Here is a 71,865-nt window from a genome sequence, read left to right as displayed (position 1 = left end):
TGCATTATGTGGTACTCTTTTTTTGTCAAGATTAAAGTTTTTAACAGTTTGTGCTACGGTAACTCTTCTGTGGCACCACATGGGCAACCTTTTCCGTTCACATGCACCATAAATCACTCTGTTTACTGATTATCTTGTGTTTGTTTCCTGCTTAAAATGCACAACTTCAAGAACCTAATAAATTGCTGCGAAATTATCCAACCGTATGAAAAGTGTCTTTACTATAGTATAATCTTTTTTTCTATATATTTTACCTCTAAGGAGTTTTAAATCTCCGATCAGTGTATATGCACAGTATATGGGGAAATGCTGTAATTAAATTTATTAATTATTTCCAAAAGAGGACCTTTTGTTTATTTATCTATTTTTGGTTATTTAACATATTGGATGTCTCTTAATATAAGTACTGTATGTGCACTACATCTGTTCTATATTTTTAGCAGAGCAGATGGTTGCAATTCTGCTAGGGCTAACTAGCGCGGAGCGATTATGTGTGATGATAACTTGCTTCTCAGTTGAAAACCTATCATTAGGGCTTTAATTAAAGCAGTAGCGAGGGTGGGTGACACGTCTGCCGCAGATTCCTTGTACCCATGGGGGGAGAGGGGCGTCTCACAGTCACTCGTTTTCTGTCAGAGCCACGTGGTGCACATGTGTGCCACATGAATCTCTTTTTCCTTTTGTGCGAGTAGCTTGATATACACAGACTCAGTAGCACACAGACACACATACACAGATGGCAGTGTCTAGGACTAGGGGGCAGCCAGTGTCGCCTTGTGTGGTCGAATGTCTAGACGTAGTGCATGCCCTGTGGCATTTATGAAGGGGATGGCTGCACAAGGACAGCAAAAATTCCTATGAATTAATGCAGCTTTCTACTGTTGTTTTCACACAAGTATTGGGAACTAACTGTAAATGTGTTTGTGCAATACTGTGTTGAAAACTCATATTGATAGAATGTGCATCCATATGGCAGACACTCAGCATCACAGCGCCCATCTGAAGGCCTTTCTTCACTTCCCTCTTGTTCCCCGGATAGACAGTTCTCAAATAAGGCCATTTAACGAAAGTAGAAAAGCAGACAAAATCATAAACATGTAATCCTATCCGTACAAAGGACAAGAGAATAGTCTGAGCTTTGTGTAACTGGCCTAGTTTTGGGGAATGCAGATGGATTAATAAAACATAGCTGGGAATAGATGTCACACCCTAGACCTGATTGGAGAGTCAGAGGAGGACAAAGTTGCCTTTCAGGATTTTTAATATTTTTGGCTAAAGGGCTTTGATCCCACAAAACATCAAATGTAGAAAAAAATTACTGATCAGTAAACATCTTTATAATATGTACTTTTTTTTACCTGCTCAATACCAGACTGGAAGCAAAATTTAAGATGTGAAGACCTGTCAAAGTGTCTGTTGGTTGTAGGCTACTGTATTCACTGCAGATGTTGTGAAGAATCCATCATAAAAATTTCTTCCAATTATGTCAGCCATATAAATTCCATGGGATTTAGATAAAACCATTTCACAATACAAGTAGCAGGAAGGACTTTATTTTCCAAGGTAAAAATAATAAATGTGTCACTGTCCAAACCCCGTGTCCCCAGTGAAAAGACAGCAAATTGTTTTAGAAATATCACATCATTTATTTCTGACCTTCTTTGTGCCTCTTTCCCTTTCTCTGCATCTGACTGTTAGGATGAGCCATTTGCCAGTATCCATGATAAAAGAATATGCAGTTAAGTATAAAGCCATCAATACCACTATATAAAGTGTCAGCATTCTTGAGAGGCAGGGCATCGACTGGTGCTGGGATAAAGTGATTTGAAACCTCTGTAGTATTCAGTTTTTGTAGAAGTTACTATACAGATACTCTAAGAATACTAAGAAAAGGCATGTGAAGGAAAAGCTATGATTACATTTTATAAAGTGAAAGAATGTGATCACTAAAGCTTCAATCACAGTAAGTGATAAACACAGGTTAACCTGATCCCTTATTGAAACAAAGTTTGACTGATGGATGCCATTTCCAAGCTCTGAGCTGTGTTTTGACTTGAATGGAGCGTTGTTATCCAAACACCTCAGTCTGTTTGAATTAACGCTGTACTGCACAACAACCACCATGAGAAAATGAAGACGGATGAGTCAGCTATGAAAAACATTTCATGGTCAAAGGCCACAGAACACCCAACAAGGAGTTTCCACATCCGCCAAGACGCAATCCATTCTGACAGGCGCAATACGAATATAATTCTATCTGCGTGGACTCTGTAGTGCCTTGTTACATTTAAAGGGTTTCAACCAGTAATACAAGACTGTAGAAAACAAAAAGGCAATGTCAATGATGATGTCATGTGTTTGTTCCGTTGAGGTTTCTCTTTTAACCCAAGCCACTGTAAACTTTTCTGTATCTGTATCTTGTGGGAAGTAAACAAAAGACATCTAAAATGTTTCAAATCGAATTGCATGTAGAGTAATTCAGTCAAGGTCATCATCTCTGCTATTGCCGCTGCAGCTTTTGAAATGAAATCTCAGATTCACCTTGTCCTCTATTAGTTAAATTCTAGGAAAGGTCAAGGCAACATGTGTAAGCTTGTTTTACTCTCATTCTTGTCATGCAGAATGAAGAGATGCACCTTTCTCCAAGATGCTGGGAAGTTACACGTTGCTAGGGACTATGCATGGAATTTACCTGCTACTTATTCGGATTCTGCCTCTTCACTTTCTTCATTTGTCTGTTTTGCTCTCTGTCTTCCTTCCTGACTAATCCCCAACTGCAGTGTAGACAATTCATGACTCCAGTTTGATGATATGAGGCCCAGAAATGTTTGGTTTTCCAAATGGCCATGATATTACTGTGAGTTTCTGCTATTAGCAAAGTGTTTCGTGTTTACACTGCACTTTAATACCTAAATGCATAAATATTGTTCACTTCTGTATTAATGTTACCGCCGTGGGCTATTATTGCAAACCACAGTGGCTTGGATAGCATCACTTAACAGAACCGTTACTGAGCAGCAAGCACAGCCACCACATATTTGAAAGACACACTGGCTTCCCTTTGTAAGCACATGGGCTGTATACTTGAAACCTCAAAGGTTTTCATGAACCTCATATTTTCTGTAGCAAAGTATTTCTTTATTGTATAGTCAAAGTCTCACATTTTTCCCTTGAAGCTCCACAGAGATAAAACTAAATAATTCATACACTACATTTATATCGAAGGTGTATAATCCTATGAAAGTCGCTTTGCTTTCCAAACTGGCTATAATTATTTTGTCAGCACAGCCAGGTTTGGACGGAAAATGCTTAGGTCTGCTTGTAGAGCTCCACCCTCCTAAGAGTTTCCCCTCTTAAAGAAAACAAGCACTTCCCCGAGTGTCTGTACATCATTGCAAGTACCTCTCTCTCACAACAATTGGGAAACACATCATGGTGTGCTTGAGTTATGGCTTAAAGTGTGAATACAGAAAAGACTGTATCCCACAATGGATATTCATTGGAAAAAAAACAGTAATAAAATGGAGATTGTTTTGCTGACACATCTGCAGCGGGTTACTGTGCTGCCAACTGGCAGCTATGATGATGATGACATATTGACAGAGGCTCCACAGAGATACTCCCAGCTCTATCACTTTCTGGGCTTGGGGCAGGAGATTTCTTCTTTAGGGTTTCATCTGGGGAAATTTTCGACGGGTCTGATGACGCCTGCAGGTCTCTTGGATGAGAATGGATGAGGACACTTGGCTGTCAGTACATTGAGGAGACCTATCTGGCTCTGTCAAGGGTCTGCAAGGGAATGAGAATACTCCAGGGTTTCTGGTCTCAATAGGGTAATGTAACCATCCTCCCAAGTATTCTCAGGGTGGAGTTTGTGGTATGTCTCACATACCGCATACCCAGAATGTTTATTTTTTCAGAGGAATTCATTTTTCTTTGTCGCAGATAGCTACTTCAGTGCAGTGAGTGCTAGCTTGAAATGTCTTTAACAAATCACACTTTTTTTCACTGGAGCTAGGTGCAAATAGATATGCCAAGGGAGCCACTTTAGATGATTGGGAAGAACTTATAAGAGCCCTTGGTGAGAAAGCCATTGATTTCACTGTCTTTCTCTGCCTGTCTGTGTTGTTCAGGGCCTTCAGGCAGCTGTCTGGTATCCCACAACAAACACACCATGGGGGTTGAGCAAGCCACAGCTCAATCCACAGGGTGCTTTATCAATCAATATGACCTTCTAGAGCACTGATTCTTTTGCCTCACCCTTCAGCATCTTCAGCCCCATAGCATACTCTTTCCACTGGGTAGTGTAGATTTTTCAGCACCCACAGAGCTGATGCAATCTGTGCTCATTATCTTGGTGCCCTTTAGAAAGATAGCAGCCCATTAACAATGATGTAAAGTACTCAGGCTTGTCTGCAGGATTCTGAAAAGTCAGTAGTACAGTATATTTTTCAGCCCACTGCCATGATATTGAGTTGTTGAGTCATTCCTTGGTGAACCATTACAGCCAGTCCTAGGAAATCTCAGGAAGCAGGTGAAACAAGAAATGTAATATACCAATACAGCCATCTTGGGAATTTGAGTCCGGAATGTTTTCATTTTTTCCTACTGAGGACTGGTTCACTAATTGGGTTACGTGGGCTCAGCAAGGATGTTATCAAGCTTCAGAGGTTTTTATTTGTGCCTGGACACCAAATCACAGCCCAGTGCAGCGACTCTAGTTGTGATGCCCCCACGAGGCCCTTTAAGGTACAGCTGTCTGATGAGTCAGTCCAGAAGCCCCACTTTCCCAGAAATTCTGGGGTGATAGGGTGACAGAAGGCAAAAGGCCACACAGCTTGGTATTATGAGAGGTTTATTGCTCCTTACAGATAAGTGGCTGCTGAGGAGTGGCATGGCATGTTAGTTTCCTTTTACAGGGGAAAAAAACAAGCTGAGTGCTGTAGATTAAATACAGTTTGAAGATAATGTACACAGAAGGAAGCACCTGAATGGAGCCACAATGATTTTGATAACATTTCATCCAGGAAATAGCTGTGTTCTGTTTTTTTTTTTAGAATGGGAGGTTTTCTGTGGTTATTAGCAAAACTGTTTTGTTTTTTTTTCATAAAATGTATTTAGATCATATTTTTAAAAGGTGCTGTAAACCTAATTATGCAATAGTTATGTACTGGAACCTGATTGTGTATGGTCTTGAAAATCCAATGGTACATTTTCATAGCTGTTCTGATCCAAGTCTGTGCCACTTACAAGGCCACCATATGACTCCAGATGTTGGGTTTTACTGGCTGTGCTCCACCTGCTTGAATGGGGACTTTAGCATATAAACAGCAGCACAGTAACTTTCTTCGTGAGGGGATGTATAAAACAAAGCTACTAATGACATAAAAATGACAAGGGTGATGCTTGCATCTGTCCATATGACCATTGTGCATAAGGATGGGTATCGTTTAGGTTTTATCCGATACCGGTGCCAAACCAGTACTTTTGAAACGGTGCCGGTGCTTAAACGGTGCTCAAACCGGTGCTTAAAGAATGGAGAACACAAAATTGGTCTAAAAACCTCTCATGTTCAGCTGTTTTTTTGTAAAAATATAACAATGTTAGCTTTTTCTGCAGCTATGGGGCATATATGGTATCACTCTTGGCTGGAAGCAGTGCTTAAACAATGGAAAAAACACAAACTTTGTCCAAAAACCTCTCATGTTTAACTGTTTTCCACTTTTTCTTTGGTCATTTTAGCCTTTTTAGCCAGGGTGAAGGGAGTATCTGCCATCAAACAAGAAGACAGCCACATGTAACTACGACGGTGTTTGCTAGTTCACCTTACATGCATTGATGTAATAACGTGGTTAGCCTACTCAACGTAAATTACACACAAACAACATTAAGCTACTCACGCAGAGAAGAACGGCTGCTGCTGCCATCATCATCCTCATCATTTCTGCTACACTGGCAGGGCTAGGGGCCAGGACTCTCATCTTCGGGTTTTTGGGGGATGTTGCTAACTCCGGGTCCGGTAACAGGCAACCCGCCCGCAGTAGATGTGCACGGTGTGAGGTCTCGCAGCAAGCTATCAAATACGGTGCGTTTCTCGGCTTTTAAAAAAAAAAAACACTATGCGTCGCCAGGTGTTTCATCGGATTTGAGGTGTTACCTCCTTTGACTGTATCACAGTATCAGCTTAAAGCACTTGTTGCAGGCTGCTGAGTTTGCATATTTTGCTGTGAAGTACAGCCAGACTTTTGACCACTTCGCCTTGGGCATTTTTAATCTGTAGCTCTGCTCTAAAAGAACATACGTACCTGGACCAGCCTACTATCCTCGGAAACGTAAAATGATTGGCTAGAATCTAAAGTGTATCACAGCTCAGGAAAAAAAGCACCGAAATGTGTGCTGCTTTTCGGTCTGGTTACTACCGTTTATGTCAGAACCGGTGCCATCATGGCACCGGATACCGGTACCCATCCCTAATTGTGCATATTTGTAGATGAAAGCAACAGCAGTAACCATATTCAGCTTTTACTAATGTAGGAACTGATCAACTGTGCTCTCAAGAACTCACCTGTGGGAGCTTCTAGTGTAGCCAGCCAATATCTAGATATTCAGATAACTGATTTATGGACAAAGAGATCATCTTTTTTTAATACTACGTGCACTACAAATACCAGAAACCTTTAGCATCAGCAATATTCCCTCATCTACGGGTTCTTCATGTTCCAATATCGGATCATCGGATTATGAAGATAACACTCCATTCATTTTCTTCCACTTATCCAAGTCAGGGTCACAGAGTATAGCTACCATGGGGTAAGTGGTGAGGTACACTCTGGACAGGTCACTGGACTTTTGCAGGGTGAATATAAAAAACAAATAACCAATCAAATCTATGGCCAGTTTAGATGTGCATGTCTCAGGACTGTAGCTAGAAGCTGGAGTACCTGAACAGAGCCTGAACCCAGGACCTTTGTCCTGTAAGGCTACAATGCTAACCCAAACATCACTGTGCTCCCCAAGGATAGACGCTGGCAGACTTAAACCTACACGCAGTGCACATCTGATCTAAAAAAAACATTTTATCACTTTTAATTGTGGATGTTTGGAGCGCTCCATAATCACACTTCTCCTCCCACTCAACTACAGTCACAGTATGATGACCTTCCCCTTGTATTGCAGTATAATTGCAGCATTAGGTATGTGTGCAGAATGAGAACATGCAGGTCTTAAATACAAATTCACACTTAAAACATAAAGTTGTGTCCATCAGAATATGCTGACTGTCCACATTGGCTGTCCATAACCATATATACAGAAATATGAAACAGTGTTGGCAGGCTTGCACTAGTTTGAATAGTAAGGGCAGGATAAACACTATGTGAGCTTTGAAATGAAGAACACAGAAGATGAAGAGATCCGATTGACAGGTTTATTGCAGCACTGAGCAGTAAGGATGATGATGACTGTTAGTTCACTGTTTTCTCTAAACAAAGGGATAAAAACCTATGGCACTACAGTTCTAAGTATATTACACAGAGTGCTGAAAACCCATTATCAGCCACATACACTTGCACAAATGTTTAAAACATTTAAGCATGGAACATTAACACAGAGAACAAAAGAGCTCATATTTACACACTGTGAAGCAATCGACATTGAAGCATCAAGCTGCTGGTGATCAGGGAAAAAGAGGCCACACGTGAATCCCTTTCATATGCTGCTCATCAGCCATGCCTCCGGAGCTTTTCAAAGTAGCCATTTTGGCATGTCATCCCAGGGTAAACACAAGGGTAACTGATAAAATAAATTACGATCTCATTCTATTTAGTGTGTCACAGTCATTCCGATGAGAAAGCATGTAAGTTACCCATGCCCTCGCCCATCTAAATGGAACAAGGCCATAATTAATGTCATTAATTACACCTGTGTTTACGCTGCACTGACACGTCTGCTTTGAAAATGGCCTATTCCAGTCTCCTCCTCGTCCCTTCATTCGCAGGTGAAAGCTGACCCTTTCCTTGCCATGCTTCACAACAATACATGTAAGTGTGACTAAGTGCATAACTGTGTATGTGTGTGTGAGCCTGTCTGAAGGCAGCTACTGTAGTAGGGGCGTCCAGGGGAATTGAAATTAATGAGTGTAATCATAAGCAAACAGCGAGCCAGGCAAGGGCAATTAATACAAGCAAAGCGAGCAGGGCTGCTGGTTTGCTCGGCCAGGCATGGCTGGAGCTGAAGAGATGGAGGATTAAGATGCAACCACAGACAAACTCCACAGCTTTCCCACACACAGCAGATGTCCACAGAGAGAAGGCGCTGGGAGCCTGGCATCAACACGCATCCGCCAACAGGCCACTTGGTCAGCCTGGCCCAATACAAGCTGACAACCTCCTGGCAGCATTTAGATAACACCATCTTCTCTGTTTAGTTTGAGAGCCAAGGGAAGGAACTCATGGGGGCCCCTGCACTGCATACGAAAGGGACTCATTGCAAAGCAGCACATTGGAGCCACTATGTGTGAAAGAGAGAGATAGAGGAACACAAAAAGATAAAGTGAGAGAGAAGTGGGGAGGGCATTGTGTGCAAGCTCAGCTCAAGTACATCAAGTACAATCTGAGGGACATTTTTGTTGCCCCCACACTGCCTCCATGTTTTTCCGATTGAAACATCCTTGAATGCATGCATTCTTTCAAGTATGCATATTTGCTTAAGTATAAATAAACACATCAGATCCAGATGCCTTCAGGAACAGGTCTGCTTGTTGTTTCCTCTAATTGACGCTAAACGAGAGTGTCACGGCCCAGGATCTTTTCACTGAGCCCTCGCTTTGTTGCCTTGAATGACGTTCGTTCCCCCAGCGGTCTCTCATTTCCACTGTTTACATGAGATAATGATGCATGTGTAAGGATACACTGCCAGGCCAAGTGAGGGGTTTGTTATGAACTGTGACGGCTGCCTCGTCAGGTCCAAAGCAATTTGTGTTAAAACGGAGCAGTGATGTCAATTCAAACATACCGTAATAAAGTCCGATCCTGCAGCGTTGTTCTATAATGCACGCAGAGAGCAATTAATCGCTCATGCACATTCCCAAGAAAGGCTAAAAGGCCACGAGGTCAAACATGACTCTACAGATGGGACGATGTTGTTGAACTTGTTCCCCGTTTGTGTAATGTACTTAAAATGTAAATGTTTCCAGGGGATTACAATTACACTGTAGCAAGAAGTAAGTGGATAAAATGGGATTTAATGACATTCTCATTAGCTTCATTTATTTGGATTTGCATTAGCCACAGCAGTTAGTTTGCTTGAAAATGAGCGAGGTGTACCTGCTTTCCTCTATAAGTTGAACTTCCACACAGAACCAAGGCTGTCTGCTGTGGATTTCAGTGATGCTGCTGTTGTGTGGACAAGAAAACTAAACCTGACAGCCTTATTCTGCCCGAGTCTCTCTTAGGAGCGGCAGACCATATCGCTCAGCAATACTGCAGATGAGCTAATGGCATTCTTATAACAAAGGGAGCAAAACAATTAACATTGTTATACCTTTTGCAATTTTCTAAATGATGTTGTCAATATGCTCTGACCACGAAACCCAGTATGCAATTTCTATTCATTTGATCTTATTGACTTCTTTGTATTTTATATCACCAGACATACAGCTGCTGGCTAACCATAGTCCACTCCCACTAATCACAGATTTTGATTTGAAAGTGTCCAAATCCTATTATTCATATTGACCCAGCATCCGTCAATTCCTGCTTTTAGACGTTCGATGATTCAGTGCAGTTATCAGTGGGAGAAAATGTGCTGAATAATCAGCATAAATTGCACAGCTGTGTGTCAGCCCCGCAAAAAAAAAAAGAAAAAAGGGAACCCTTCCACAGAACTGGATGAAATATGGCGTTGCAGAACGACAGAGTGAGACTTTAACACCAAACAATGTTGACCTCATTTCCTCAGCCTCAAGTTATGTTGCTGTTTCTGTGCAGTTTTAGTGCGTGCAGGTTTATGAAACACTGCTGGGTTGGAGGGCAAGTCCAACAAGATGATAAAATAACTGTCAACCTTTGATTGAATTCTCCTCTAATGTGTTTTGTCAGCAGGAGAAATATCATTGGCCACTAGTTGATTTTTCTTTTTGCTTTCAATTCATAAATCCTGCTCTTTGTTGTCCAGAGAATGCAGACCGCAGAGAATATTGTGTCAAAGCTGTCTCTTAACACCTTCACCGGTCCAGATAAATTACTGCCTATGAAAGCCAACAGTTCTCTCTTTTAGAACCCCATTACTTTAATGGAGGACAATTCAAGCTTGAAATATTTACAGTTTTCCTCACGGATGCAGCCAGATAGAAATTGCCCAGTAACATAAGCTCAGCTTAGATTGCTCTTATAAATTGATTAGTTTCCTCCGTGATCTTAAAAGTCCTATTTTCTTCCTTTGCTTTTTGTGACCTGTGGCTCAGTCTTGCCCTTTTTTGTGGAGTTTGAGTGCCTCCTTCTGGCCTCATGTTGTCATGAGACGACAAGTACATTGCACTCTCTTCCAGTAAAGTAAAATATCAAGATAATTTTTTATACATATATAAAATGCCTGGAACCAATTCAAGGATTTGTTAAATGGTTTGAGAAGACACTGGGAGTCTGTGGGTTCAACTTTAAACATTACAGCTAAAGCCATTTAGGAAGAAAGGGGAAAACACCTGGGCATCAATAAATCTGTAAATCTATCAGCCTATCAGCATTCAGCAATAAATAAAGTCACCCCTAATAACTAATGAGGTCTCTTCTAGGAGCACAACATATATCTCAACAGTTGTAAAAGAGAAAAAAATGTAATTACAATTAAAGAAGCAGTTTCTATGGTTCACCACCAATAAGCTATTTCAAATAACTGTGGGTCTGAGTTTTAGCATGTTTCCTTATAAGAAACACACTTCTCTATTAGAAGAGGGTAAAGCGAAAAGTGTTTGGGGGAAAAACTCTCTGGAGTCAAAACTCTAACCAGACGCCACTGCAGCGGTATTTTTGAACCCGTGCGTCAGAGCTGCGCCCGTGGCCAAACCGCTTATTAAAACGCAGAGAAGCCAAGTGCCATAAAGACAGAAGGCAAGCAGCTTGTTATTATTCTTTCTGAGAGGTGAACAGGCTGAGATCAATGGCTGCAGTGGTTTCGCCTCGCCACAACTATGGCCCTATAAAGCACAAAGACCCGTGTGGCTCCGACCCATACAGTCACAGATATTAAGTATTCCAGGGGCCTTTGAAAGAGGCTGCCAAGAATAATTTCCCACATGTAACATTTCCCACCAAAGCCACGGAGTCATACTGGCATATTATGTGCCCCCACTAGACCCCACATGCCCTCGCTAGAGTGACGCAGGAGAATCGATGGAAAAACAGATCCACTTCATTATTAAGGAGTCACGTTTGTCTTTATTTTATATATACAGATGGCTGGGAAAAAAAAACATTTATGAGAAAAAAGAAAGAACTGGATGTTGCTCAAATGTGACCCAGTTTTTGTACCATGAGTATTAACAAGCTTTGCCAAACTATTTTCAAAAGTGACACTAGAACAAGCTTCAGAGACAAATGCAAAGAAGCATCGATACAGGTGACATGTTTAGCATATAGCACATATACCTGATAACATGATATCGGCACAGGTGAGTTTGAACGTGTAAAATGATCTTAGGCACGTTGTGTGGAAAAGCGACTTGCTTTCTTCATCTCATCCAGCAAAATTTCAAATCCTCAGCTGTCTGAAGCGGGTCTAGATGAATTCATATGTCATGTGCCATTTGGTCCAATAAAAAAAGGCAAGACCAATAGCACTGAGTTTTCTTTTTTTCCTGACCACAGGTAGTAAATGTATATTTTTATATGAAACGTCTGACCAACCAGTAAAGCCCTTCCAGGGTGGTGTGGCAGCTTGTGTGCAATCAAACCTACTCAAAGAGTATGAAAGTGGCTAAATATATGGACATTAACCGCTGACACAAAATCTCAGACATTAACCCTGTGGAGATTTGAGTTTTAAAAGTTACGAGTGAACAGCAGCAATGGCAGGCTATAATATACTCTATGATAGCCGGCTCTGGCTAGGTGGCAGAGGAAGCCTACATGATTGCATCAATTTTCAACTCATCCATTTACTCCTGATGCATTCATATAGTACTACTGCATGTCATCAACTTTTGTGTACTCTTTCAAATGCTTTATGTTTTGGTCGGGGTCTCTCTACATTCTCCTGCTCTCTCCGAAACAGATGACTGTCCCTCCCTAAGATCTGTGCCAGAGGTCGCTTCCTTTTACCAGGGTCTTCCTTTCTGCCACTGCGGTGGTTTAACCTGAGCTAAATTCGTCTTAGATTCATCAGGCAAACATTGTGCTGACAAACACAATTCCTAGACAAAAGGGAGTATGTTTTCATTTTGCCCACAGCTGCACTGTTTGGTCACAATTTAAAAATGCCACAAAGCCAGTTTTTCTAAACAAGTGCTGGGAATAGTAGGATGACGAGTTTGGTACCAAAAAACCAGTCAACCTGCAAGTGATTCAGCGGTATATGCATTACACTGAGAGGTGGCAGAGTTGAAGATTTTCATTGGGGCAAGATTAGAGATGAGTACATCAGAGGGAGAGCTCAGGTTAAGCGGATTGGAGACAAAGTTAGAGAAGCGAGATTGAGAGGGTTTGGACATGTGCAGAGGAGAGAGAGTGGATAAGCTGGACAAAGGACATTGAATATGGGGCTAACGAAGATGACCACAGAGAAGATTAATGGATGTAGGGAAGCAGGACATGCAGAGGGTTGATGTGACAGACATGGAGGAGGGTAGGGATAGGGTGAGATAAAAGCAGATGAGCTACTCTGATGGCCCCTAAAGGAAGCAGCAGGAAAAAAAAAAGTATAACTGTCTGTTCTGGGAGATCCTTAAAACAGCTAAATTAAAAAGCACCATTTAGACTTGTAATTCAGTTCATTAAGGAGAGTCAGTTTCACAGCAATGTTTTCCAATCTCCAACTTCCAGCCATTTAATTAAACTACTTAACACCTGGCACTGAAGAGGAACAAATTAGCTGAAATTATAATATTTTTATATGTATATTTGTCTAAATATTAGACTTTTTCTGAACTATGTTACTCTGGTATTTCTAACAGACTGTTTATCTGTAAACATTGTGGGATAGCTTCAATTAATCCCATGAAAGCACACTGCTTGACTTGGTAGTGTCACATAAAGACAGATATTTATTTGTTAATAAAGGGCTACGATACATCTCAAAAGTTTGCTACTCATAAAACTCCTTTTAAAAAAAACATACATTCAAAATTAAATTTAATCCAACAGTAAATTATTGAGAAATGTTGTGAATGGCACCGATTAAAGGAACAGTGAACAACTTGAATAAAATGCCTACATATCACACAGGTGCCCATTTTCTACAACCATCTGTTTGGACATTGTGCTGCCTAATGCAAGTTTATGTTAAATCCTTTGCAGTTACGTTGGCACGGATAAAACTGCTGTGTTAGTTTGCTGTGTTCTGTGAGGGAAGATGCATTTTAACAACTGTCAGCATGAAAAACGCGTGAATTTGTTTAAACGAGAATAACCTGAAGAGTTTCAGAAGATATTTGGTTGCTTTTGTTCAGACAATAAAACATGCAAAGGCTGATACCTATTCTTGCTTACTGTTGTTTGAACAAGTATAACTGCTTTCAGTTGTGCCATCTCAGAAAACAAAAGCCTATTAGCATTATAAACCTGCATTAGGCATCTCAATGTCCTGCTGTGACACTGAAATGCTGGCTGCTCTGTATGAACATAGTCAATTAAAAATCATAGTCACTTACAACTCTTTTAATTTTTACAGCTGAAATAAAATTAAATGTGCTTTTCTTTACTAAAAAAGACATTTCTAAGAGATCTTTTGAGTGACAGTATAACTGTTACTATACCACAAATATATACATTGAACATATTTTACATAAGGCACAGGCTTCCAAAGCACTACATGCTTAGCAAAAAGGTACAGTATATTTAAAGCAGCCCATCCATTTACCTTCTAGGATAATCTTTGAGAATTCTGCTTTGCATGTTATGATGTAATTATTCAATTTAAATGCATCTGTTTGAGCCTACCTTTATATTATTGCATGAAAATAAGTGTTCATGCAAATAAGATGAGTGTTGAGTAGAACCAAAAGACCAAACCACCACTTTTGGATAAATAATGTGAAAGGAAATAAAACTAATAAATCTAAAACTAATATATCTTGACTGTCAGGTACAGAGAAGCTGCAGTTCACTGGAATTGTAGGTCAAAGCAGGTGCTGCCACGTCTGTCCCACTAAGAGCATCCTGCCCTCTGATTTTCAGGTTGACAAACTTTATCTTCCAGCTGTTGTTGTCCAGAGGAGAGCGGATAAGGCCAAATATTTGTTCAAAGATTCCCAGACAGACTGCATCTCTGTGAATAGTCCCAGCCACAGCCACCAACACCAAGCCATGAGGAGAGGTCAAGGCTTTGAGGCCATGGGGATCCAAATTGGGACTGAAGAGGAGACGCTCATCCCTGGTCAGTGCCAAGAATCGACGACTAACCAGATCAGCACCCAGAAACTCCTCCATCTGCTCACTGCCAGCTCTGAGAAAGACATAACTCTGTTATTAGTGTTTTGGGGTTGTTTTACCTTCATCTCTATGCTTTGTAAGACGAAAATCAGAAGGAATAATCTACCTGAAACAGAGGACTACTCTGAATAAGATTATAAACCAACAACATCAGTATTATTTAAATTCTCATTTGCTTTCACTACTAATGAGGTTCTTACTTGGAGAGGAGACGTAACTTCACATCAGGCCAGAAATGTTGTGGTCCCCAGTCTTGGGGCTGTTGGCCAAGTGAAAGGTTTTGACTGTTCAACAGCTGGAAGAACCACTGACAGAACTGCTGGCCGAGGACCAGCGGATCAAAGCCCATCCCACAGTTCACATCTGAGGAAGCCACCTCTCCTTGAGTGTTTTCATCCACCACCTCCATAAAGAAATGAGAGGTTGTTGTTACAGATTATCTTCAGTCTCTACAAGTCAGAGCACTACACCCATATTAGCTAGAAGGTCAGTTCTTTGATGGAATGGCAACAGGTTCTAAAATATAAAGTCTGACTGAGGCTTGGTTTTAGAGCTGGTGTTGACCCTGAATTTTGGGAAGTACAAATTCTAATATCAATATACAGTGCTGTAAAAAAAAAAAAGAATTTGCTCTCTTCCTGATTTCTTATGTTTTTGCATATTTGTCACAGTTACGTGCTTCAAATCATCAAACACATTTTAGTATTGGTCAAAGATAGCCAGAGTAAATACAAAACTGCTGTCTTTAAATGATGTTTGCATTTATTATGAGTAAAAAGCTATCCAACCCTACCTGGCCCTAAGTAAAAGAAACAAAACAAAAACATCGTTATGATTGTCAAGACAATGGAAAATAGTCTGTGGACTGACAAAACAAAATATTAACTTTTTTGGAAAGTTTGCATCCTGTTACATCTGGTGTAGAACTACTACACAGCATTTCATAAAAAAAAAAAACTGCAGCAGTCAAACACTGTGGTGGTAGTGTGATCGTTTGGGACTGCTTTGGGATCTGGATGCCTTGCCCTGACTGATTGAACCATAAATTCTGCTCTCTACCAGAAAATCCAGAGAATGTCCAGCCATCAATTTGCAGTGCAGGGATCCAAAACACAACAGGAACTCCATCAAAAAAATAAAATGAAGTTTTTGGAATGGCCTATTCAATATCAAAACTGCTTGATTGCAGTTCTTGCTGCCAAGGGTGGCACAGTCTGTTGTTCGGTGATTACTTTTTCAAAGCAATATATAACCTGTTATAAAGGTGTGTGAGGACACTGTGTGTGAATAACCCTAATTATGTCTTCTCTTTCCAGGCATACCAACATCAGTGCCATGTCTTCACTACACTGGACTTCACTATTCAATAAACAATACTTTCCATCCTTTATAAAATAGATGGGTCGCCTTTGGCTTATCCCCAAATAAAACATTTACTGGCGGCAGTGGCTTCTGTTTCTCTCGTGTGTCAAGTTACCTTTACAGAGGACCACAGCTCCAGGGTCCTCTTTATAAGCATGTGTTTCTCGCTGTTTGGGGGCATCGCCACACCTTCTGTAGCCAGGTACTTGAATATCAGGTCACGCTGAACCTTTTTCCTCCTCAGGAGCTCTTCGGCATTTTTAGTGAAGGAGAGAATGGTTTCTTTAGCTTCTGCAGTGGAAAAATGATCAGAAAGAGTAAGATAAGCTAATCGTTTATTTACCCAGCAGAGGTGAGAAAACACTAAAATTTTTCATGCACTTTATTTGTTATTTCTTGGTAGGTATACAACAAATCTCTTGATTAAGGACATTATGTAACTCACTGGGCTCCAGTAAAGACTTAAGGTAAGCTGACTTCCTCTTTGCCAAGTGAAACTGAATAAAAGTCTTACCCGTAATGTTTTCCACGACTATCATCTTATTTGTGACCGTATCACTGAGTGACAGTAAGTCGCTTTTTGTCATTAGGCTCAGTATCTTCGTAAATCCAGCACGCTCTGTTTCTGATAGTCCTGACATTTTGGCAAAACGAAAACACTGGGACGGTTTCGTCCATTTGAGTCCTGCAAGAAATCTCTCCGTACGGAAACAAGCAGTAGTGGGAACGGAATTCGTTCAAAACACTGGTTGCTATGTTACATTGATGCGTTCGCTATATCTCGGAGAGCAGACAACTTAAGGTATTGTCAACGCCGCAATTGTCACCGTAAGAGCTAGAAATTACGATAACAGAGTGAACACGAATGTAGTACAGAAGGGCTTTCGCTGCCTTTAGGGCTGTAAAAAATATGGGAATCTTGATATTTACTTACACAAAACAAAACAAATAAAATACATTTTTCCATTACTTTTTGCTCTCACTAATAAGTAGGAGCTAGAGAGTGCCATGTCTTCTGCTGTATCATACAGGGGAAACTGGTGCTGTGTACTGACACATTTTATGGTAATTATTACGTAAAAAATGGCAGTTTTCTCCATTTTCTTTGAGTTATTAGAGGCTCATTAGAATAAATACCAAAATATTAATCGTTGAAATTTGAAGTGTACGGTGAGCTCCTGAAGGCATCATAAGCCAAGCTAGCAGCTAGCCTGCGCAGTAGCGATGCTCGGACGGGAGAGCTGGTCAGCCTGTTTAGCTGGCGTCACGCTATCATATTAACATGCTTTAACGAGGCTAAGAGGATCCGTTCTCCAGTTTAATATCGTACTGTGAAGCTAGTGAATCCGAAAGGTAATGTACTGTTATCATTTGCTAATTTACCCTCAGCTAGTTATCCATTCGTTTAGCTTAGCTAGTATGCTGTTAGCGCAGTGCCGCTTATTTACATGTCACTTAAACATTTAGGCATTCTTGTTAGTTTTTTCAGTTAAACTGCTGGTCCACTTACAGTAATGTTTTAGGGTATGTAATATTATTTTCCCTTCTGTTGGGATTCACATTCAACCACACGTTGGTATTTACTGTTTATCTTTGGTCATATTGAATTAAACTATCTTACAGTTTGATACTTTTCTTGAAATCAGTGTATGATCGTGGTAACGCGATTAGACCTGGAGGTTTCTGTCGAGAGCAAATCAGGGGATTTGACATGTGTACGTTCAATGACACAGAAACGTACCTTGGACATTGACCTATTCCTGCTGGTTTTTATCTAGCATCTGGGTCGCATAGACAAATATTGATAGACTTCAAAGCTAAAGCTGTCAAAAGGAATGAGGAACTGTGTCATTGCATTAAAAAAAAAAAAAAAAAACATTTCGCAGGATATGCACATCACACTGGCCAGCTTTCAACACAAGGAAATATTAAGAAATGAGCAGGAGGAAGAAGCTGCCAGTGTCTAGTGGTGGTAGTATCATGCTCTGGGGCTGGGAATAATGAACGAGGTTGCCTTCAAATTCTTCAACTTCACCTCAAATCAACAGCTAGATAGTTAAAACGTGAATATAACTGGATGTCCCAACACCACCATGGTCCCAAACAAACATTCAAACTAGTTTTGAAATGGATTAAGCATTAAACATTAAGCTTCTGGGCTGACTTTCCTAAAGCCCTGACCTCAAACTTATTGAAAATGTGTGGACTACTTCTGCCAAGAATAGTGGTCTAATATCTAGGCACAGTTATGCCATAAGCATAATGGATATCAAAAGTGTCTTGTTGAGGTGCAACTTGCTAAGGGAAACTTAACTGAATATTAGCGGTGGTGTATCTATATATTTCAACCTGTATATATACTTTTCAATATACTTTTCTGTGTTATTAGAGACAATCCATACATTTTCTTCTGGTTATCTGGGGCCGGGTCACAGGGGCAGGACATATAAACAGTATACACTGGATATATGTACATAAAGCCTAAAACTAGATAATTTTATTTCAAGGAGTTTATTACATTTTGTACAAATTGAGGAGGCCAAAAGTGTGCTTCATGTTGGGTATGTTTTCTGCCTAGGGATTAAATATTTTTGCATACATTTTTCAAATTGTATAAATCTTTCTCCCTTGATTTCCCATTAGTGTTTCCGATGGGAGACTATGAGAGCAGTGCTCCTGGGCGAATAACTGTGTATTCAATCCAGGGTTGCCCACACTGCACGCAGGCCAAGGCCACCCTTGCTCGCTTGGGAGTGCCTGTATGTGACATAGACCTCGGTAGTCATTCAGAGCTGAGAGCAAAGGTGAAGGAGCTGACAGGACGCAGCACAGTCCCTCAGATCTTCTTTAACAATGTTCATGTTGGGGGTAACGACGACCTGCAGAAACTGGTGAGGAAAAGGAAAACATTTCTGACGATACCACTTCCCTAATGACCAGTAAACTAAGAGGTCAAGCAGTGTCCAAAAATGGGGGAGAAAAACTAATTTGAACTGATACTGTAATTTCTGTAGTCACCTGAAGAGCTTCAGAGGCTGGCAAGTCTGGTGAAGGAAGAGCCCCTTCCAGCAAATGCACCACCTCTGCCACAACAGAGTCAGTCAGAGCATACAGCTTTGGAGAACGAAGGAGGTAAGGAATTAATTCTTAAGAGTTTTTGCCTGCTTAAGATCATTACTTTCCTTTCCTTCCCTTTACAGTCAAAAATGCTCTTAAGGCACATTTTAATGCGGTTCTTAAATATATTTGTAAAATACCTTCTGATATTTTAGTATATTAACTGCCTATCTTTCAAGAAATAGACAAGCATGGTCTGAAGTCAGCGTGTCCGGTTATGCATAGTCATTGTTGGCTGAGGGTGAGCCAAGAGCAAAGAGTGGTTATGAAATAGCATTGGCTGATGTAGTGAAAAAGCCATTTTTAGGCAACATCAGTTGTGTGTGTGTGTGTGTATGAGTGTGTCTTACATCCATGCTCCTCTACTCCTTCAAATGCCAACACGGACAGTTGATACAGGAAACCTGAAACTCTGGATAAGCCTAGTAGTGCTGGGCTGCCCCACAGAACCTCATATGTACAGTGTAAACAGTATTTGTAGAAAAATATTGAAATTTAGTGTTAGCTTTTGTGAAGTTTAATTAAAATCAGCAGTACGTAGTACTACACATACATCTCTGGCACCTAACGATAATGCACTGAAGAGCAGAACAAGTCATCAGATTGTAGTCGGTGTAATATAGGTGAGCTGCTTCTGATAGAGCAGTTTTATTTAGTTTTTGCACAGATGTATAGACTATTGGAGTACTTACAGTTTTGCCTTTTTAACAATGACACCCTTTACATATACAGTCACAACCATATTATACAATATGTTCCTTATATCAGATTCTAACCATCCAAATGTTGCAGAAGAATGCCTAAAAGACTTGTGTTGCTGCCATGAGATTCACTGATTCCATATTTGCATTAATGAGCAGTTGAACTGGTGTACCTAATTAAGTGGCCGGTAAGTGTACAATATAATAAGGGGGGGGGGGAGAGAGAGAGAGAGAGAGAGAGAGAGAGAGAGAGAGAGAGAGAGAGAGAGAGAGAGAGAGAGAGAGAGAGAGAGAGAGAGAGAGAGAGAGAGAGAGAGAGAGAGAGAATGAAATTGCCATTTGTGTGTGTAAATATTTCTTTGGAAACATGATTTGTCTCTGTGATGCCTGTCAAACATTATATAATAAACAGGACTGAAGTCTGATGCTTAAAAAAAACTTAGTAATGCTTGTGCCATATATACACAGTTACACATTTACTTAATTTCTCTTCAGTAGTGTATATCCCAAAAATCTCATCTACAAACCAAAGCAATGCTGCTGTGTGGAAATGAAATAAGCCAGAAGTTTACCCAGCTCAGGCAATACCTTTTCTCACCAGCAAGACATTTTTTCACAGATGCAGAACTACATCGTTTATCAAATTCTTTCATACATGTGTGAACATGATTATATTTCTGTGTGTTTATACATGTGTGACCTGGAAATTCCACGCGTGTAGAATTTACGTGTGAGAGAGATGAGTTGGCAGACCTAGTGGAAGACCTCAAACATGCCAGCATGATTGGCAGTCATAGGAGGGGGCTGACTTTATATAAAAAGAGCTTCTCAGGAAGTCAGCTGGTTGACTGGCTGCAAAAAGAGAAGGGCATGGGTAAGTAAGGCTGTCAGTGATATAGGTAAAATCTTATGCAATTTTCCAAGCGCCCTTATCCTTACAACACAGTCAAATTCAGTTCTGTCAGCACTTGATTGTGGCTATGTGTACACTAGCCAGGGCTGCAGCCTGTAATACTGGACAGGCATTGTTGAAGAAGAAGTACATGATCAGAGTTCATGGCTGTGAGCAGCAGGATGGCAATTTTGGCGAAGGAAAAGACACCATGGATGCACTGTACAGACTACTGGAGGATGATTCAGCTCTCAACGCAGGACAGACTGCAACCTGCAGTCCCATGCAGGGTACGTCAGGACCAGATCAGGCTTGGAGTGTGCACGTATCGCATTTCAGGTTCACTCTGAGCAGTGTCTTTCAGCACTCTACTAACCCACGTCCTTTCTTTGCTGCTAACTTAGCATATGATCCTTCTGGGTTTGCTTGGGTTTGTGGCTTTAAGAGCTGAAATATGGTGTATCCAATAAAAACATCATTGCTCATTAGCTTGCAACGCCTGCGTGACTGAGTGCATTCTCTGTCTTGAAAATCTATGCAGTATTTAAAAAAATACTTACACTCATTGTCTTCATCAGTGAGTTAAGATAACTTAGCAAATTTAGACTAAATAAATAAACTAAATTTGATCATAAATAATGCTTTATGATGATATTATGCATAAAGTGTATCAGGCTGCAAAGAACCTAGCTGGATTTCAATGTCGGCTGTTTCACAACAGTTTCCTGCTTTGCTGTGGGCTTGGGTCAAATTAATACTTGGTTTTAATTTCCTGTCAGATATTCCTTTACTTCTGTAATGGTGGTGGTGAGTCATATTGGCTGGCTCTGTGTTGGTGTGTTTATACCTGAAAGCTGCACACTTGTAGAACCTGTAGAGTCACACCATGATACCAGCAGGATTTTACCCAGCTTCCTTTTTTTTTCTATAGCGCCTGATTAAAAAGCACAATTAGTTTTTTCCTGTATTTGTTTTCTTTTTGGTTTTTTTCCCAGCTCGTGTTTAATATTTTGAATTTTGACTTTGAACTATGTTGATTTTTATTTCATGTTTTTCTCTCTTTGTCTTCCTGCCAGCCGCTGAGCTCTCTTTGCTTTTACGGGAGATGATTCTGAAATTGTTCTCGGAGCATCTCTCTGCCGATGGCAAGGTAATGTTGTCCCTGATGCTCACTGAGTGCATGTTGCTATTTTGTAAAAGCAACAGTGCATTTGGATCTGTGCCACACAGTGTGTACTGTTGCACTGGGCAAGCTGTGTGTTCATATGAAGTTTCACTTTGGCAAACAGAAAAAACTTGTCTGAAAACATTTCTACTGTATTTTTCACTGCAGCTCTTTTTGTGACCTACATTCAAGGTTGTTTGTCAAGATATTTTGACAGGATAATGCTTCTCTGATACGTTATCCCTGTACAAACGGTTAAATTAAATGCATGTACTTTGTGTCCATGCTCCCACAGTCTGTGGACTATAAAGGCATGTCAGCAAATCCTGCTTTTGAGCGTTACTGTGAGCTAGCTATTCAGCTGCAGAGGGTGGAGTTGCTGTCGCTTAGCCGGGAGGAGAAGCTGGCCTTCTTCATCAATATCTACAATACATTAGTCATCCATGGGTACCTGCGCCTGGGGGCTCCCACCAACATGTGGCAAAGATACAGAGTAGGACTACACAGCTACAATGTCTCCCCCAGAATTCCTTTGTAATATCAATAGGACTTATGTGCTGAAATTAGGAATGTTTTGAACTGTTTTGTAGTTCTTCAATTATGTGAGCTACCTGATTGGAGGAGAGGTATTCACGCTGCAGGACATTGAGAATGGTATTCTTAGAGGGAACAGAAAAGGTGTCGCACAGCTTCGAAGACCCTTCTCCAAAACGGACCCACGACTTCAAGTATTCACACATTTTGATAGCTGAATTTATGTGGTGACAGTTTTCTTTAGAGTTAACTAAAGGTCATGTCTCTTGTTGTCCACTAGGTGGCACTTCCAGATGCTGAGCCACTGATTCACTTTGCCTTGAACTGTGGCGCAAAGGGCTGTCCACCTATTAAAACATACACACCACAAGTAAGTGATTTCACTTTAGCATTTTTGATTCTGAGAAGGCTTAGCTAAAATAAATACACTTGGAAACTCCCTCTTCTGTCACAGTTTTTACAGTTGTGAAATTGTCCCATAGATTTCATATCAGGTTTCCCAAGTTTTGCCACTTATAATGTCTCCCATAATCGCGGCAGCCTGAATGGTCAGAAATTAATTCTCATGTGCTCGCCCCTCTCAGGACATTGACAGCCAGCTCCGCACAGCAGCCGAGGCCTTCCTGGAGAATGATGACGCCTGTGTGGTAGATTCTGTGAAAAAAGAAGTGCACCTAAGTCAGATATTTAAGTGGTACAAAACTGACTTTGGAGGCACGGATGAGAAGGTATTTTTAAGTTTAACAGCTGTATGTGTGCACATGTATGGATCCTTTTTTTAAAGTTTTTTTTCTGTTGCATCCCCTTCTATCTCATAGCTGCTGGGATGGGTGCTGGATCACATGGGTGACTCACCGAAGAAGACCAGCCTGCAGGGCATCGTTTCTGCTGGAAAGACCAAAGTCAGTTTTCTCCCTTACGACTGGAGCTCCAACAGCACCCACTGAGCTCACACACAAATGCATTCACACCTACCTGTATGTACGTCTACATGTTTTACATCCATTGTCTTCTGATTGAATCTGTACAAAATGGAAAAACACTTATTCTTAACCATGCGTATGTTTTATACAGAACATAATGTATGTCCCTGTGACATGAGGAGCACATTTGCACTGTATTTTACTGCTGTCTGTTCCAGTTTTCTGCTCTCATTGTGAGCTCCTACACCCCATCTTTTGATGCTGTGTAAATACTAGAGAATTTGGTAAGATCATCTCAGTATTTTCTACACATGAATGGTGTACTCCAGCAGCTTGATAGCATCAAATGCACACTAAACATATTTTATTATCTGTAACCATAGTTGTGGCTCTCCTTTCCATGTCAGCCACTCAGGAGTCATAGATGATCCCATTCCTCTCTGTCCAGCTATTCGTGTGGTGCGTATAATTATAGCAGATGGAAACGATAACTTGGCTTATCAAACATACTGCTTTTATAAGCCATAAGAAAACCTTTTGAACTTTAAAGAAAAACACTCATTCATGTGCAGCAGACTGCACCTTCTTCTCTCTGGTCCTTCATTTAAGCATTTTGCAACCTACATATTTAAATGATTTGATTTTGCATTCTGCGGGGCAAGGAAGGATTAGCTGCTGCACCTTTTTATCTTTTAAATGAAATTGAATATAGGTGTGGATATTATATAGTCACAACTCAGCTTGTGACTGTAGAATCTGAAATGCAAGGTGAAGATTTTGTAAATAATGATCCGTTTTGAGTTTATTTGCGGTTAACAACCCCTGAGCTTTTTTTAAAGGGGACAAATGAAATCTGGTTGTGCTGCTCTTATCGTCCTAGTTGGTCAGCATAGGATGCACTCAGTGAGTAGTTGATTTACGTCAGCAAAGGAGCACCTTCTGTGTGCACTGTGTAGAACGCACAGACATATCCAGTGTCCGCTGCTTAGACTTTATTTAAATGTATGGATCAGTTTGTCTTCCTATCAACCATAGGTAAACTTATTCTTCCTCTATGCATGTTAGCCTATGTGGCTTTTCAACCCTCTTTTTAATCCAGGTATTCCACTGTAAATTGCAGAAGTGCTATTACTGTGTTTTGGGTTTTTTAGCACCGTTATTTGTTTTAAAAAGAAAATTATGAACCATTTATCAAAACCAAACCCGTTCGGGATGCACTCTGACACTTTGCATGTTTTTTGCCAACTTATGCTACTGAGACATATTTGTACTTTTTCACAAGGTCGTTGTTCTGTTTGTCTGTATGTGAATAATGTGCTGTTGATCCAGCTTTTTATTTCAGCATGTCTACAGAAACTGGACAAAAAAGTCTTTAGAAGTGTACATTACCAAAATGTACCAAATGTACACTTGGTCATTAATTCAATAGGATATTAGTGTATTTAGTTTCACCTTGAACACGTTTACAAAAACTATTCTTATTTAGGAGTTGAGCTTTTCTTTAAACTTAGCCTTTCAATTAAATTTTAGTATGGTGCTTCATTGTACATTGCATAGCAGTGCAATAACGTTCCATTAAGTTTCTATAATGTGTTGTCTTAATTAAGATTTTCTTATCTCAGGTCAAAGCAAAATCTGACACCAGGTTGTTTGATGTCATCAGTGCATCGTATGCTGCATGTTTTCTAGTCTTAGCATTTCTGTATAGTTTGTATTTGTTTGCAAAATCATTTTCAACATTTGATTCCTGCACACTGCTGTGTTTTTGTTAAGGCTACAAACAGCACCAAAGCAAATGGTTAAATTAGCATGTCTCAGAGCTGGAACACATTTGCTGCATGAGTTAGAGAAATACCCTTCAGTCTTGAATAGTAACTATAACAGGACTGCCTCTGCTGGCTAGCGTGTTTTTTGTTTGTTTGTTTTTTTGTTTCCTTCCCCCAGCCTGTATGCTTAGACGTAAAGTGTCAGATATCAAAGTACACAAAGTAAAAAAAAAAACACATTTGATAAAAGTCAGTCATACACTGATTACTGCATATAGACTTGAGGACACCAGTCTATTTAACAGACTAGGTTTTCTTTGAACGCAGCCTTCAGCAACAAAGTGCACCTTTGGCTTTACTATATTAGTGTTAAGAGTGGTTGACACTTTGTGGACTAAATTAAACAACACAAGATTTTTATGTTTATGGATGTTCCCTGTCTCCCCCCCCCCCCCCCCCCCCCCCCCCCAAAAAAAAAAATAAAAATAAAAACATACCTCATGTATCAGGAAGATGTGACGCAAAAACCTTTTTTAAACAATTCTAATATCACTGTTCCTCTTTCCTAGGATTGACAAAAAAAAATTACATCCCTAAATAAATAAATATGCAATGTTGACCTATATGCATATACTGAGTTTGTGTTTTCCTTTACTATACTACCCCACAGCACGCAACCCAAGCTTTAAAGCAGATCACACTGGAGGGCAGAGGTTTAGTTTGTTTATTCAAACAAATTTCATCACTTTTTTCTTTAAGAAAAATAGATGGGGAATCAATACCTTTACAAATCCAATCTATTGACATTTGTACATATAAATAAGCAGGTTTAAGTGCACCGTCTTATATAAACATTACATCAAAAAGGTATTAAACAGATCAACCACCTGAAAGGTTCATATATGATAAATGTGAAATACTCTACATAAAGAAATGCACAATCATTGTTTAAACCAACTTAAAAGAATAAAAACTTTAAAGCAAGCTGGTACTGTATTAGTTACATTGTGTTTATCATCCTACAGTGTGAACACTGATTCAGTCTTGGCACTAACAGAATTGTGAGTAATGCATACGCTGTACAGAAAGTTTGACAAAATGAAGGCAGATTTACATTGTTTCAAACGTTTTGGCCACGGCCCTAATACATAATTGTTGTATCACAACTAGAGAAATTTAATAAAGGCAACCCCAGTCCTGCCCAACTGCTACCCACATGATTTTCTTAGTTTAAAATGTGCATTTGTGACGGGGGTTTGAAGGACTTATTTAGAAAATAGATTTTACAGTGTACAAAAGTTACGATGATGCAGCCATCTGATATCCACCTTTACAGTCTAGTAAGTTCTCAAGTGCTCTACGATACAAACTAAGTGGTCCATGCCTCATTTGGAAGACCACAGAACATCCATGTTGTTTGCACACTGCAATTCACACTTCCAATGATGAACTGTGTGTAGAATTCATTCTCTTATCCAGTCTCTAAAGACTCGTGAACACCACAGCAGAGGGAATGGGTCCATTATTCAGATTCCCGTTACCTGACAATTAGTGTATTAACCAAATTTACATGGACTTGACAAAGTCAGCAGGTCAAATTAGTAAAAAAAATAAATAAATAAAAAAAATAAATAAAACAACAAATTAGATGGAGTAGTCAAGGGTCCGAGGCATTTTTCAGACTCGCTTTAAAATTTGTTTACTAAAGTTTTTATAATCAATGTTTGTTTTTTTTAAAAGGGTGAATAAATATTGTGTGTAGTTTCAACCCAAATTTGTTTTTGTTTTTTTTAGGTACTAGGTATTTTCTGGTTTACATCTCCTTTGCCTCAAGCACTATGACTGATCATTAAGAAAGGATTTTAGTGTTTAGTTGTCATGAAGGCCCCTCCTGAGCCAAGTAACAGAAATAGCCATTCCAATTGCAACTCCTCTTCACACTCCTGCAAATATTAACCTAAAAACAGCAAGGGGAAAAAACAGTTACTGGTTGTTCAAGGTAATAATAATAATAATAATAATAATAATAATAATAATAATAATAATAAAAAAAAAAAACAGGGTCAGAAAATGGAGTTAAGCAAACTTACTTTCATCATCTGAATCAAAGCCAAAGAGGGAAGAGCACGTGTTGAGGGCTTTGTGTTTCTGCAACTCCTCCAGACTGCTGTAAGAGGAAAGGCATTTATCACAGCGATGTCTGATCTTATGCTCGGGGGCCACATCCTCCACCTGCTGCTCCTTTTCTGGATCAGGGTCCTTCTTTTTCTTATGACTCCAATAAATAATTTTCTTGGGAGCATCATCAGTGGACCTCCTTTTGCGCATTGAAAGCACAGATTCATCCAGGTAGGTGGACGGAGGTGGCCGGATGAAAGGGGCCTTGACAAAAGTTGCGTAGGAGGGATCTTCGGGTTTGAAGGTTTTGTGCTCGGGAATGTGTGGCTCTGCTATATTCTGTTGGACTCCCTCGGCCAAAGTAGAAATATCTTCCAGATCTCTGACGTTTAAAGGGTCTACCTCGACAGTTGGTCTTTTTCGACATCTTTTGGTGGGAGTCGCTGAAGCAGCGTTAGTGTGAGAAGCGGGCATAAACCCCTCTGAAACATTTATTTTCACATCTTCATATCCATTGATGGTAGGTTTGGTATCATCTGTGTGCTGATCTGCAACAGTTTTCTCCGAATAGTTATCAGATTTAAGAAGATTATTGCTTTGCGCATTTATTCCACCAGTCTCACCATCAGTTTTGTTTATTAGTGTGAAATCCTCAACACGAGAGGCCTCACCATCAGGAATGGGACTCTCCTGCTGCCCCTTTCTACTCTGTAGCCATATCTCCTCGACCTTCACTCTCTGTTTCCATGGAGCTTCAGCGCTTTCCTTTATCAGTTTGCTGGGTCCCAATTCTAGCTCGTCTTTCTGCGGGACTGGGACATAGTGCCTCCATTCATGGTCATATAGACCCAGATAACTTGAGAAAAGTTTCTCACAGCCAGTGAAAGGACACTGAGGTCGGAAGGGCTGGTGGGTATTTATGTGATCCTTTAATTCCTGCTGTGTCACAAAGCGCTGCTTACACTCTAGATGGTAGCAGAAGTGTGGAAGAGGACTACTGTGGCTCTTCATGTGGTCCTTATAATGCTGAAGAAACTGAATCTGCCTGTTGAGAGAGAAAAAACAGTGCGTAACATGCTGAATCAACTTCCCAAATTCAAACCCTTTAACTGTACATGTATGGAGTCTTTTAGTGTTTTACAATCAGTTAAGAGACCGCCTTTTTTTATTTAATTTTTTTAAATATCTGCAGTTATTTAAAGTTCTCTTACCTGAGGCAGAGGGTGCACTTGTGTTTGGCCCAAACAAAAGTCTTCTCTAGCACCTTGTCTTCAGTGATATGGCATTTGATAGCATGCTTTGTTAGTGTGTTGGTCATCCTCAAGAATACTCTATCACAGGAGTCAGACGGGCACAAGTGGTATGTGATGTCTGCACCACAAGCATTTTCTCCCGCAGGCGTCTCCTGCCCCTCTTCTTCAATCACAGATGGATTACTTACAATTACCAGGCCTTCTTTAATGATTACCTGCTCATCCTTAAAGTCGATTTGTTTGAATATATTTGTGTTAGGTTTTTTGCATTTTTTGTGAAGCACAGATGTCTTCTTGATGAGGGTACGGAGGTTCCTGATGATTCGTTCTTCCCTCTTGAGATGTGACACTTTAGCTTTGCTTCCGGATCTCTGTCCAAGAGTTTCGTCCTCAGAAATAGAAGTCTGTTTTTTATCCCAAGGCTTGCACTTATTTCCTGCATTGTCTATTACTCCATTAGCAGCTTGAGCATTTTCAATGGATGGCTCCTTATTAGAAGATTTTTGTTTGCACATTGTATCAATGTGCTCAAGAATGTGCTTTTTGGCAAAAGGAAGCTGTTTGAAGCGTTTTCCGCAGAGAATGCATCTTAGTTTCCTACTTTTGAGGTGCGAGAGAGCATGTCTCATAACATTCAAGCCTTTGTAGTCTTTGCCACAGAATGTGCAGTAGTGGGACAAATGAGAATATTGTTGAGTACGGAGAGCCCTGTCCTTCCATGTTCTCTTAACTTTTACCTGAAAAAGAGAAAAGTCAAATCAGAGCTGGAAGCAGCAGAGCATCAATTCACATCATGTCACTGCATGCAAAACTGTACTTCTCCTGAAGTGTATATGTGCAATCAAATGCAACCCAATATGAAGAAAAGAGAACATACTTCAAATATCTCCCTGTAATAATTGACTTTCATAGCAACATTTCTTAAATTACAGTACTGTGCAAAAGTCTGTGGTCCCCAGCAGTGATGGGATTAACGGCGTTGCAAGCAACGGCATTTCTAATGGTCATTAGAAAAGCCTACCAGATCGTCTACCAGAAAGTGATTGCCGCCCGCGGGAGCGCGCGCAGCTGCTTAAGATGACAAAGCAACAAGGTGATATGTACCAGTTTTTAAATTGTGTTGATAGGCCACGTAAAACCAGAGTCATGATAAAGAATATATACAGTGGGGCAAAAAAGTATTTAGTCAGCCACCGATTCTGCAAGTTCCCCCACTTAAAATGATGACAGAGGTCAGTAATTTGCACCAGAGGTACACTTCAACTGTGAGAGACAGAATGTGAAAAAAAAAAATCCATGAATTCACATGGTAGGATTTGTAAAGAATTTATTCGTAAATCAGGGTGGAAAATAAGTATTTGGTCACCTCAAACAAGGAAAATCCCTGGCTCTCACAGACCTGTAACGTCTTCTGTAAGAAGCTTTTCTGTCCCCCACTCGTTACCTGTATGAATGGCACCTGTTTGACCTCATCATCTGTATAAAAGACACCTGTCCACAGCCTCAACCAGTCAGACTCCAAATTCCGCCATGGCCAAGACCAAAGAGCTTTCGAAGGACACCAGGAAAAGAATTGTAGACCTGCACCAGACTGGGAAGAGTGAATCTACAATAGGCAAGCAGCTTGGTGTGAAAAAATCAACTGTGGGAGCAATCATCAGAAAATGGAAGACATACAAGACCACTGATAATCTCCCTCGATCTGGGGCTCCACGCAAGATCTCATCCCGTGGGGTCAAAATGATCATGAGAACGGTGAGCAAAGATCCCAGAACCACACGGGGGGACCTGGTGAATGACCTGCAGAGAGCTGGGACCAAAGTAACAAAGGTCACCATCAGTAACACACTACAACGGCAGGGAATCAAATCCCGCAGTGCCAGACGTGTTCCGCTGCTGAAGCCAGTGCATGTCCAGGCCCGTCTGAAGTTTGCCAGAGAGCACATGGATGATACAGCAGAGGATTGGGAGAATGTCATGTGGTCAGATGAAACCAAAGTAGAACTTTTTGGTATAAACTCAACTCGTCGTGTTTGGAGGAAGAAGAATACTGAGTTGCATCCCAAGAACACCATACCTACTGTGAAGCATGGGGGTGGAAACATCATGCTATGGGGCTGTTTTTCTGCCAAGGGGACAGGATGACTGATCCGTGTTAAGGACAGAATGAATGGGGCCAAGTATCGTGAGATTTTGAGCCAAAACCTCCTTCCATCAGTGAGAACTTTGAAGATGAAACGAGGCTGGGTCTTCCAACATGACAATGATCCAAAACACACCGCCCGGGCAACAAAGGAGTGGCTCCGTAAGAAGCATTTGAAAGTCCTGGAGTGGCCTAGCCAGTCTCCAGACCTCAACCCCATAGAAAATCTGTGGCGGTAGTTGAAAGTCCGTGTTGCTCGGCGACAGCCCCAAAACATCACTGCTCTTGAGAAGATCTGCATGGAGGAATGGGCCAAAATACCAGCTACTGTGTGTGCAAACCTGGTAAAGACCTATAGTAAACGTTTGACCTCTGTTATTGCCAACAAAGGTTATGTTACAAAGTATTGAGTTGTATTTTTGTTATTGACCAAATACTTATTTTCCACCCTGATTTACGAATAAATTCTTTACAAATCCTACCATGTGAATTCATGGATTTTTTTTTCACATTCTGTCTCTCACAGTTGAAGTGTACCTCTGGTGCAAATTACTGACCTCTGTCATCATTTTAAGTGGGGGAACTTGCACAATCGGTGGCTGACTAAATACTTTTTTGCCTCACTGTATGCTTGTTTTTTCCTGAATAGTTTCGTCACGTTAACGTCTAAGGACAGGGCTAGCAAGCACTCTCTGCTTAAGACCAAAATAAAAAATTTTTTAAAAAAGCAGCCCACTCGTGTTGGTGGAAAAATGCAACATGTCGACCAATCAAAAATGATATGGCAAAATGACATTTGGTTTAGTAAGAGGGGGAAGTTTTAGGAGTGACGGCGAGAGAGAGAGAGAGAGTTTTGAGATGTGAGAAATTTGTGACGTTTAGCATGTTTGGAGTGTGTAGTTAATGTGTTGTCTTGTGTAGTTAGTGTGTAGTGTTGCGGATAGTTTTGTGTTGTGTGTCAGAACAACGAGGTGACTGCTGTCTCCAGGTAGAAAACAGGAGTGATACACCTGCTGCTGTCAGACCCACAGGTATCAGGCTGTGATGTTCTCCTTTATAGTGGACAGAAATTATTTTTTTGGATTGGCACAAATAATTTGTGTGGCATCTTATTGAATGCAGAACAGCTGATTGTTATGTAAATAGTTTGAAATGGTTATTTAAAAAAAGAGGGTAAAAGGTAAAGGGCTGCAAATAACTGACTATAAATAAATAACTAAAAAATGATTCAATAAAGATGTTTGTGGTTGTTACAATAAAAAATATACATTTTTCTACTCTGATTTTATGTTTTTTGTCTGATTTTAGAACAATTGTGTTAATACAGTATGTCAAAATGAAAACATAACTGTAAATTCAGACACGTGAGGTTGTGCTGAAAAGAATGATACAAAACAAGTTTTTAAAGGTGAAATGTAAAGGGAAAATCAAAAGTGGTTAAAATGGCCAATCATACCCTGGACCCCAGAAGATTAAACGTTTTTTTTAAAGTAACACAATAGTTACTTTTCAAGTAATTAATTACTTTTAGAATCTTGTAACACAGTTACCTTTTTTGAAGAAGTAACTAGTAACTATAATTAATTCATTTTTAAAGTAACTTGCCAACACTGGTCTCCAGTGATACTGGGGTAACTGTCAAAACTGATCCTATTATAAATGCAGAAAAGTCTGGTCATAGTTTATGTCATCATACAATACCATGTGGAAAGTATCTGATTGGCAGTGGCTTAATTTTCAGCGTGACAATGATCCCAAACACACTGTCAGTGCAGAAAAGTGTACCTGACTAGAAAACACTCAGTGGAACACTATAAATCATGGATTGTCTTCCCCAGAACCTGGACCTCAACATTATTGAATGAAGTGTAGATCATCTTGACAAAGAATAGAACAAAAGGCAGCCACCATCACAAGAATCACAAGAAAACTTGCCTAAGGGAGTTCAAGAATAGAGGTGTTCATACCAAATATTGACTTTAATTGACTTGCTAGAATTGTACAAACTTTGTTTCTGCCTGTATTTCCATGGGTGTGCATGTTTAAATAACTCACTGTATCCCTTTTCCCTTTCGCATCCCGGCAAAAAACGAAATAAGGGAGGCTTGAGACATTTGCACAGTAATGTAAATATGGAGAAATAACTAACCTCAATGTTTGTTGTTTCTGTTTCAACTGACGGATGGGGTTCCTCTTCATTGCTGCCATTAAGGTCCTCAGATGCTGTAGATTCTGGCGGTTGAGGATTTTCACTGTCAGGTGATTTGGATTTAAAGGAGTAACTGTGAAAGAGTTCTACTGGACAATCCAATAACTCCAATAGTGGACCATCAAGGTCCACAGGATCAGCTTCAGCAATACCGATAGCAGCTTGATTCTCAATGGGTGGACCTTCACAAAGTTTGGATTCCACCTGTGTCTGAGATTCCTCTTGGGATGGTTCACTTAAAGTGTTATGACAATCAAGGCCATTATGTTCTCCATTTTCTTTCTTAGGGCCCATCATCTTCTCGAGTTGATACGCTCTCTGTTCGCTTTTGATTTCAAAGGCCAAATCAGGATGTTCTCCATTCTCCTTAAAGTCTGTCATCTGCTCAAATTCATTGTCTTTCAGGTCTTTCATCTGCCTATCATTCTTAATTTCACAAACCAAATCATTATGTTCTCCATTTTCTCTGTTCAAGTGCCCAAGTTGGTTCTCTTTCTGGTCACTCATTTCAAGCTCACAGTTCAGTTGAGGCATATCCTGCTCTTTGTCTTCTGTGTCCATTTTTTTCTCAAATCCATACTCCTCCTTGTTAAGGTATATTTCATTATCGGGATATGAGAGTTCCAGTTTTGATAATGGCTTCCTTCCCCGTTTTCTCCCTCTAACTTTGACCTTTTTCTCTGTCACTGCCTGTACCAGCTCCAGTCTTGGAAGACCTTGCAACCATCTTTTCTTTTGACCTTTTCTTTTCAAAATTTTGCTCTTAACACATCTAGACAAGTATTCCCTATTGCGGTTCAGAGGGAGACTTACAGAAGAATTTTCCTTGTTAGTGTGATTGCGCCTTAGTGAGTACACAGAGTTATTACCTAAAGAGGTAGATTTGACATTGTATTTGATCTCTGGATCATCACCTATTTCAAACTCATCATCAGACCGAGGCCGTTTTCTCCGTCGTAGCCTTTTTCTCCATTTCCTCCTCTTCAGAGAATCATTATTCGACAGTGCAACACGTTTTCCGGCCTCTCCATCTACAGTTTGCTCTTCTGGAAGGTTCACAAATCCAGCTTCAGTGCAGTTGCAAGAGATGGAGTCTTGAGTGCATGACTCATTTACACAGTTACTTTTTAGTAGTTCTTCACTATATGCCTTCTCCTCTTCCATCTCGTCGAGAACAGCAGCCTTCACAACCTTATCATTCATTAACTCTAAACAATGTGTCCTAAGGGTCAGGAAGTTCCAAAATTCAGGGTCAAAACATAGGCGCTCCTTTAGCATCTGGGAAAAGAAAAAAACCAAAAAGAAAAAAAAAACAATCATGCAAAACACAGTTGTAAACAAATCACACAGTTATAATATTGAAATATAGCCCATATCAGATAAAGTTTAACATATATTGCATCACCCCCTCTAACCTGAAGAATATGAAAGCGATCACAGGTCCGGACAGGGTTGTTGTGGGGATGCGGCTCCTGATCAGGATGCATGTAAAGCAGGGAGACAGTTCGGTATGCCTCCAAGCTTCGTTCCTGGCAAAACACAAGAAGGGCACACGCTCGACAGACCTCCAGGTCATGGGGCAGCAGGAAGGCAATTGTCTTGCAAACGAGTGACCGGGTTACAGTGTCAGCCTGCATGTCACACAGCTGCAGGGCCCTGGCACAAAGCTCCACGCAAACTTGAATTCCATCACCACCCAGCTATTCAAAAGGAAATAAACACAGATGAATAAATCTGATAAAAACAGATATAAGAATCAAATCAAAAGGAAAGAAATATTCAATTGCCAACTGCATGTCTGCAGTACTTACATTTTTAACTGTTCAACCAAAGCATTTAACTAATATTTAACAGTATTAAAAACATAACTTTAAACTGTTTCTGTACACTTTAGACAGTGTACAGAAACTGTTACCATTTAACAGGGCGACAAAAGATGATGCTGCAATGACATCTCACCTCTGTAGTGACCAATTTTATGAAGGGGAAGATGGCTCTGACATTGGTAGCAGAGGAGGCCAGCTGCAAGCACTCAGCTAAGAAGCCTTGTCTGGAGGGATGGGCCCTAAGATGCAGTCTGCTCCAGATAAACACCAGGTCCCTGCATAAAGGCATATACATCTAGTTCAGTATGATTTTAATCAGGCAACAACTATGATATTAAGTCAACAAACAGAGAGATGCTAAAGCATTTAAAATAAAAAAAAATAAAGTCATGCACCTTAATGGGGTTATCACTTCAACAACTCCCATTACGGCCATATTCAAAGATATGCCCTATACCCAACCCTGCATAATCTGGCTGAAGAAACTGACAGGAGAGAGACACACCATTGTAGTAAAATTGATATTTCTTTCACTCTATAGTCAATAGCCTCCTGCCCAAAAAGTAAAAATATGTTTAAAATATTTCTACTTTTTGCCGTGGCACACCAAAATGTATAATCAAATCCCTTACATTTACTAAAAAAAGTTCTGTCAAAGGAACTCTCTTAAGAACTCTTAAGACTTCTATAACGGAGATGTTGAGAGGGACAGTCAATAAAAAGGTTTTAATAAATGTAAAGCTTTAAGATTTTCCCCCTCACAAGCGCTCCAGAGCTTTTTAGTGCCAGATACAAGGAGACTGGTCAAAAATAAGGAAAGAATAAACAAAGCTAAATTCAGAAAGAGGGCTGGAAAAAAAGACCTGCACAAGAGACCTTAAGCATGCAGTCAAGACAACAGTGCAAGCTTTACTTTCAGTACAAGTTTGATTGTCCTTGAGTGTAACAGAAACCTGAGACATGGTCCCATAGAACATATGTTAAAAGACCCAAAGATGGCAGTTTACGGATGGTACCCATCCAATCTGACAGATCATGGAAGGATCTGCAAAAAGGAATGGGATAAACTACTGAAATCTGGCCTGTTAAGCCTATAGAGGGTCTGAATATTTTCTGAATCCTCTATATGAGGTCATACTTACCAGATGTAATACATGTCTCCATTGTGTAGCTGCTGTGTAAGAAAAGCTTTACACAGTGATAACAACAGCTCATCTTTTTCAACACTCTCTGTATTGCAGATTATCTCCACTGCATCACGGCCATCTATCTCTGCCATCTAAGGAAGAAGTTAAGAAAATAGACATATACATTTATTTATTATAAAACACGTATTATAGTTAATGTATGACATTCACAAAGCTTTTAATTTGCAAAATGGTCACCTATTATATGTGATACAGTTGCATCATTTACTAATATACTATAGCCTTAACTATTTTCCTGTTTTGGGTTGATTTGAACATGACTTTTTAAATACATAGTAGATCAACAAATAAATAAGACTAAAGAATGCTCCCCCCCCCCCTTTCTTATTCATCCATGTCCATTTTTAGAAACGCCTATCACTAATTCTTTCAAGTTTACGTGTTCTGCTCTTCAATTCTCACCTCCTTGTAAAGGTTTTCATGCAGCGAGGCTTTGTAGAGGCAAGTCAAGTAGGCCTGATGGAAGTACAGATGCTTTCCAGCCTCACGATTTTCCAGGCAGCTTTTAGCAAGAGCCATTGCCTCCTGCATTCGTTCACAGGCCTGCAGATATCGCACTCGCAGCTCCAAGAACACTGGCAATTCTGAGCTCAAGTAGTCCTCAACTGCATAGAAGGTAATTGCATGTGTTAATGTAAGTCTCATGGGATGGGTATTAATATGAACTACCTGCTGAAAATAAAGTCATTGCATATATTTATATATAGGCGATGACAGTGCAATGCATTATTAAAATGTGATGATAGATATAATGGTGTGTTGAGGAGGAAATGTGGTTGCTCGGGGGTGGGTGGGGGGGGGGGGGGTGATCATGACAGAAGATGACTGAAACATTTGGTAGTTTAGTAACAAAATTTGTTTAATAATGAAACTAGGCATTTCCACGCAAACAATGTGAAGAGACTCAATGGATTGGGACTAAACTGGGATTTAATTGGGAGCCTAGATTGGGCCCATCAGTTAAAAATAAAACAACAAAAAAAAAGAAAAACCCTTCAGTTTCCTCGGAAGTATAATCATTGGACTGCAGCAATGGAAAAGGGTTAAAGTGGTCTGGTGACACCAGATTTACCCTATCCCAGAGTTATGGGTGTATCAGGGTAAGAAGGGGTGGAAATTGGGTTTCTTCAAGACGCCAGGTCAAGTTTCAGTGACATTACATGCCATTTTCTTATCGTATTCCAAGATGACAATACCAAGGAATACCATCCCGCTTAATTTCTTAAAAAGTGATTGCATGAAAAATGATTTTTATACATGGAGTGGTCATCACAGAGCCAGAGAATAACCCTGATGTAATCTTTGGAAGATTTTATGCAGTGGTCCTTTACCATCAGTACAAGATCTGGGCAAAAAACTTAATGCAACTCTGTAAATGTGGTGACATTGCCCAAGCTTTTTTGAAACTATATCACAACTTATGTGTGCCTCATCAAGTCTAAAGGCAATGCAATGAAATATCAGCATGTATGACTTATTTTGGACAAGTATTGTATTATTTCCTATATGTCATATATGCCTACCGTCGTTTGGTGGCAAATCATCCTCCTTCAGGATTCCCTGTAACACAGGATTTTCCCATGGGCCTCCTACTTTAATAATCTGCTTTACATGCTGAAGGTAGATGTTCCTGTGCCTCATGAGGCGAGTGTGGCAAATCTGCAGAGAAGATGTTCATTCAAAATCTTAATGTTATAGAAGGAAGCTGAGGTAGTCACTATTTTCAATCATAAAATATTGGTTCAAGAAGAAACTGGCAGCAGTTTTGAGACAAGTATTGTTACCTTTAGTTTAAAACTCAGCACCTGTAAAAACAAAAATTGCACTGTGGATTTGACAGCAGGTCAGTTTTTAAATCACCTGAAAAGAGTCAAGGATGTCTTTTAAAGGCTCTTCCACAAATTCTTCCTTGCTGAAAAACAGCATGAGTTCAAAGAAGCTCCTGCAAGACAATGACAGAGACATTAAAAAAATATCTCACACCAAGGTGACAACCACCAGAACATGAATGCCTTACAAGTGCTAGTTTTAAAGGAGAGGTGATCAACTCAAAATTGTGCTGCTCATTACCAAATGATTCAAGTTAAAAAAATATATGTGTCTTTTTCTATTTCAAAGACAGGCAGCAAATACAACTCTGCTATTCCTTTTGGACACTGAGCTCCAGCTCTTCCCAACAGATAAAAAAGGGTTCCATGAATTTATGGTTCACCTCTATTTAAGCTACAGCCTTTAAATTTTTATCTGAAAGCATCAACAAACACTGATTTACAGAAAATTTTCTGTACTATTTTCAACACCGATTTTTCACAGTAACTGTCTCTCAGTTTTGTTTCAGAAATAACATTTTATGTCATGTCTCTGCTAGGCAATTAAGAATTTTCGAACCAAATACGTGGGTTCAGCTATTCAAATAAATTTATTTACAATCAATACAACACATTAAAACAGCTTCCAGTGAACATTGTACTTACAAGGCCAAACTGCTGAGAACATATTGGATGTGCTGACAGTCATCTGGAAAGGCAGTGGTGGCTTTGGTAAAATTGTAGAGTGCGGTCCGCAGCACCTTCAGTTGCGGGAGAGGAACTTGCCATTGCCCTGTGTACTCCTCAACAAGCTGTCCAGGAATGAAACAGAAATGTGAAAGGCTTAAATGAATCCTATGCATGACAGCTAAAAGCTGTATGTTTTTCATCCCACATCTAACACAGTTTACAACAGAAAGGTTTACGCTGCCAAAAGTTAAAAACAAGTAATATATAGAAAATAGTGATTTAGGTATGAAATGGTGGAACTCGTTATCCGTCCACACTGCACATCAGAGTACTAATGTTTTAACAGTTTTAATACACTACGCTCAAAACCAAGAAGAATTCTCACTGAAATTGTTTGGATAATAAAGACAGCTGGTGGATGTGCTGTGTGAATATGAACACAAATTGGATCTTAGAACCAAAGTATAAGAACGTAAATAAGACACACTGTAACACAATCAAATAGAAATGTTTGATTGATTGATTGATTGATTGATTGAATCTTTATTTTGAACATGTTAAAAAAGTACAACAACATAGAATTAAAAGAGACAAATAAACAAAGCAAAACAAAAAGAAAACGAGCAACCACAACTACAAATAACTTTTATGTTCAAAAAGAAGCAGGAAGAAGCATAAGCTTATTTAATCCCACCCCTTTTCCACTATTTAGTAATCTATAGACTACAGAAATACCTCCTTGCAATTACATTATATGTCATGTGCATTTATTTATTTATTTAATTATTATTCTTTTTTTTAAAAAAATATATATACATATATGTTTCTAACTATCCATACATACGTATATACACATACGCACATATACACATTTTCAATAACCCCATTAACACCTCAAAGGATACACAACCTACAAATATATATATATATATATATATATATATATACCCATACCAACATACCCGTGCACCCGTACACACATGAAAATATTAGACAAGAACACCCTATCAAATCTCTACCTCTTCCCTGTACCCTGTAAAAACCATCTCCTTAAACCGCTTTTTAAACTGTGCCATGCTCGGACATTGCTTTATATCTTTACTTAGTCTGTTCCACAGCGTCACTCCACACACAGAGATGCAAAAACTTTTTAATGTTGTACGGATACGAGGATGTTTTAAATTTAATTCCCCCCTCAAATTGTATCCCCATTCCCTTTTAGAAAACATTTTTAGAATATTGTCAGGAAGCAGGTTATTTATTGCTTTATATATAATTTGTGCAGTGTCAAATAGAAATGTTCATTAGAATGAACATTTCTATTTGACATCTCCATTAGACATGTATTGTATGGATGTCTAACACATTTGTTAGACCATCACCCAATCTAAGGTTTGTGCCACAGCTCTCATAACTTAACAGTATTCATAATTATCAAAAAGAAAATGTTTCTGTAATGGTTAATCCACAAGTATGGCCAAACTCTTTAATTGAAATGATATTTTTAATGATAAAATATAACTACTGTTATCCTTGAATTTTTATTTTAGCTTGTTGGTCCAGTGAACCACTAGTGCACCTGAATCAAACACGCTCTCCTCCACACAGTGCTCATTTATAAAGTAGAAGCCCAAGCAGTATGCCTAACAGGTGGATTTTCCTGGTTCAGTGCAGCTAGCCAACAACAAAGAACCACTAAGTGGGAAATGGAGAGTGAAAACGAACAGTATATCCGTGTTTTGTTTTTTTTTAACATAAAAGTCATTGCTACAGACATAGGCAACAGTGACCCGCATACACTGCTTTATAGTTTGTACAAGGTTGTTAATTCTGTCTCTAGTTAGCTAACATATGTGGTTCTACAGATGATCTAAAAACTGAAACTTTAAACACTTATTTCCTAAATCCGCTTTCAAAATAGTGTTAAATCTATGACCGTTTTTATAGAGTGGGATTCCATGGTGTAAATTAGCCTTAATACGTGTAGTGTTTCATGTCCACTTTAAAACACAGTTTTAGATTACTCATTTTGCAGACACTATGAACTTGTATTCCTTATGTATTTTCTTTGTTTTGACTATGTGTATTAATTTCAGTTATACATCATACACCTTTGAGTATAGGTACCATGTGGTAGTTAAAGTGTGTCATTTTATTGAGGGGTGTTTCTTTTATCCTGAATGTGAAGCATTTTTGCAACTGCGTGTTTGTAAGTGTAAGTGGTATAATAGTAAAGTTAATCAACTTTATTAAATTATAAACTTTAAGTACAGCTACTGGTGGAACTTATGGATTAATTTACGCAATTCAAGCTCCATGCTCTAGGATAGTTAAAAACCAATTCATCCGACTAGCTATCCAAACGTTTGCCTCCCAGATAAACGCATTCCAAGTGTGTATATCTAAAACAAAGTACTGTTATTCTGGATAGTGAAACAATTCAGTTGCGATTTGGCAGTCAGCTATGGTATTTCTTCACATCGAGGGCACCTTGCATTGTGAAAGGAAACCACGCTCCTGCTTTTCCCTAAAAATAACTTACCATTTGTCAGTACGTACGTCTTTTTGCATTTTTATCAACTGATGTCAACTCTAGGCAGCAAGGGTAAAAACTGCTGCATTTCCCTTGTTCTTCAAACCTTGTTAAGCCCACAACGTTAATTAGCTTAGCTTTACTATCTAGCTATAAAGCTAACGTCAAACAAAAAAAACAAACACTAATACAAAAATAAGACACCCAACAGCCCAGTTCGTACCTGTAAACTCTGACTAACTAATTCTGCTCTGTCTCTGATGTGCTATGCCTCCGCCTTAAACACATAACTGCATTAAAAGAGCTGCTCTGGGGCTAGCATTAGCTATCAAAGCTAGCATCGTTAGCGATAAACAAACGCTGACTCCGTAAATCACAGGATATAAATTCACCCGACATACCTCACAAAACTCAGAGCAATACTCTTTGCTCTTCAGTGACGATTCGCCGCTGCAGTGTTTAGCACACAACGTGTCCAGAGCTAATTCAAGCCCGTCTGTTTCCAAATCACTTTCGTTGTCCGCCATACTGTCTGCTGTATCCAGCGCATACTCAAAGTTGCCAGGTTGGTAAGAAAGCGTCCTCCAATTCCTAACGACAGGATACTAACTACTTGGCAACCGCGCAATTATCCTTGTACGTTCCTTGTACGGCTGTTGCCAATAGGAAATCCGGTATGAATGATGGTACCCACTATGACTTAAAATAGTATTAAATAGCTATTCACTTGTAATAGGGGACTTTGCGTAAATCAGTGTTTCTTATATAATATATATTACATGTCAGATTCAACCAAATGAAAAAAGAGTAAAACGTGTCTTAAATAATAACAATTACCCACATTTATGACAACAATCTTTTTTTTTTAGAATTCCTAATCTAATCCTTAGCATGCTGCATCATCAGACAATACATTTTTACAGCTTATTAAGTGAATCTTTAATCACAGAGAGGAATTAGGTTAGAAATTCATAATTAAAAGAGAAGTGAGAAATGTCATTAATTAAAATAATACCTGTTATTTCAATAGGAAGAATGCAGAATGGCACTTAGTCCTACTGCACAGGTGTTATTCACATATAGGTAGATATTACTTCTTCTTCTTGTGGCTGTTCCCTTTAGGGGTCACCACAGGGCATCATCTGCCTTCACTTCATCCTTTTCCATACCACCTTTCTCCGTCCAGTATATCCAGTATCCCTCTTCTGCACATGTCCAAATCATTGCAGCCTTGCCTCTCAAACTTTGCCTCCAAACCACTTCACCTGAGCTGTCCCTCTGATATACTCATTTCAAATTCTGTCCATCACGGTCAACCCCATTGAAAATCTTAACATATTTAGCTGTGCCACTTCCAGCTTGCCCTTCTGTCTTTTTGTCGGTGTAACAGTCTTCAAACTATACCTCACATGGTACAGCTGCTTGGGAAGCACAAGTCAGTGTACTCCTTGCTCCTGTCCCAAGCCCAGATGAATTATCCAGAGGGAGATTGCATGAGAAAGGGCATCTGGCATAAAATATGTGCAGTACCAAAATACTAGAAGTAAAGTAACTAAACTTAATTCAGCCTTTATGGTGTATACTCGTGCTTTTCGTACTATGACATGCCAAATTTACTTGTAGTTTTGAAATTAAAAGAACTCTCAAAAAAGAAAGATATTTTATGTAGTATAAGATAAATGGTCCCTACTTAGCACCTTTTAACAACTTAGTGTTCCATAAAGCGCTATCAATGTTGCTCTCTCACACACACAAGCAGGCAATATTTCTTGTATTGCTGTTCAATAAAATACTGCTAATAACATTAACATCGGAAAAGCCCATAGAGGGTCAGGCGCAGTATGTTCATATCCTCATTAGTGGGCAAATTCACTAATCCAAAGCCCCTGAAAATAGTTCTTTTTTTGCTTAGGTATAGGATATGAAAGTAGAGTATATTATACCTTGTCTCTGCCTTATTCCTGCACTGGTATTCCCTATATAATAAAGCAGCTGTTATGCTGCAGCTATAGTTAGAAGATACGTAGCAAGCTCTGTTCATAACCGACAGATGTGGCCTTTGTCTTTTTGTGAAAAGCACTTCAAATGCCTTTGTCTGTATGGACATGGGGCATGTTATTGCTGCCTACAAGTCTACAAGTTTTATTTGGGAAACTGTTGAAATAAATTGGGCAAACCTGTTGCGACAGGTTCTGTTTGAGGAAAATGCTATAGTGCTTGTAAGTGAATACAACTGGACTGACAATTGGAATGCCCTGATGATCTACTGGGACACCCACTTGCAGTGTAACATAGTCCATCTGGCAGGAATTCTAGCTTTATCAGCTCTCCCAGTGAGACAGTGCAACTCTTTACTGACTGACACACACACACACACACACACACACACGCACACACACGCCGGAACATAAATGCATGTAATTTTGAAGAAACAAGTGTGAAAAGATGCCATTTAAACATGTTCTTTCCTATGCTTAGGCAACATTTAAACATGGTCTTCATCATGACATGAACAGTGTTTATGATAGAAGTAAATACATTGTCCACAAACATTTGAGACAGAGAGAACTTGCACATCAATGCTTATTTCTAGTTACTTTTATTTGTTTGACCGATGAGACTAAGTGAGCAGTATTTTCAGATTCATGAATCTTGTTGCTGTAGCATTGAAAGACAGTACTAACCAATCAGAGTGTCTTTCTTCTTGCCACAAGGGGGCACCATCAAATCAAAATATGGAAAATATCCACTCTATTCACATTAAACAGTAAGCAGACTGATGTAATATAGCATAATAACATTAATTTACACATACAGCTTATCATTGGTATTCCTGCTACCATTTTCTCCATACATACAGGGAATATGGTGATACACTCTCCTTAAACAATTACTTAACTCGGAGAAGAACAGGAACAAAATTTCAGCTGTGGACCATTTATTATTGATTATTTAGGCAGTGAAAAACAAAGGTAGAAACAGCAGACTGGTCATACTGTCAGAGATCTATATAAGCTTATGGAATGCCTTATACTATCTCATTGGTATACAGTACACCCTCACACTGGACTCATCTACATCCATCAACATATCATGTGCCCTCTTGAAACCAATAAAGAAATAGTAGTTCTATTCCAAGTACTTGAGTGGGAGTAGTGTAATGAGGATTTCTCCACCAGTGACTCTCACCTTCAATTAATCTAATGCTAGCTATGGTGTGGGAATGAAGCTAGATGGGGTGTTGGTTCCAGTTGATAAATTATATATAAATACCATAGGAAATAATCAAATGATGTAAAAAAAAAAAGAAAAATCAATAAAAGTGGCAGTGCTTTGTATAACCTGTAACAGTAGACCTTTTCAAAAGTCTTAGGGTCAAGTTTATGTTGGTATCCCAGTATTTTGTTGTTATTTATGGTATGACTTAGCCCTAGATGTTTTTCTTTATATTAATTACATTTTAAGCTGTTAATTGTAAACATTTAAAATATTATATGTTAAGTTCAGGCATTGAAATCTTACGAAAGTTAGACCATATCTTCCCATGTCTTTTTAGACTGTCAAATAAATGAAGCCAGTACCTGTACCATTAACTTACAAGAAGGTCAAACCATCTATCAATGGAGGTTTAATATTTTGCAGGGCTAAATATATACTAGTTCTGCTAACAATCATTGCAACAGTCAGAAAAAAAGTCACCTTTCATAACATCACAGCCACAAAAAGCAACAACTTGGTATACTGTGGTATTTTACACATGTTTGATATTTAAGCCAGCAGCGTGGACTCGGCAGAAGGGAGGTCATTAGATGAAACAGACATAATGGTCAGCTATTTCAAGACCTATAAATGGGGCTGATCACTAATGCTCAGAACTCAGGCCTCAAAAAAGGTCAGTGATGGCACATTTTCTCAGTGTCCCTTTACATACTCCAATTAACATCAATGAGGTCTCAGGCTCTCCTATAAATAGCAGGACTTGATTTTCAATTGGGAACTCACACCATCTCATTGCTGAGTCAGTGCCATTTAGGCTGCTGAAGTGGCTGCTGAAGTTTCTTTTCCAGTATCAATCCTTTTGCTCTTTTAAATTATTCTTTTTCAGACATAATAACTCAGTTATTCAGTCAGTATTTTTGACCTGAAGCCATTCATTTCATTTCCTCTCATATATAGATGGTGTACAGGTTTGATCATGCATAAATAATCATCAGAGGTAATGACTGCACCTCACAAGTTTTTGGAAGGCTTTTTTGAAGTCTTCATTGAAGATGGTGTAGATCAGGGGGTTGATCAGAGAATTAAGGTAGCCCAACCATGTCAGGAAGTCAGCCATTTCCCCTGAAGTACTGCAAGAACCGCAGGTGTTGACAATCAATTCCTTGACAAAAAATGGCAACCAACAGATGACAAAGGCCCCTATTATCAACCCCAACGTGGATGCCGCTTTGCGCTCTCGTGAGCCCGAGATTCGAGGTCCTTGGTATAACTGACTACGACGTGATTCACTGCGTGACTCATGCCGTCGTGACTTGCACTTAAAGGCCTTTACAGACACACGGACCCGTTCACGTGGAGTTTCCTCTGTTGAGGGTTCAGAGAAAGACTTTTCCGGTGGGCTTACAGGCTCAGGACTTCGAGGCCCGCCATCGGCATCACCATCTCCAGCAGGATAGGTAGAGGGGATCATGCTGCCGTTGGTCATGCATGAGTGACGGCTAGCCCGGCTAGCCTCCCTCCGCATATATAGGGTCTGAGCGGCCAGGTAGATTTTATAGTAGAGGATGAGGATGAGCAGCAGTGGAATATAAAATGCTCCGAGTGTTGAATAAAGGGTGAAGGCCATGTGAGGATGGATGATGATGCACTCATTTTCATGGTCATTATTGCCACTGTAGTGTTGCCACAGTAGAGGAGGGAGTGAGATGAGGATGGACAGGAGCCACACCACTGCCACCATTGCACCAGCTCTGGCTCCTGTACGTTTGCGAGAGTACTCCACTGCGTCTGTGATAGCCCGGTAACGGTCAATGGCGATTGCAGCAAGATGCAGAATGGAGCATGTGCAACAGGTGATATCCACACTTAACCATAAGGTACACACCACCTGACCCATGACCCAGCTCTTCTTTTGGATGTAGATGATACTGAAGGGCATGACCAGCACAGCCACCAGTAAGTCGGTCACTGCTAATGAGCAGATGAGGTAGTTGGCTGGGTGGTGCAACTTGCGAGTGACTGCAATAGCTGTTATCACCAGGCAGTTGAAAAATGTGGTGAGGATGGCCAGCACAGACAGAGTTATAGTAAGCAGGATTTCACTAGGGGGAAGTTCAGTGGTCTCCAGTGAGTCATTCCTGCTAACGTTGCTTGTGGCAAACACCCCTTCAGTGTAATTGGGGAAATCCATTCTGCAAGCAAAGAGAAAATGAAGAAAGTGAGACATCAAAGGGGCTTAGGGGAAATTGTATTTTACTAAATTCCTTTTCAAGAAAGGCTGCACAAGTCAAAATTTATTTTTTGCCTGCATGTATTAATTGTTATTAAGCGATAGGGCTACATAGTGCATCAAGCGATAGGAGTTTAAAGACTTGCACTATTATTCCACCTCTTAATTTTCTTTTGAACTATCAGTCAATTTTCTCGCTTTTTGGACTTCATAAATTAAAGATGTCAAAATGAATTAAGTCAGTTTTCTTTTAATTAAAAATATGCTTTTAAAGTCTGCTAGGGTCTTGAAACATTACTTGGCTGAGAAAGCTTGGAGAAACAGCTGCCTTGCCCACAAAAGTCTGGCCAAATCCTTTATTACATATATATTACTCCAGTCCTACCTGTCTATGCTGTAATGTGTTGCATCCAGGTGGTTCACTGTGCAGCAGACAGTCTGCTCTGATCTGTCTAACCTGGCAGACCTGCTATCACATCACTTCTGTCAGTCATCAACTCATCAACACCTGGGACACAAGGAGAGGGAAATGGAAATGTGAAAAAGGTGAATATTGAGAGAGAGAGAGAGAGAGAGAAAGAGAGAAAGACCCCAAAAAAGTAGAGATGCATTTCAAGACACTGCACTTTTTTGCACTTTTTAAAAGTACAGAGAATTACACTTTAACATAATCATGTACAAAATATCTGTAGGTTCTCAGTCATCCAGGATACAGTAGTTCTCAGTACCTAACAATCAATTCCTAAGCATTTCAACCCCCCATTTACATCTTTCCTATCTTAATAGCTCACATGATGGTGGACTGGAACAATAATGATGATGGGAATGACCCAATTTTTTTTTCACACCTTGGCTCATGTGGCAATTCACGCGATTAATACTAGGTCAGAAACTCTCAGGACCCCCTCTAAGGGAACACCCTCGACTAGGGTTTAAATACCTGAGACTCTAGGCTATTTGTTTTAAAACTGAACAAGCCTCATGGATAATAAGCAAACCTTCACAAACCTAAAAAAAGTTGTCTTCTGTAACGTTGGACCCAAGGATTACTACAGTAGTTTGGTTCAGTTCATTGGTTGTTAATATGATTAATTTATGTTTCATGTTATGATTTGTTAGTGTATATGTTGTTATCAAGGCTTTTTAAAATTAATGTGATTAAAAAGTTTTATAAAACATAACAAAGCACCAGTAGCATAATCAGAGAGTTGTAACCAAGATCAGCAACTTCAGTCCAAATGGAGCCCTATTTGCAGGTATGTACCCAATGTGTAATGGTCTGCCATTAATTTAGCAACAGCCACTGTGATTAAATTAAAAAGCATAGATTTGGCTGCCATTGCAGCTCTCCTTCACCACTTGCTCAGTATCCCGAAGACGAGAGTGGAAACTGTTGCTATAGAAACACAAGAAGTACAGTACTTTCACTTAATGTGGTAATCAGCAGAGGCAGCCAAACTCTGACTGTCAGGTCTCTATTGAGACTGTTCGATTCCCAGGCGGTATGTCCGGGGCTCTGTGGGTGGGTGAGTGGGGTGGCAAGACTATATAACAAGTAAATGAGATAAGAGATTTCAGTTCACAATACCTCAGTCTTACTGACTTAGCACAAAATACTTTCAAATGTGTCTTTACCTTGTCCATAGTTAGCTCTTACTGGTGCCATACTGTAATATAATCTAGGTGAGATCCCCATATAGATATAATATGTAGGTGAAATTCACTAAGAACAGTGCAGAGGCAGGCTTGTGCGATGAGTATTCTTCAACTGCAGCATCCTCCAAGGTGTGGGCACTGGCCATCCCTTAGTCAGACTGTGCCACTGCTGCTTAGTGTTATTGTTTTACTGCATAAGATAAGTACAGATTTCTATTGATAAAGCACACTGATATTGATAAAGCAGATTTTAAAAAAGACTTCTCTTCTTAATTCCTATGGAAGCATTAAGAGTATTCTTAATTTTTCACAGGACTGCGTAGGGTCTTGTGGAAACATTCTTATTCACATGACTGTATATTTTCTTTAACGGTGGTCTAAAAACTCACTTGGATCGCAGCTGGTATAATCCCATTACAAGATGGTCTCTACTTCCTTCACACCTTTGATATCAGTCTTTAATGGCAATGAAATTGCCTTCCTCTGCTTAATGATGCAATTGTACACTCCTTCCCATTTACCCACGGATGAGTTTGCAAGAAACCCTAACAGTACTTAATATGCAGATTACTCAGTTAGATAAATGATAATTACCGCTGCACTTCTGTCGCACTCTGTGTTACAGCACTGCCATATTTTCAGCTGTGCATCTGAAAATAGTTTATTTTTTCAGTGTCTGTGCAAAAATGTATATTTAGACATACAGTATGGGCATCTCTGTGTGCATGTTCAATGGTTGACGTATGCAAAAACAGTGTCAGCCAGTTATTATATGCAGCAAAGAAAACATCTGCTTTTGCCTTGAAATGTTCTATAAGACGGGCTTCCAGTCCGAGGTCATCTGAAGATAAGCTCCAGTGAGCCAGCATGAATCTAGTCTGATCGGCTTTGTTAAAAAAAAAAAAAATACCAGTCCCTTTGCTTGAATTTGGCAAACTGTAGAAACAGCAAACTGCAGAAAGAACTTAATTTACTGTATCACAGCCACATTGTTTCAAAATTACATAGTAACTTTTTAATCCATTTTTTGCCCTGTTGCTCCATTATTTTCATTATTTACTTTCTGTCTATACATTATGAATATTTTGCGATAAGATATAAGAGACCCAAACACTGCAAAGTTACTTTTAATGATCTCTACATTTGCTAATATTGGACGAATTACACAACACCCAATTATTATATAAAACTGTGCTCCAAGATTATTGTACTCTTGCAGTCTACTACATTCAGGATGTAGATTACTTTGTCACCTCGAGGCTGACAAAGCAGAAACGCGCTAAAATTGTTCTCCAAATTTCACAGATGATGTCATAGAGATCAGTATAATCCAATCTTAACCAGAGTCTTTCAGTAATACTTAAAGACATACAGTAAAAGCATTTACAAACCAAAACAGTCAGTGCAGTATACTATATGTATTCACACAAACATCAACTTTTAAGGATGGCAATCAGTGAAAAAGGTGTCATTCCTCTGACATTCAATCCTTCTCTTCTCACTCTCTCTCTGTTTTCTTCTTACAGCTTCATGGAAGCTGCATTTACCATGTGGATTACAATCTCTAAAACACAGTTTGGCCCAGGCTGGACATCAAGCTGCCAAGCGTTGTTGTGAAGGATGAGAGTTGTGAAAAACCAGATTGTGTGACTGACAGCTCTGGGAAGATGCTAAATAAATCACTATGAGGGCAGAGCAGTATCTGTCTGTTTATTTATTTTCTTGGTCTGTATCTGTTTAATTTTGGGGTTGAGGTAAATGACAGAGTTAGCCAGAAGTAACGCTGCAAAGAAAACTGTTTAAGGAGATTAATTACTGCTTTTATTGTTGTTTGTTTATTTGTTTCTAAGTTGAATAAAAGTAAAATTAAAAGATTAATTCTGCATTCTGGGACAGAAAAATACTTGTGCAGTATTACAGCAATACATTATAATGATAAAGTATCTTACTAAGGTGTGGGACGGGGCTATCCCGGCAGACGTTGGACAGCATTGCTGGGCACAGCCCGTATAGCTTAGGGCATTGAACTAAACTAAACAGCTCTAGCCTTATTTTTAATATAGGGACGAGACTTTTTTATTTAGATAAAAGAATACCAGTAAAAAAAAAAGTGTAACATTCAGGATAACAATGACAAAGACTAAAGGACATTTTGTGCCAGCTACTAATGTGATCTAATTCATTGATTTTTTTATTTTTTTTTTGAGTACACTAAATTACTGTCATCTCTATTTTACAGCAGTGTTCTCGCTCACTGACCTGTGTCCTCCATGTGTCTCGTGGGTTTCTGTACACAAGCGGATACACACCATGTCACCGGCAGCTCTCCCTACCTGCTTCATGGAGATAGATGTATTACCTGGCAAGATGCCCACTGAGGACTTAATTTGATGGAACTGGTTCAGCACTCACCAGAGGCAAATATAGCTGCTGTAGTGCATTTGTTGCTGTTGTTTTCATTTCATTTGGCAGGTAATGTAATATTGGTTATTTGGTGTTCACTGTTACAGATCACCTCCAGACAATTTTCTTTAGAAACACAAACAAAATACACTGCTAGGTACAATAATTTGTGATATTACCATGTTAAAGTACCTCATATATCTACTCCTTCTCCTTCATTGGACAATTCATGAACATATGACCTTGCAAATATAATTCACACACTCACGTCTAAGTGTATGTGTGAATATATATGTGATATGTGAAATATATTATGTGATCAGTGTATAGCAGGTTCAACTTCTGAAGTGTTGGCTTGGAAGTTAAAGTGTATATTATGGACTTCCTTTTATGTATACATTTTAGAATAACCCTGAAATACATCCATATCAAGTAAACATGGCAGCTTGGGGCCCATGTGGGGCCACTCGGTCTGCACACAGACGGTTAAATGTACTGCACATTCTAGCCCTACAATGGGGGGGCACGGGCATACTCCAAATTTCACAATTTGTTACCTACAGACTTTCCTTATAGGAACCCAAACAGGCAAAACTAGTTGTAGACTAGCCCCTACTTAGGCCATATACACTCTCTGCCCTAAAGGGCAAGATTGCTACCTAATCATAGGAGCCTGAAGAAGTATTTACGCAATAATACAGGTTTATTATATCTGTAGCAATAAATGCCAACATTGTCTGCACTTAGTTAAAAATGAATGGGTCATTTCTACCTGTATCTGTCAGTTACAGTTTATTGTGAATGAAGGTAATACATTTCAGGAGATTCAGTCCCTTTGAAGACAACATGGCTAGTAGCACGTCTGATTGGGGGTGAAGAAAGTGCACAACAAATGTTTAAAATGTTTCTAATATCTTCCGCACACAAAGATACTACAAAACAACTACACAAACATCTGAGCGTGGGGGAGCGACACAAGGCCTCATGACAATTTACAGCATTTTCCTGTCAGCATCACTGAACATCCTGGCAACACAACCCTGTCTGCCCAACCCTCCTCCTTGGTGTCCTTATCCGAACGCTACTGAAGGAGACAATTAGGTGAGTACAGTGTAATATGACATACCTAAATTGAGCACTTCATTAATACAATGACAGGAAGTAAACAGGAGATCAACTGGGGGATAATACTTCTTTTCCTAGAATTAATGTCAGAAACTGAAGACTGACGCTACTATTTACTTCAGAGAAATCTAAACCTAATGGAGGCTTTGTTAGGTACACCTGTTCAACTGCTCATTGATCAACTAATCACATGGCATCAACATTTTGGTATGTAGATATGCAGAAGGTCAAATTGAGAATCAAAATGAGGAAGAATGGGGATTTTGAACATGGCATGGTTGTTGGTGTTAGTGCCAGTAGCGCTGCTCTGAGCATTTCAGAAAGTGCTAATCCACTAGGATTTTTTTCCACACAACCATCTCTACAGTTCGCAGAGAATGGTGCAAAAAAAAAAGAGATAATGTCCTGTGAGCTGCAGGCCAAAATGCCTTATTGACACCAGAGGTCAAAGAAAAATGGCCAGTCTGCTCCAAGATGACAGGAAGGCAACTGTAGCTTTGTTAAAACCAAAATATGCAGAACATACAACACATCCACCCTCGAAGCAGATTTAATTCAGCAGAAGACAACACTGGGTGGCACACATTACTATTGAGAACACAAAGCCTGAGGCTAAAATTTACATAGATTCACTAAAACTTTACAATGTAAGACAGAAAAAATGTTGTCTGTTCTAATGTATCATGTGAAATTTGAATCTTAGAGTCAGAATTTAAGACAAAAGCATGGATCCATCCTTCCTTGAATCAGTGGTTTAGGTTTGTGGTAGTGGAACGATGTGGGGAACATTTTCTTGCCACACTTCCTTCATACCAACTGAGTATCAGTTAAATGCTACAGTCTACAGTTTTGTTGCTGACTGACGATATGCATGCCTTATTCTCCACATCATACCCATCTTCCAATGGCTGCTCTCAGCAGGAAAACTTGTGCAATTTCACAAAACTTAAATAAACTCAAAAGGTTTTTTTGGCCCACCATCAACAGATCAGAAATCTAAAAGAGCAACTTTGGGATGTGGTAGAACAGATTTGCATTGTGGATGTGGAGCCAATAAATCTGCAGCAACCGTGTGATGCTATGATGTCAATATGGACCAAAATCTTTGAGGAAAGTTTCCAGCACCTGGTTGAATATGTGCCCCAAAGGATTAATGCATTTCTGAAGACAAACAGGCATCCAGCACAGTGCTGGTGAGGTTCTAATGAAGTGGCCAGTGAGTGGATTTGCCTACAGCTACTGCCAGGAAACAAGAGTGCTTATCTCTCATCAATTTACAGCTGAAGAGCCAAATGTTATTTGAGCTGATGAGAGCATTGATTGAAAAAGTAAACATTACTGGTGAGTAGTTACAACAAAAAAGGAAACAAGTTATTCTTATTTCACTTATCACGCAAGATTAGAAAACTCTCAAAGAATTGCAAGCAGTTAAACATTTTTTTTCTGGTTTAATTGCATTTAGAGTGGAAAGTACAGCACTGCAATTGTGATTGTTAATGTGTTGCCAACTGATGGCTAATCTGGTGAGAAATTCAGCATAGAGCTTTTAAAGAGTGCTTATGAATTTGTGAACACTTTGCTACATCTGCATACTGAATCTATATCTATATTTAGATAATTAATAAGTAGCTGTAATACTGCACAATCAGCCAAATGAAATTAATCCAATTGCAACGCATTCGTAGTTCCTCAAACCAGCAGGAGCTAATATCCTCTGCCGGTGTTCATTTATTTCTGCAAGAGTTACCTTCTAACACGACACAGTTTAAATGGACCGGGTGGGAGATTGGAAGCAAATGGCTAAAGTGATGGGAAGTCTTTGTGAAAAAAGTGTTCATGTGGAAGTAAGTTATTTAAAGATATGTTGTCCTTTTTCTAACAATGGCAGTCTTGACTTGTTTCATACTGATTATTTAATTTTTTTTTAAATTAAAGGCATTGACTTTTTTTATTTCAAATGTACATTAATACAGCAGCACAACTAAAAATATGGAAACCACATTTTTGACAACATGAGAATTGGTTTAAAAACTGAGAAATCATTTCAATAAGATTATTGTTTTTCCTATAGATCATGAATTAACTCCTGATGTAATTAAAGAGATGACGACAATCTATTACTGAAGTACCAAAAGTGGATAAATAAATGTAATATTATTACTTTATGTATGACTATTATAGACACATTTCTTGAGAGATTGATGTGTGTATTAGTAATATACTGTCAGAAACACATGAAATTACTGAAACTTCCATCCTGCTGACTCAAGCTCAAGTTCTTCACTGTTGAAAACAGACGAGTGATTTGAGACTGCAAGGTGAAAAAAAGCTTTGAATTCTTTTGCCTGCAGCTTTAAAATCTGAATACAGTATCAAAAGGTTGACATAGCCGTAGGGGGTTCAAAAATTACTATGATTAATTATATAATACTAAGGTGTTAAGCTTTCAAAACAAATTTTCAAGCAAGTCAGGAAAAAAAACTACAATATTTAATCACATATTCTTGCCGTCTCCAGAGTTTTGAGTGGTGAATTACTAGGGTTAATTTCTGAAGAGTACTAAGTAAATTGGGTGTAATTTGAGGAGACTTTTGCTAATTTTTAATTTGATTGCTTTTGGAGTTTTAAGTATTGCTTTTGCTGGAAATGGCACTTGCATTGGTATGAAAAACAGTGCTAAATTTGTAATATGGGAAATCAATTGTGGATATGTACTTATGTAAAATTTAAATGTATTGTAAAATGGCTCTTCTATTTACATACATTAGTAAAAACCTCAACAAACGAATATTTATTGTGACCCCGCTTTGCCTTTAAAATCGCAATACTTTCTCTCAATACTTGACAACACAGTTAACACAGTTCTTCTGTGGATTTATCCTGCCTCAGTTTCTTTTAATTTAATGCCATACTGACTATGTAATGTGGAGATCAGGGCCCTGTGGGAGTCACACCATCTGGTACAGGACTACTCATTCTTCCTCTGCTTGTTCTCTGTGGCTCTGGCTGTATTTTTGTCATGCCGCAAAGTGAATCTGTGAAAATACTCCATATATGGCTCTGTGTAAATGTATTTGACCCTTTTCTTATCTCTCTCTTTCTTTTTGCAGTTTTTAAAAAATATTTTTACACATGACACACTTATGTTTCTGATCATCAAACAAGTTTCAATATTATACAAAGATAACACAGGCAAATACAAATGCAGTTTCAAAATGTTTATTTAATCAAATCTATCCAAACTTAAATTGCCCTATGTGGGGAAAAAAAGGGTTTGCCCCCTAAACCTAACAACTAGTTCTGCCCACCTTGGCAGCAAAAAGTAAAATCCGGCGTTTGCCGTAGTTGGCAATGAGTGTTTTATATCTCTGTGGAGGAATTTTTGCCCACTCTCCTTTTGCAGAATTGTTTTAATTCAGCCATACTGCAGGGTTTTCAAACATGAATGGCCTGTTTAAGTTATGCCAAAGAATCTCAAAGGCATTATGCCACTTTTGACTAAGCCACTCCAAAACCTCTATTTTGTTTTTTTTTTTTTGAGTAATTCAGAGGTGGACTGGTGTATTCTGGTTCATTGTCCTGCTGCATAACTGGGGGATTTTCTTTTTGGAATTTCAGAATTGCCCCATACCATCGCACTACCTCCATGTTTGACCACTGGTATGATGCTGTTTTGATAAAATGATGTGTTAGTTTAATGTCAGATGTAATGGGACTCACAAAGTTTTGTCTCATGAGTCCATGGAATATTTTCACAAAAGTTTTGGGAATAATCAAGATGTTTTTTGGCAAGTGTGAGATGAGCCTTTCTGCTCTTTTTGGTTAAACAGTACCTTTTCCCTTTGAGCTCTCTTATGGGTTTTTGCCAAGTCTCTTTTTTATTGGTGAAATAAACAGACTGTAACTTAGAGAAGTGAGTCCTTTATTTCTGTAGTTCTTTTGTGACCTTGATAAGTTGTTGATTTGTTCTTGGAGTAGTCTTGGTAGTCTAGCCAATCTTGGGAAGGTTAATCACTGTTTCAAGTTTTCTCCACTTGTGGAAAATGGCTCTCGCGGTTGTTTGCTGGTGTACCAAAGCCTTAGAAACCCTTTGTAACCCTTTTCAGACTGATAGCCAACAACCTTGTTTTCTCAGTTGTTTCTTTAGAGTGCTGATTGTTCCTATTTGAGATCTTTTAGCCTATTTCACTTTGTCAGACAACTTGTTTTTAAGTGATTTCGTATTCCACATTTCTAGCAGTAATCAAGCCTGGGTGTAGCTAGTGAAACTGAACCCAGCTTTCCAAAAAATGTGTCTCATCACAGCTAATTCATGAATTAACAAGGGAAGAGATTTACTTTCCCCCCCAAATACTGACAAAGTTCTATTACTAGGCTATCACTGTGCTCTAAACTGCTTTAGTGGGAGAAGGCTTTCCTGCAGACTGAAGGGTGTCATATCAAATGTAGGAACGTAATAAGATTAAGTAACAATATTTCTAAGAGTGCAATAGAAACTTTTTGTTTATTTGTTTTGTTTTCAACTAAATGCTAAAATATTTAAAAGAATGTGATGAATCTCACGTCTACTCACAGCAGCAAGCAATTGCTTTATAGACACACATGCACTTCCTGCTGCATTTAATCAGTTCATGATGCGTAGGCAAACTTTGAAGTTACAGAAAACAAAGCTTATTAGAATACATTTTATATCCCTGTCTTTTACTACTTCTTTTATTGCTTATTAAAGTCTAGTTTGGGTTTACCAGAGAGCACATCACTGGTAATTGTTTCTGGGCTTCTACATTAAAAGCTACACAGAAATAAGAAGTTTACACCAGTACTACAGTACACTGTGCTTCACGCCACACTCAGACGTAATATAAAAAACAATTCTGGATACAGCTTAAACTTTTGTGACACAAGATTAGATTACTTTAACGATTTTCACCGGTGTAATGATGGATGCGGATATTAAAAAAGATGAAGGATTCAAATACAGAGATTAGTCAGTCCCTTGTAAAGCCTAAAGCCTGCCCTCCAGAGTGATCTAAATGCCCTTTTTATTTTACTTTATTTTGATCTGTGATCACACCCACCTGTTATTCAAACAATTTTCTAACAAAACAACCAGTTAGAAGAACACTGGCTTGAAGGGAGGGTGGCCCTAAACACATAGCAGCTAAAATAGCTTCTTTAATACAGTGGGTGAACTGAGGGGGCCGCACAGAGGCCCAGAATGAGATCAATCAGGACTTCTTGAACAGCTATACTCTAGTAGACACCAGGAACAAACATAAGATGTTGGCTACGTTTCTATTTTAAACTCATACTAACGCCAAAAGTCATCACAAGTTTTACATCTACAGTATTTTTTCCAGTGCAATGCAAACTGAATTGAAAGATTTCTGTTCTCAGTGAAAATGACTGATTTGATAGTTGAGTTGCTGTTAGTAAAAACAAAATGTTTGGGGTCAGGAAAAAAAGGAAGCTTTAATAAGGTCAGAAAGTCATTTTATTATATCAGTTTTCAGTATCATCAGTTTTGAATAACTGTGACCTGCAGTTCAACATTAATGGCTCAGTGTCACTGCTTCTTTTTGTTTCTAATTATCTCTGATCTTCCGATCAAAAATTAAAAAAGGACTACACTCCTGTTCTGCACCTCAGATGTCCCAATTTAGGAGGTTTCAAAATGTTGCAGTTTTTGAAGAGAGAAGAGTTACACCAACTTGTATACACCAGAACCTGAACATCTAGTTCAAACATTTTCTTTCAGGGCGAGCTGGAGCCCTTTTCCAGTTATCATGGGGCATGACGAAGGGTACATTGGGCAAGTCACAAATTTGTCAAAGGGCTAACACAGAGACGCAGACAACCATTCATGCAGCCAAATGAGAATAGCCAATTACCTAAAATGCTTCTCTTTGAACTGTAGGAAGCCTTTGATGGGAACATCACCACAGACAAATATGGTAATTTTAGATGCAGTTACAATTTTGTTACCTTATTTGGAAAAAGTGACTTAACAGACATTTATGTCAATTAAACTTTTTGAGATTGTCACATCGGTCACTGTGGGCTGCAGAATTTGCAGTAGAGAGTTGCAAAAACAGAAATATCATATATTTTAAAAAGTGTCTTGCCATTACAGTCCTACATTATGTTTAAGCTTTCATGTCATAACAAATTATTGCCGAGATAAATTCTCTGACCAATTTTGACATCAGGATGCTTGAGTACATCGGTACAGAGCAATCAAAATAAAAGCTTAGCAAATCTTGGTATGCGTGTTTTGAGTCTTTTTGAGCCCCATTTTTGATCCTTACTCTGAAGTATGCACATGTAACTCACAAACACCTAAACACACAAATAATAACGCAACATTATTTTATTTTCCTGCATCTACAACCCTCCCACACATACAAAGTTAACAGCTCTGGAAGTTGCTAGAACGGATCGATGAGGTCACCGCCAATTCTCACTGGAAGAGTAAAGGACAAAAGCTGCACAATCGGATCACAATCAAAATCATTTCAAACACCCTTGCATCAGTGATCTGTCCAGGGTGTACCCCTCCTCGCCACATAACAACTGGGATATGCTCCAGAGGCTCTGTGACCATGTAAACTGAACGAGCAGTTAAGGGATTGGATGGAGGAATTTAGTTTTAAAACAATCTCACCAATGTGACTCAGCTAGATACTAATTTAAGCCATATTATTTTGGTAACATCACAGAAAACACTCCTGTTTTTCTTTTTTCTTTTTTAATAAATCAAAACTTCGTGATTTATTTAACAAGTTTGTCCTCAATGAAGAAATCCTGAACTGACACACAACTTGTGTTCCCAGTGGTGAAAATGAGCTGAAATTGAACTACAAGCAGAGGGAATTATTTGACCTTTTAAGTGGAGGATGTTTCAACCTGAACTGAAGAAAACCGCTAGGGAAAAGCCAATTAGAAATTTGTATTCAGACTGCTGGTGCCTGGATGAACAGCACTGAAAATCCCTTTAAGCTGCATAACTTGCAGTACATACCATTCAAGGCTCTACTAAAAAAAACTAAAACTAAAAACTCCTTTACTCCTGTCTGGGTCCCCAATTCACAAAGCAATAACCTTTTAATGAAGATTGTTCAATTCTGCAGGACAGTGTGGCTAAAACCACTATAAACCAGGACTAAATGTCTTTGCAATGTTTTTCTTTGGAGGACAGATGCTGTTGGCTGTCTTAGACAGAAGCGTTTCCGACCCGAGCACTTACAGTTATTGAATGCATCATAAAAGAAATCTAAAGATTGAATTTGATGCTATCAATAACATTGTTTCATCACCCCACTCTTCTGTACAATGCTTCTCTGTCCATGGCTATAATAAGTTCTTTACTCTTTTCTTGATAAGGTTATGGTTAGGGATGCATCGATACCAATTTTTTCAAACCGATACGATACCGATACTGGGATCTGAGTACTTGCCGATACAGCAGGGGTGTCAAACTCAAATACACAGTGGGCCAAAATTCAAAACTGGAACAAAGTCGCGGGCTAACATTAATATTTATTGAAAAAAAAATCTTCCTCCAGATATAAGAATGAATCTTTTCTTATGGACTTAAATAAGTTTTGCTGGAAAACTGAATATGGAACAAGCAAAGCTTAATACTAAACAATATATATATTAGCTGCATAATACCAGTAGGCCAGCTCTAATAGTAATTTGGTATGGCTTCGCGGGCCAAATGTAATTAGGCTGCGGGCCAAATTTGGCTCGCGGGCCAGAGTTTGACACCTATGCGATACAGAGTACAAAAACCGATACTTCTACCACACACAAATGCAATGAATTGGAAGACAGGTTTTATTTTATTCGCTGCCGATAAAAAATAAAATCTTAATAAAAATGACCACAAAAAATTTTGAAGTGAAAAATAAGCACTTCTGTTAAATTATTGCAGAGTCTCCTCATTGTAATTTAACAAAATATCACTGAACTATTGGCACTGTCTCGAGCTTTCAGAATAATAAATAAACACTTCTTTACCTCTTCAGAAAGTTTTGGCACCATTATCTCCCTGATGTATAGGCAGTTGGGAATTTCATATCGCAACTCTAGTATGTTGAGAAGACGGTGCAATCCTATGTTTTCCACGGCCGGCATTGGCTGGTCATCCAGAGCGATAAAATGAGTCAGAGCCTCTGTTATTTTAACTGCCCGTGGATTTTCTCTTGACATTTTTCATCGCTTTTCCAAAACCTGAGTTAAAGTTGGCTGTTCCGGTCCACACTGCTGACATTTTGTTTAGCCTAGCTACAGCAGCCTCCAGTTTCTCTTTTTTATCTGGAGTCCCAGTCTCACTCGCCTAACCCTGTGCCTGTCTAGTGGCCAATCTAAAAAACTACAACAGAAATGACAAGCCACCCTCTGATTAATGAAATAAGTTAGTATCGGTTCATGGTATCGGTTAACTTTTACGAGTATGTACACACACATTTTACAGTATCGGCCCCGATACCCGATACCAGTATCAGTGCATCCCTAGTTATGGTTATGAGGAGCAGTATTCGTCGTGTGATGTGTCAGCTTCATCTCTGACTGTTCAGAACTTATTTCAATTTATCAGCTTTCAAGCACTGAAGCCATTGATTAGCAAAATGAAGTCATCTTCTACTAATACTGTCCTCTGTTAAAGGTTTTGTCAGTGTTGGCCCTGCTAGAGTAGCAGTAATTAAGCCCTCATTGTCAGGATTTACCTACCCCTATTTTACTTAAGTAGTAGCCTTGCTTAGACCCTGCCGTGTCCTTGAACTATAGCTAGCTACAGACTGCTGCATTAGACAGGCACAATATTTATGATGATATTCAGCCTGGCTTTTGGAAAAAAGGTACTTTTCCTCATGAGAGCTCTGTAGCTGCTCTTCTGAGAATTTAAATGATCATTTAATATCCTCTTATCTGCGTGATTGTTCTGTGTTAATGCTACCTGACCTCAGTTCTGCATTTCACTCTTGATTATGAAGTTTGCAACTGGTTAGCGTGTCAGGCAAAGGTATATACTGGTTTATTTCTTATCTTAAAAATCTGAGGTTTGCTGTGCATTTTTTAAACTTCACACCTCCTAATTATCTTATAATGTCTAGCAGAGCTCAGTTATTGTCTTTATGTTTGCTGGCCTTGAGACATGTTGTAGAGAGTTTTACAATATGATACCACTTTGATTATATTTACCTTTTCCTTAAGGGGAAAACCTTATAAAGCTTAGAGTTCATAAAGGCTTAAGTTCTTTAATGCTGTCAATAAACAGGTTCCACACAATTTCTTAGAGCTCGCAACAGATAATACAGAGGTTTGCCAGAAAATTCTACGTCAATGATTGCGCAATTTCTTGGGACAATGTCGTTTGCTGCTACTAGGTCAAGCAGACAGTCTTACAGCACCTCTCTCTGTATGCCTCGTAACTGGTCCCTGTCGCATTCGAGAGCAAGTTTAAAATTCTCATCCTTATGTGCAAATACTGCATCAGCTCCTGTGTATGTGGTCACACAGTTTGCCTAAGCACCCTGGGTAATCAAGCTTTTGAGGCTGTGGCATCTGAACAGTGGAATGCGCTGCCTGCATCTCCAAGGTTTACAGTTCATAAATACATAAAACCAGAACTGGTACACAAACATTACCCAAATGCCTGTTTGGCAGACATGTATTTAGGAAGGATGTTTAAGTTTTAGCTTTTGATTTACTTTCACCACTAGTTTTATTCATTCTTTGAATAGCTTTTAATCTTGGGTTAGATTTTTTTTTAAATTTCTCTACTGTTTTTTAATTTCAGTGTTGTGTAATGGCTCTTATTGGATCCCTCTGACTTTTATCTGTCTTCCTAGATTTTTACATTATCGTGTAATTTTAACTATGTAAAAAAATGTAAGCTCATGGACCGTGAAATCATCACAATTATTTGACCTTAGCTATAAGGAGTCATAAAAGTCTCTGTATTTTGGGTCTGTATTAAACATGTTTGCATTATATGCTTTTCAAAATAACATGCTTGTGTGTTGGTGTTGCATCTTCTCCCTCCCTGTGTGTGTCAGTGTGGCACAAACACAAGAGCGGAGTAGACACATGAAATGGAGGCCTTGAGAGACAGGTAAAGTAAAGATAACACTGCTGAATCTGACTCTTTACATTTGAGTAAAAGCAATAAAGGCTTTCAGTATTTGTTAAGCTGGTTATGACAGTTTTGTTTAGGTTCAACAGCTACCATCTAGGGATGTTCCTGGAGACTAATTTGTTGGAGTTAAACAAGAAAATAAATAGACTAGTCGACTAGCCTAAAAGACAGAAAAAACGACAGAAAACATTTAAAACTGAGCCCAGTCTAATCACTGGAGTTAAACAATTGGTTTCTTAGTTATATTCCGGTTTATTCTTACACAGACTATGTGCAGCCACATAAAAGTACTACAGAAGCATGCCAGTTAGCAACTCGAATTTCTTGTGTCAAACAGCAACATTTTAATGTAGAGTTAATTAGTCGCACTCATCCCTACTATATCTAGGTGTTATCCAAAAAAACCTGTGGCACTGTCGATGCTTTGACGCTTCCCATGATTTCTTTTCTCACTTGACCCACTAGAACAACACCCTCACTGTGTACTGGAACTCCTGATTTCCAAAGAAAGATACTTGGCCAAGCATTGTGTCTTTTCATCCTGTTAGTGAAGTGCTCGACACGGTTGTGCGTTGGTGCTATGCAGAGCTTAGCACAGCATTGTCTACATGCTGTAGCTGTGTACTGTCCATCCATCCATTCATCCATCTATCCATCCGTCTGTCTATCCGTCCATCCGTCCATCCATCCATCCGTCCATCCATCCATGTCTGGCTCACAAAGGCAGCAGTCTAAGCAGAGAACCCCAAATCTCCTTCTGCCAGGCCATGTCCTCCATCCCATCTCAGAGGACACTGACGCAAGCCTGCTAAGAATTATTAAATGATCTCTTAGAACACCTCCCCCAGCTTCCCATATGACCAAACTCCTTATCCTATTGATAAGGGACAGCTCTTCCACTCTTAGGAGGAAACTCATTTCTGCCGCTCAAATCTGTGATCTAATTCTTTCCATCAGTACCTAGAGTTCATGGCCATAGATGAGGGTGGGACCATAGACTGACCATAAACCTTAACACTCAGCTCCTCTTCACCTCAACAGACTACTACAGCATCCACATAACTACAGGTGGCATCAATCCATCTATCAATCTCCCACTTCACTCTCCCCTCACTACTGAGTAAGATCCTGATGTATTTAAACTCCTCCACTTGGGCAGAAACTTGTCCCTGACCCAGATCCAAAGTAATATTTTTTCCGAGTTTCTTCCTCTTCACTTTTAATTTTGCTGTCATTACCTTACCCGTACATGTCAACTTTTCAACAGTACAGCATTCTACCCACATAAAGCATCAACGCTGTGGGCTTACATGCTGTATTTGAGTTGGAAGACTACATGCAAGAACATCTGCATTTACATAGACAATGACCTTTGCAAACGTATACGAAGGTGTAAAGCCTGCGGGAGGCTTATAGATAGGGAATGTTTTCACAGATAGCTGTCGGAGTCAAATTTAAGCAATTTTAGGCTTTGAAAGGCATCAGCAGTTATCCACTTTGCCCTTTGTTTCTAATGGTGATCCACTTTTAATAAACCTATTAGAATAGATGAAAAGGGAACAGCAGAATGCAAATGCAGCGTGAATTTCTTTATTATATGGTACTTCCAACCAGTGTTGGTCAAGTTACTTGAAAAAAGTAATCAGTAACTAATTACTGATTACTTCCCCAAAAAAGTAATCCCGTTACTTTACTGATTACTTATTTTCAAAAGTAATTAATTACTTAGTTACTTAGTTACTTTTTAAAAACACGATTTAGTTTTAATCTTTTAACTTTATGCATCAAGCGACATTCTCTGACTTGAATAAATTAGTTTAACATTTAAACCTATTTTCTGCACATTCCAGCACATAAAATATTTTTTTGTGTGTGTTTACACTCACTCTTTCAAATAGATGCAAGTAAAACACAACAGAAAATAAATAAAGTCAAAGACTAGCGGTCCTTTTGCTCTATTTTCACCTGTAAAGCAGGAGTAGGGTAGGCGGAGGTTTACCCTGGTGCAGGTGTGCCCCAGCGGTCAGTGGAAGAATCTGTGAGTTTCTCTGTGAATTTCCCATTACGTCATAGCGCACTCGGTGTTTGCTTGGACGTTTAGGGGTTTTTTTTTCGCTGTAAAAAGAAGTTTTCTTCCCATGCACAACGGATGCTAATGTTTTTGTCACTTTTTATGGAATCAAACTTAAAGTAAGGTCAGTACTTCCACGCTTTAAACGCTGCACGCTCATCTCTCCCGCACTCAATATTGTCCGTTGTTGATCTGCACACAGCTGTTGTCACGAATGTCGCACTCGCTTACGTCACTGTCATGAGACATTCTTGCAAAAAAATCACGGTTTTAGTAACGCAGTAAAGCAGCGTTCCTACGGGAAAGTAACGGTAATCTAATTACCGTTTTTGCAATAGTAATCCCTTACTTTACTCGTTACTTGAAAAAAGTAATCGGATTACAGTAACGCGTTACTGCCCATCTCTGCTTCCAACAAACAATCACCCCCACTTCAATAATAACATGTCTACCACCATCACTGTTTCATAGTGAATCGTTAAATGTGTTTAAGAAAATGAACCAAATAGTGCTGTTTGCTTGCCTTCACCTTTTTCATAGCATGTCCACATAATAAATCTGTTTTTTTTAACATTATCAATAATATTATTGACAGGAATGTTATATAATTTATATAAATGATACAGAATAACTGCACCTTTTGGAAGGATAAGTTAGTGATGCTTTGAGTTTTCAAAGGGAAGAACTGGCAGAAAAAGGGGGAACTGTGCAACACGATTCCCTTTGGGGTGAATGCAAGGATTCTGTGAGACTTTCAGGTCTCCAAAATACTTTTTGGGCTGTCTCTTTGATGCAGCCCCCAGAGGATATGCAGGCATAGAAAGAGACATAGAATAGAATTGAATACATGGATGGACATATGAGATCCTGTGGTCTTTACTGCATTGCTCTCGGAAAACAAACATAACCAAGTGATATTGTTGCATAAGCTTTCAAGATGAGCATATAAGTATGATGAGTTGTTTATTCCTTGCAACACTCTGTGTAATTGACATTACAGCCTCTAGGTGCCGCTAATGGGTCTTTATGGGTCCCCCCCCACTGTTCCATTAGGAGTCAATTTCATATAAGATGCCATAGGGGAGACCATCTTTCAAGGTCCAGGGCAGAGTCCACTCAGTTAGATATGACCAGATGATGGACTCTTCAGGGCTAATAACAAACACCTGTTTTTCTCTTCATTTTGTATTTTTCTTTTAGAGTGTGCATTCATCACCTTTGAAAAGTCATTTAATGTTTAATCGCTTCAATTAATTTTTAAGAATAAAACAAGTAAATAGGTGGCATTTTATTGTTTTTGCACACTTATCTATCTCTCCCTCACACACAAAAATGAGAATGTGCAATATTGCTATGTTTGTTCTCTGCTGTCGTGGTTTTGAGCATCGCCTTCAAAAATCCATGAAAAAAACAATAAGAGCTGTCAAGATTTTGGTTTCTTTTGGCAGTTAATGTTGGCATAAGAACCCTTAATTTGAATTTTCATCTGCCACGTACTGGTGACAATTAATTAAACATTGATTCGGGGAGGCCTTGGACTTTTTAAGGTAGCTGGAAAGCAGTAATGCACATCTTTTTAGGACAGGCAGAGCTATGAGACAGAGAATTCAACAAGATATATTTTCATTGTCTGGTAGCAATTGGTCAGATGTGTCTAGACAGGTTTTGATTGAGGCTCTTGATTCTGTGACATGTGTCAGTGAAAAGATGTACATCAGCTATGTGGCTGGGCTTTGTTAGGAGCCAGAGAGAAATGGGAAGAAGACAAGATAATGCTTGCCTCAGAAGTCTTTCTGTAAAACAATTTAAGCCATTACATTTATGAAAAATGTGCCAGCCCTCATCTGATTTACTTGGATCAGCTGAAAAAGAAATCTTAAAGGCTTCATTGCCCTAATAAAATTATGTTTTGAGGTAAAAGACTGGCCACAGGTAAAGGATAACATGTGTATTTAAGAGTAAAGACAGCAAACAAATACCCCTTCAGGACAAACAATATAAGATGTTCTATTTTGCTGATATACTGTCTTTTGCACTGCTGATAGTATCAAATAATTCAAAGTGTAAACAGAAACAGCAGGTCTTGTCTGCATGCCAATCACAAAACTACAGATATTACATACTTTTAAATATTTAAAGAGTCTTATTTTAGGTGAAGAACTCTCAGCTAAGCACTGAAATCCACTGTGATGCAAACAAAACAAGGTTACCGGAGCATGACAGAAGGGGAACACAAGGTAAATATCATTTTTGTAGTGAGCAAACACATCCGCTACACCTTTTGGTTTAGTTCATCTACTCCGTGCTGTTTGCTAGTTTCCTTTGAGGGGCTGCAAAAAGTCAAACTGTAAAATATTCAGAGCACAATGCATCAACGCACAGGTTATTCAGTATTGCCATAGAGCTTTGCTCTTTACTGCTCATCCCTTATGGAGTAATTATAATAATAATCCTCCAGCCGAAGATTACAGCCTAAAGTTTACCAACATTGCCTCTCAGAACTTCTCAGATGCATATTTTTCAGCTACCTTTCAGTGTAAGGGAAATATTAATGTTGCATTCACATTTACATAAAGTTGCAAGGATGCTTTTATCATTTCTTACACAGAATACCGTGATGCACTCTGGGTGAATTAGCAGAATGTGTGACATGGGTGTCTGTTTTATTGTTGAACCCTTGTCATTTTGTGTTTTGTTTGCTTTTAATGTTTCTCTTTTTATTGAAGTCTTTGTAAGGCTCTCCAACCCCACCCACCTCCTTCCCTGAAGGTCCATAAACCCTTGTTAAGAAACACAGAAGTAGTGTAGTACCATTGCTATTAAAACTCATAAATTTCCTTTCTGTAAATTTTACCGTTGACCAAAATCAAATGTGTCAGCTAAAGATGTATGAAGCTTTAATAATTCAATGAGGTAAATACGTGCTTGCAGAATCAAGCATGATCACAAGTAAGGATGAAGTAGGACAAACTGTCAATAAAAACTAGCCTCAGGCAAAATTGATTCTTTTACTGTACTACTGCTCTTATTGGTTTTTAATAAATAAAATCCTACTCTGTCTTGCAGTATATGTTGCAACATAAATTTTAGAATGGATTTTGCAATGATCTTTTTGTTAAGCATGAAATGGATAAAGCATCACTCTGGTATGTGATACTGTATCTATGGGAATCAGTTAGCATGAGCTACACTAAATACTTGCTACTCCGGGGCCCTCAGACCATCACGAGCCACGACGTGTCCTTGGTTTGACTCTGCTACTCATCACTGAGGTCCACTATTTTTCTTTCCAAGATAACTTCGCAGCTGTAATTAAGTACCATAAGTAAATGTGTCACCTTGACCAGAAAAAGAGCCCAGTGTGGAGACCTTCTCAAATATTTCATGTCATTTAAATGAAAGAGTCCTTAATACTGTCCTCAAGCTTCTGAAGGATGGCGTGGCACTTTGCTGTGCGCGCACATGGACCACTCTAGTATCCTGGGAGTTACATCCATATGTACATCTTATCTCAATATTAATGTCAGTGGAGCAAGATGTATATCCTTTATAACGAGGCAGGAAGTCAAGCGTGGATGAACATTTACTGTGTCCAACTGACGTGTAGCCAGAACAAGCCCTGTGATTAGCATTCACATATTCACATATTTCCATATCCTGAAAACACAGACTTTCTCCATTAGCCAAGTCATTGTATAACCTTACTATAATCTAACCTTGCCATATTTTCCATAAAAAGACTCAGCCATGTGCACACATCAGGGAAGAAATACTCTTTTTTTCAAATGTTGTTAGTAGATATAAATGTTGCCATTTAAGTTAATGATGCATTTTTCCAAATTGGCTCATTAAGATATTGACATTCACATCTGCAGATGTGCATAAACATGCATGCAGTCAGATATGTGACCATGCTTGGTTCTCCCAACTACATGAAAAAGCAAAGCGTCTCACTCCTTTGATGCCATCACTGTTCCTCACTTTCTCTTTATCATACCAGCACATAATCCTACACATATGCTGTAATACGCACACAAACACGTCCACACTCCCTTCACATACACGGCTCTGCCTGTCTCTACCACACATCATCCTCCTCCTTGAGCACACTTGATGTAATGCTGTAGGTTTGATCTTCCATGGGTTGGTCCAGGAACACCAGTGAACCTGCTGATGCTGCTGGTCAAAGAACTATTTCATTGCAGCAAAAAAGCCTTGTAGCTGAATTCCACCAAGTATTTGGAAACCTGATTGCCTGCTATAAAATGTCCTTCTGATGTGAAGCATTATGAGCAGCCAGAGAATATGGCTGTATTATATATTCACAAACACACATGTAGCAACTCGAAAGCCTTTGCTTTCAGAAGAACATTTCAAGACAAGATGATTTTTTCCCTCATCCCTTTTCACTCTTGATAAGCCATGAAGATCCAAACAATACTCAGTCAATGCAAAAACAGCCTGTACCAGGAGCAGATACATTGATTTGTTGCTGTCTCTTATATAATTAAAACCGCACGCTCATTATGAAGTCACTGTGTTAGATCTGAGAGGAGGGTAAACTGAATAAAATAAAAGAAAACGAAGGAATGTAACTTTATCAAAAAAAAAAATAGAAAGGTACAAGTGTAAAGATGGTGCATCGTTCCTGAGTCTTTTTGAACATCCAGTTGAGACTTTATCGAATTATAAGCGTGGAAATAGTTGTGCTTTGCACAAAGGTGGAGGCAAAGTGGGAGCTCTGCTTTGATTTATACATGTACAAAGACAACGTTGCAATATCTGAGTGACATTTCAAAAAGCAATTAGGGTACCAAGACTATATTGATGCCACATTAATTAAGCTTAATATGCACTTGGCACATAGAGATCTGTCTCTGTCTAGAAAGTACTTCCTAATTTCGGTCCATGAATTCAAAAGCTGAACACAGTCTCTCAATAAATGCACAACCTGCAGAAAATAAACTTACCCACTCTTCCGCTGCAGCGATTAAATGACAGACGAAACCAGTCACGGAGAGAAGTGTATTACATTCCCCATTAATGTCCATTCACAGCTCAACGACGCTCACGCCGACACCCGTCCGTGTGCCGACGGAAGGGGACGCGCAAACGAGAGCGCGCCTCTTGGCCACCATAGACAGAGCTCTGAGAGATGCGTCAGTAAGGAGGAGGTGTGAAGACAAGATAAGAGTAATAACAGCCCTCCAGTAATGAAGGAAACGAGTATTACTGTGGTATTTTGTATATAACTTTGCCAGATGCGCAAGAACGTCGCCTAGCCTGCTACTGGTTCGCTATGACCTTAGTGTAATGCAGCGTATCTTATATGGATGGAAACTGGGTAGTGGATACAAAACGAGGATATTTGACTGCTTAAATGTGTTGGAGCCACACGCAAGTTGTGAACATGCATGCATCAGGTGGAGTACAGAATGGTTTTAACTTCTGTAACTTGAGTTTTGCACCAACATTTGTGCTGAACATAAATAGTTAACATTAACATGGGGAATTTGTAGCAGCAGTACACAGTGCCTAAAATATGCATCATTGGTCACATTAGCAAGCAAACTCGCTGTATTGCAGAAACACACTTATTTTACAGAGAAAGTGTGAAATCTGTGCAGGTTTCATGAGGAGGCGATGAAAGCCTTCATTAAAGAATGCAAACAAGTGTGAAGCCACTAGAAAAAAAATTAATGGAAAAAGTAGATGTAATTTTGGTTGTGTTGGTGGTTGAGATGTTGGTCATTACTAGGGAATTGGAAAACACTGATTATAAAATGAGCTGGCTTGTGGTCTAGAGCTGGAGGTGTGTGTTATCAATCTCTCAACTCACCTCCCTCTGAGCACTGCAGCTCTCTGCTGTTTATTTAGCTGGGTGTTATGTAAATGTGTAGTCACTATGTTTCCTGTAAGAAACCATTGCTTGATGTTTAGTCTCTTATGATTGACTGGTGGATGTAGATTGGCTTTATAGCTGTTATGGCAGGGTGTAGAAATAAAATATGGCCACTTTGTGATGCGTTGCGTAGGCTGATCATGCAATGCGGACTTGCATTTGCTTCATTTGATTTAATAAGAAAACATAAGACTGGAAAATGAAAATAAATTGGTCTTAAATTTTCTGCACTGCAGTTTACTCGCCTTGGCCACAGTGATAAAGAATTATCATGGCTGCTGCCTACAACAACACCTGTGAGAAGCTGAAGCTCCTGTTAGTCACTGAGAATAAAGTATTGGTTGCCAAATGATACAAAACCTTTACTGAATCGCATATAGACAGAGTGAAAAATTTGGTTCTTGTAAGTGTTAACTTTTGGACAAATGTTCCATTTCCTTAGAGATAAATCTGTGGACAGCCTTAATCTCTACAATATCTACATCAGGTGATTCCATGCTCCCTAAAACAAACACTGGCCACATGTAACAAACCTCCTTTATCTATTTAAAAAAGCTCATTTGTGAAACTGACATTTTATTTGATATGCTGGCTCTTGGGTTTCTCTAGTGGGGCGATCGTGGCTCAAGAGTTTGCACTTGCCTGTTCGAGCCCCGGCTCCGGCAGTCTCAGTCGTTGTGTGCTTGGGCAAGATACTTCACCCGTTGCCTACTGGTGGTGGTCACAGGGACTAGTGGCACCAGTGTCTGGTAGCCTCGCCTCTGTCAGTGCGCCCCAGGGCAGCTGTGGCTACAACGTAGCTTGCCATCACCAGTGTGTGAATGGGTTTATGACTGAATGTAGTGTAAAGCTCTTTGGGGTCCATAGGGATTAAGTAAAGCGCTATACAAATACAGGCCATTTAGTCTATGTATAACAAGTGGCCTTGTTCTGTGGGAAAGGAGAAATACAATTAAGTAATTCTGGGAAACTGCAAGCCTATTAAAGTGGAAATGTCCCTTCTTTTAATAAACCCTCCAGAAAGTAAACCAATTTGATCAAATTGTTGAACCTTTGGGGGGAAGCCATCTATGTTGTTATGTTTTTCGGTACTGCAACCTGCAATGAATCTGCAGTGAATTAAGGCAATTCAGAGGCCAAAAGAGGGTCCAACACGCATACTGGTAAGGTGTACCACTAAAATGCTAGTGTGTGTATATTATGCTGTTTTAATGCTAAAACAATTAATGGATCTATGAGAATGCAACCTTAACTGGAGATAATTTATTGGAATTTATTGGCCTGGGAGCTGCTGCCATTCCCCTCTGAGGCATTCTACAAACCACAGCCTCAATTCATGCTCAAGACATCTGCCATTATCTACTAGAAATGGTGTCAAAATGAGGATCTCGTCCCAGGTAGTTAATCAAAAAAACACCCAAAACCTTAACTTAGCAATCCATTTCAAAGTGTTCAGCTTAGATGTTCAAAATGCAGGGTCAATTCCCTCATTTGTGCACTCAAATATTCTTAAAACAAGTGCGTACACAAAATTATCAATCGACGAAACGTGTTTATGAGCCAAATCAGTTTCAGTTATTCAGTGTAGTGAATTAAAATGATTCTAAATCAAGAGCAACATGCACACTCTTTGCAATCAAGGGCTCAGGCTGCAATAATTAAGGTGTTGAATGTTGTGTCCCCTAAGGCAAGAACTGTCGCCGAGGAAGGAAGCAGGTGGAGGACAAGAACCGCCTGATCTGTCAAACCAAGATCAGAGACTCAGTGCAATAATTTGACAAACCTCCATAACCTAGGTCTTACAAAGAAATGAGAGTGAAAGTGATGAAATCCAAGGATGGAAACTGAATAAATTTTATGGTTATTTAACATATTTGAAAGCTGATACAAGCAGTAAGGGAACTAATGGTATTAAATGTTGTTTTCAGTCAAATCCCTTTCAGCCATTGTTTTAATATGCTTTATATACATTCATTTAAAATATATGTTTTACTATTTGGGGATTCGGTATTTGTCCATATTACACAATGTGAAAAATTTCACACAAGAAAATATTGAGTAATCCTGGATAGTAAACCACAGATTTGTGCGTACACATGGTTTGTAAAAAAAAATAAAAAAATAAAAAAACATATGGGCAACATTTTCTTTACCAATACATCTACATGCACATATGTGTCCATTTCATTAGGGTTTAATGATAAAAGCTGGTAATTTTGTGCTTC

General features: G+C 39.2%; 4 protein-coding genes across 5 annotated transcripts; 1 reads left to right on the top strand and 3 right to left on the bottom strand.

Moving 5' to 3' along the window:
• Positions 1-13,232: 13,232 nt before the first annotated feature.
• Positions 13,233-16,737, bottom strand: c16h3orf38 (chromosome 16 C3orf38 homolog). Its single transcript, XM_006802378.2, has 4 exons — positions 16,519-16,737; positions 16,120-16,295; positions 14,843-15,045; positions 13,233-14,655 (listed from the first exon to the last, which is right to left on the bottom strand). Exons 1-4 carry the CDS (start codon positions 16,643-16,645, stop codon positions 14,292-14,294), a joined length of 870 nt encoding a protein of 289 aa, XP_006802441.2. The 5' UTR covers positions 16,646-16,737; the 3' UTR covers positions 13,233-14,291.
• Positions 16,738-17,192: 455 nt separating this feature from the next.
• On the top strand, positions 17,193-25,557 carry zgc:152951 (uncharacterized). The gene is made up of 11 exons (XM_006802375.3): positions 17,193-17,357; positions 18,648-18,895; positions 19,019-19,136; positions 20,544-20,696; positions 20,816-21,004; positions 21,791-21,864; positions 22,175-22,372; positions 22,470-22,607; positions 22,694-22,783; positions 22,998-23,141; positions 23,232-25,557. The coding sequence occupies exons 2-11, from the start codon at positions 18,656-18,658 to the stop codon at positions 23,358-23,360; spliced, it is 1,473 nt and encodes a 490-aa protein (XP_006802438.1). The 5' UTR covers positions 17,193-17,357; positions 18,648-18,655; the 3' UTR covers positions 23,361-25,557.
• A 257-nt stretch (positions 25,558-25,814) lies between these two features.
• Positions 25,815-41,466, bottom strand: znf654 (zinc finger protein 654). Of its 2 annotated transcripts, XM_006802377.3 has the most exons (12): positions 41,292-41,466; positions 38,334-38,479; positions 37,720-37,801; positions 37,383-37,518; positions 36,262-36,464; positions 35,794-35,930; positions 34,785-34,926; positions 34,241-34,525; positions 32,766-34,103; positions 28,432-29,210; positions 27,193-28,265; positions 25,815-27,059 (listed from the first exon to the last, which is right to left on the bottom strand). In XM_006802377.3, exons 1-12 carry the CDS (start codon positions 41,415-41,417, stop codon positions 27,055-27,057), a joined length of 4,452 nt encoding a protein of 1,483 aa, XP_006802440.2. In that variant the 5' UTR covers positions 41,418-41,466; the 3' UTR covers positions 25,815-27,054. The 2 variants fall into 2 exon arrangements, with proteins under 2 accessions (XP_006802440.2, XP_087686255.1); XM_087830129.1 differs by lacking the exon at positions 25,815-27,059 and having other exon boundaries at positions 27,179-28,265.
• A 2,021-nt stretch (positions 41,467-43,487) lies between these two features.
• Positions 43,488-68,786, bottom strand: htr1fa (5-hydroxytryptamine (serotonin) receptor 1Fa). The gene is made up of 3 exons (XM_006802374.2): positions 68,709-68,786; positions 46,725-46,847; positions 43,488-46,301 (listed from the first exon to the last, which is right to left on the bottom strand). Exon 3 carries the CDS (start codon positions 46,298-46,300, stop codon positions 45,101-45,103), a length of 1,200 nt encoding a protein of 399 aa, XP_006802437.1. The 5' UTR covers position 46,301; positions 46,725-46,847; positions 68,709-68,786; the 3' UTR covers positions 43,488-45,100.
• Between the last annotated feature and the right edge of the window lie 3,079 nt (positions 68,787-71,865).

This window comes from Neolamprologus brichardi, chromosome 16 (assembly GCF_056152115.1).
Source record: "Neolamprologus brichardi isolate AB-2024 chromosome 16, ASM5615211v1, whole genome shotgun sequence".
NCBI classification, from domain to species: Eukaryota; Metazoa; Chordata; class Actinopteri; order Cichliformes; family Cichlidae; genus Neolamprologus; species Neolamprologus brichardi.
This window is presented reverse-complemented; position numbering and strand designations above follow the sequence as displayed.

Excerpts from the sequence above, each read along its gene's own strand:
- znf654 (XM_087830129.1), bottom strand. The coding sequence starts at position 41,417 with ATGGCGGACAACGAAAGTGATTTGGAAACAGACGGGCTTGAATTAGCT. Across the intron at positions 29,211-32,765 it reads CAGAAACAACAAACATTGAG|GTAAAAGTTAAGAGAACATG; the intron begins GTTAGTTATTTC and ends TCTCTTTTTCAG. Across the intron at positions 28,266-28,431 it reads AAGTGCACCCTCTGCCTCAG|GCAGATTCAGTTTCTTCAGC; the intron begins GTAAGAGAACTT and ends CTCTCTCAACAG.
- c16h3orf38 (XM_006802378.2), bottom strand. The coding sequence starts at position 16,645 with ATGTCAGGACTATCAGAAACAGAGCGTGCTGGATTTACGAAGATACTG. Across the intron at positions 15,046-16,119 it reads AGCTGTGGTCCTCTGTAAAG|GTGGTGGATGAAAACACTCA; the intron begins GTAACTTGACAC and ends TTCTTTATGGAG. Across the intron at positions 14,656-14,842 it reads AAGTTACGTCTCCTCTCCAA|AGCTGGCAGTGAGCAGATGG; the intron begins GTAAGAACCTCA and ends TGTCTTTCTCAG.
- htr1fa (XM_006802374.2), bottom strand. The coding sequence starts at position 46,300 with ATGGATTTCCCCAATTACACTGAAGGGGTGTTTGCCACAAGCAACGTT.
- zgc:152951 (XM_006802375.3), top strand. The coding sequence starts at position 18,656 with ATGGGAGACTATGAGAGCAGTGCTCCTGGGCGAATAACTGTGTATTCA. Across the intron at positions 19,137-20,543 it reads AGCTTTGGAGAACGAAGGAG|AATTTACGTGTGAGAGAGAT; the intron begins GTAAGGAATTAA and ends CCACGCGTGTAG. Across the intron at positions 20,697-20,815 it reads GCAAAAAGAGAAGGGCATGG|CCAGGGCTGCAGCCTGTAAT; the intron begins GTAAGTAAGGCT and ends TGTGTACACTAG.